This window comes from Cryptomeria japonica, chromosome 11 (assembly GCF_030272615.1).
Source record: "Cryptomeria japonica chromosome 11, Sugi_1.0, whole genome shotgun sequence".
NCBI classification, from domain to species: Eukaryota; Viridiplantae; Streptophyta; class Pinopsida; order Cupressales; family Cupressaceae; genus Cryptomeria; species Cryptomeria japonica.
In genome coordinates, this window is record NC_081415.1 from 133,839,941 (window position 1) to 133,912,029 (window position 72,089).

General features: G+C 37.1%; 1 protein-coding gene across 1 annotated transcript; it reads left to right on the forward strand.

Moving 5' to 3' along the window:
- Positions 1-1,983: 1,983 nt before the first annotated feature.
- Positions 1,984-50,191, forward strand: LOC131032647 (WD-40 repeat-containing protein MSI1). The gene is made up of 6 exons (XM_057963672.2): positions 1,984-2,526; positions 12,346-12,672; positions 13,082-13,234; positions 19,670-19,794; positions 48,842-48,937; positions 49,574-50,191. Exons 1-6 carry the CDS (start codon positions 2,182-2,184, stop codon positions 49,791-49,793), a joined length of 1,266 nt encoding a protein of 421 aa, XP_057819655.1. The 5' UTR covers positions 1,984-2,181; the 3' UTR covers positions 49,794-50,191.
- Positions 50,192-72,089: the final 21,898 nt, after the last annotated feature.

The following is a 72,089-nucleotide window of genomic DNA, read 5'->3' on the forward strand; positions in this document are numbered from 1 at the left end:
ACTAAAAAGAACATTTGGATTCAATAGAACTTCTAAAGCTAAAGTCCAAAGCTACCAACATCAAAATCATTTTACGAAAGGGAATGCAAAGACTCTAACATGCATGAGGAGGCTTGTTAGACTCCAATGAAAGTTTTCAACTAAGGCAAAAACTTGATGCACTCTTAAAAATGCCCAAGTGTCAAAACTTTTGATAGTGAATATGGGATTGTGTACACATTTAAGCATGAATGATCGTACTTGAACCCAAAGACGATGAGTAAGACTAAATTTCGATAGAAGGGAAATTCGAGGCAACAAATTTAAGATATTTTGTGCTTCAAGTTTGAGACATAATGTTTAGTTGGAAGGGGATGACATGGGTCTGAGTTGATTTTGAATTTACAAAAGAAGATAAGGGCTAATTTTGTGCCATAAAGTTGATCTAGGTAGGTGAATAGGTAATAAAAGTTCACAATTAATTATTGGGGATGTGTGAATGTAGAATCAAGTTATGTTTAAGGATTATACCAACTCTTGATGCAAAAACACACCACTTCTATGCAAAAAATTGTATAAAGGATAACCTAATCAAAGTGAGCCTAAAATGAAGGAGAAAAGTGCCAGGTTTGAAAATTTCACCATTATAACAACCAAAATAATTTTCTATTGTGAAATTATCAAATACAAAGATGATAATATTAAATGCCAAACATGTGGGTTTGTCAATTTCATTAGCTCCATGATATTGAAAAACGCAAAAAAAATTCAATCTCTATTTTTATCAACATCACAAATGTGGCAAGACTTATGATAACAATATTTGCATTTTGAATATTTGTATAGTGTTTGTAACAATATAAAATTTAAACTTCATAGTTTTAAGATTTGTAGAGTGTTTGGAACCTTATAGAATATGCTTTAACTATTGATATTGATTGACCTTTCGTGAGTACTTGCAAGTGTTGGTACTTCACTTTTTCAAACACTGTTACACTAATAATCAAATGAGGCTAGGACTATTCTTGTGGGGCTTGAGATAGCTTGCAAGTTGAGTTGGAAGAAGGTTATTTGTAAAATGGATTCTATGATCCTCATTTCTCTTTCGAACAAAAACAAGATACACAAGTTTTCTCCGGGGTTGGCATCTCTTGCTAAGTAGATTCTCTATCTCACCTCAAATTTTGATTATGTTTTCTTTGTTCACGTTCATAGAGAATAGAAAGTTGTTGCAAATTGCGTAGGTAAAGGGTCTCTAATGTTGATCACAACTAGAATGTCACTAGTAAATCCAAACAACTTATCTGGCTTATTCATATTGATTAGGCTTAACTCTCCTTGCTTATAATTCTCGAAGAATGTGAGTTTTGTTTGGATCACCACTTCTTTAAATTCTCGAGGATTATGGTGTAGTGGAAAACTCCCTTGAGTTTATCTTATTTTTATTTTATTGATGATAGTTGGTATTTGGAAATCTCAGTGTTGTAATTTGTTTTAAACACCCTTAGAATATAATTTTTTCTTTAAAAAAAGGTACTCATCAAAATATACTCTTTTTTTTTTTTGTTGTGTTGATCGAAAATTTAAGATCTCAATCAGAAGACTTAATCTCTATCCATCCTAAAATATCAATTTATAAAATCTTATATTAATTGAAATTATAAGACCACACTAGAAAACCTTATTTCCATATTAAAGAAACCTTCATTCCATATCTTAAAAACCAAGACAACTTACCACTACCCAGCACTTACTTACACTCTAAAATACATTTTTTTATGAAAGTCATCCACAAATTCGTTGGTGTCTAATAGAAATATCCATTCTACCAAATTCGTCTCCCCATGATCCCATCCCTCATAGACTCATTAAGAATACCAAAGACCCATTGACCAAATCATATTTTTAAACATCTAATAATGAATAAGGGGTTGGACAATGATCCTTTGTTCCCGCCCTTTTGAGCAAACCCGGTTTCCACATTATTGTTCTTAATATTTTACCCCCAAAAGGCTTTCACACTTGAAATCATTGACGCCAGAATTCACATTCCCAGATGACAAGCACGCACCTTGCGTTAATATTTAAAAAACAAAGCCAAATACAAATACAGCAGTCATAAAATCAAAAACCATAAACCTCCCTCATCTTCATTTGGCGGGTAGAACAAAAACGCTCTGTTTGCTTGCTTTCCTTTCGACAATGGCGAAAGACGAAGATGAATTCCGCGGTGAAATGGAAGAACGCCTGGTGAACGAGGAGTACAAAATATGGAAGAAAAATACGCCATTTTTGTACGATCTAGTGATCACCCACGCCCTGGAATGGCCTTCGCTTACGGTGCAGTGGCTGCCTGAGAGGGACGAGCCGCCCGGAAAAGATTATTCCGTTCAGAAAATGATTTTGGGGACTCACACTTCCGACAACGAGCCCAACTATCTGATGCTGGCGCAGGTGCAGCTTCCGCTCGAGGATGCTGAGAACGATGCCAGGCAGTATGATGAGGAACGCGGCGAGTTTGGAGGATTTGGCAGTGCTAATGGCAAGGTAGGGTTTTCTTTTCCTTCGTTTTTTGTTTTAGTACAGACAGCCTTGGTTTCGGAGGGCTTGATTCTGTTATGGTAGGCAAGGATTTTTTTTTTTTTGCATCGATAAGAAGTTGGGGAGGCCTCAATCCCCCTTCTCATCTCTGCCTCCAAAAGGATTTGAATATATCATCTCAGACGCTAATTTATGACTACACTGCTCTAATGTGGTCTGGGAAGGGTTTATTTTGTGTTTTTGTAGTTTCTCGTTCTTTTTATTTTTCAGGTTTAGTTGTTTCGTTGTTTATTTTGTTTTGGTTCTTTTCTTTGCTTTATTATTCAATTTTAGTTGCTGAAAATTGAAAAATTAATCCTTTCTCCTTTTTTAAGTTAGTTTTCGGGTAGACAACATGTGGTAAGCTTCTCGTTTCTTGGATTTTAATTTTTTAATTTTTTAATTTTTATCTTCTTTTTCAAATGTTTTATATGTCTTGGTAAAAACTCAATCTTCTTGCTGGGATTTTTATTATAAGTTTTGGGGTAACCTTCCGTGTACTTGTCACTATGGAAGGGTTCTCTTTCCTCAATTTCAACCGTTTTGCATTTGGCGTAACCCATGCTTTGGATGCAGCATTTTACCCGATTTTAACATTTTATCATGCCACAGACAGTGTGCTCGATGTAGTATTTTTCTCAATTTTAAAATCTCATTATGGTGCGCCCAGCATGTTGGATGCAGGATTTTACCCCACTTTGATATCTTATCATGCTGCACCTAGCATGTTGGATGCAGTATTTTACCCGATTTTGCATATTATTATTCTGCACCCAGTTTGTTGGATGCAGTAATTCACACATGATTTCAACACTTTATCTTATCTCCTAGGGATTTGAAGTAGGAGCTTTGCTTTTGAATCCTATTTTCTTTTACCACATGGATCATACCATTCCAATTTAACAATATATTTTCATCATGTTTTAGATTATTGAAGTTTTACTTGATTATTTGGGAAGGCTGAACTTATGCCTTAAAAGTAATTTTGTGGCTCTCAGCCCTCCTATTGGTTCAAGCTTGGGTCTGTTGTCTGGCTCCCTTTGAAATATCTGAAGATTAACCGGCTCCAGTGTTATTCTGTGACATGCCCTTCTTACCTCAAGGGAATATTTGTTAGGGAAAATATTGTGACTTGGACTTATATTCAAGTCCAAAAATCAGCAAAACCTGGTAAAATATTTGGAGCTTTCCCAGTTGGATCTAATTTCTATCATTTACCACAGTAATTGATTTTGCCTACCACTTGATCAAGTGTGCTAGACTTAGGATTTTGTCTACTTAAACATGGGAAGCTTGCTCAACAAGTTTTGAACACTAGGTTTATCCTTGTTGCTAATGTGATTGGTTGGTGTTATGAATGCTGATACTTCCTTTGTGGAATGCTTTGGTTTTTTTGATTGGGATTTCCAATTTAATGAATTGGAGCTGAACTAATCAGGTTGTTGCCTTTGGGGGATAGGGTTATAAGTTAGGTCAGTGGAATATGATATTCTTTTATGCAGATTTTGCCTTAAGATAAATTATGAACAAGAGTTTTTTGGTGTAGTTTTACATCTTTTGGGGATACATTTTACACTGCCTTGGTCTGGATTTTGTTTGCAGCAGTTAATGTAATATTTTGGTTTGTGGAATATGGTTTTGTTGTCGAGTGGTTTTGCTGGTAAGAAATGATTATAGCAACATCTATTGGCCATTTTTAAATGTTATGGTCTGGGTCATCATTTGGATCCAAATGATGCAGCCTTTTTTAAATGTGGGATCTGCATGCAGGATTTTAAACTTTTATATAAGTTTATCTAAGATAGTTTTTTGACATGGTTTTCTTTGGGTTCGTTTTGTTTCTTTATTGAGTAAACGTTTGCAACTTTTCTAGGTAGGGATTTTCATTTTTGTTAGTGGCATTGATGAGAACTCATGGTTTTATTGCCTAATATTATGGCTTTTGTTTTCATTGAGATTAAAGTTTTTTGGTAGATTTGATCGGGTTTTACTTGGGGAGGTTAGTTTTTTAAGTTTAATTTAAATCAATTTTGTCTTATTATTTACTGTTCTTTCAACCAAAGAAAGGATTTTGATTGGTCGGGACTTTTTGGGATTGGTTTTGTGTTATCCGTGTTGATGATAGAATAGCTACGGTCAGAATCTATTAGGACCGACAGAGACAATGCAATTGTTTAATTGGCCTATCGGCCTTAGACAATTACGTATACCAGCTATTAATGAAAACCGATATTAAATGCCTAATATATTACAATATTAAAATCGACATTAGTTAATATCTATATATGTAATCAATATGAAAAACATTAGCAAATGATTGCTGTCGATATGTATAATTGACTATCGATATCTATATTACATTATCGATCTTTATTATCACTGTATTGTCTAATTATCGGTGATGTGTGTTATTGCACATAACTGATTATGTTTAGAATTGGTTTAGTTATAAATGTTGAAGATATAGCTGCGATAAAGATCATCAATGCAATCTTCCTTATTTATTTCTTCTGGTATTGGTTCATTAGCTTCCGTTCTTTTCTTGCCTTGTTTGCATTGGTGGCTGTTGGTGACTCTTCATGTTGTTGCGGTTGTCGGTGAAGGTGATGTGGCTGTCAGTTCATGTGGCTGTCGGTGTACATGAGGCTGTCGGTGCAGATGTAACTGTTCGTGCCTTTCCCTATCCCTTCGTGTGCCTCTTCATTGGCAATCCCGATATGTTATATTTATCATTCTTCCTTGTCATGTTCTCTCTTCTTCGGCAGTTTTGATAGATTCATGATCGGCTTCTCTCATTCATCAAAATATTTTGATTGTGTCTATCAAATCAAAGATATTATGTGTTCCTTCTGCATTCAGAGTTTTCAGTCATATGAAGGTTTTTAGATTGTATGTGAGATGTATCATCTGAGTTCATTCTTATGATTGGTTTGTAGAGAATCAAACTCATATTATTGTGATTGATAGTAATCTGAGACTATCATCAGTTGTATTCTTTTATGAGATATAATAAAGTTCATTTTTGAGTGGGCTGGGTTTTTCACCCTCCGGTGGAGGGTTTTCCAAGGATAAGGGCTTGTGTATTTGTGTTTAATTCTTTAATTTATGTTCTCAGTTTTTATATATTCTGGTTCAAATTCTAACATGGTATCAGATCGGGTCCAGAAGATCAATCCAGAACCAAAATTTTTAAGTTATTTATTTCTTTCAGTTGTTTGCCTAAGTCATTCATTAGGGTGAACGAATTGAAAGTAGAAGATAGACTAGATGGTTCGTCAAATTTCTCTTCTTGGAAATTTAGAATTCTGATCACTCTAGAAGAGAATGATCTCCTTGACTATGTCTCAAAAGATGTAGAAGGACTTTTTGCTGATGCAGAGAAAGTTCAATGGAGAAAGAATAAGACCATGGCTAAGAAAATTCTGATTGATTCTGTTAAGGATCATTTGGTGCCTATCATCTCTAAGTTAGATTCAGCTAAGGAAATGTTTCAGACTCAAAAGGATCTTTATGAATTCAACAATACCAGCAAAGCTTTAGACCTGAGGCGTCAACTGCTGCATGTGAAAATGTCTAGAGGAGAATTTGTTACTTCTTATTTCATGAAGATTTCTGAGTTAAAAGATCAGCTCAGTGCAATTGGAGATACTTTTGCTGATAAAGACTTGGTTATGCTAGCTATGAATGGACTTCCCATCTCTTGGGAATCCTTCATTCAAGGCATTAGTGGAAGAGATGATCTTCCTAAATTTGATAGGTTGAGGGCAAATTGTATTCAGGAAGAATGCAGACAAGAAGCAAGAGTTATGGTCGCAAATCTCATCATGAAGATGATCATGTGCTTGCTGCCCATGCATCTAAGGGGAAAGGAAAGAAAGGTAACTTCAAAAGATTTAGAGACAAGAATGTCGAGTCAGCCCTTGATGCCAAGAAAAAGTGGAAGGACCTTTCTAGAATTCAGTGTTTTAGGTGTGACAAATTTGGTCACTATGCCAGAGATTGTGTATCAAAGTTTAAGCCTTAAGCAGCTGCTGCAAATGTTGAGAATCCTTCTCCTCAAAGAGAGTCGAGTGAAAATTCTGAAGGATTCTTATTTATTTATGCACTTTCTAGTAATGTTCCTACTAACAGTGATACATGGTTGATGGAGAGTGGAGCATCTCGTCATATCATTGGTTTTCGTGAGCATCTTTCAAACTTGCAAGAAAAAGACTCTCATCTTTAAGTTATCATTGGTGATGATGCTTGCTATTCTGTGAAGGGTGCTGGTTATACTTCTTTTCAGTTGGACTCTGGTATTCCTTTTCATTTAAGTGATGTCCTATTTGTTCTTGGTATTAAGAGGAATCTGATTTCTATTTCTGCATTAGAAGACAAAGGTTATCATGTTGCTTTTGTTGATGGAAAAAGTACTTGCATGGAAGAAGAACTCTAGTATTCAATCAACTCATGTTATTGGTGTTCGTCATGATAGTCTTTACAAGCTTTCAGCTCATCCTATTCAAGTCTTAGCTCATGATTCTTCAAGTTCAAGTGAGCTGTGGCATAAAAGATTTGGTCATTTAAATTTCAAAATTTTGTCTTCAATGGAGAAGGTTGTCATTGGTCTTCCTAAGCTGAATCAAAACCATGAAGGTGTTTGCAAGGGGTGTGCTCTAGGTAAGAACATTAAGAGCACCTTTCATAGTAGTGAAAGTAGGGCAAAGAATGCAGTAGAATTAATTTATTTTGATTTATGTGGACCTATGTCAATTGCTTCTCTTAGTGGTTTTTTGGTATTATGTCACCTTTATTGATGATTTTTCACGTAAGTGCTGGATTTACTTTCTTAAGTCTAAAGAGTCCGATGAAGTGCTGTCCAGTATTAAAGAATTCAAAGCTCTAGTTGATAATTTATCTAGCAAGAAAATAAAAATTCTTAGATCTGATAATGGAGGAGAATATGCTTTTGGTGTTTTTCATAACTTTTGTGTTGAAGTTGGGATTAAGAGGGAGTTTTGTGTCCCTTATAATCCTCAACAAAATGGTGTGGCTGAAAGAAAGGATAGGACAATTGTTGAAGCAACAAAGGCTATGATTCATGACCAAAGTCTTCAAACATTTCTTTGGGTCGAGGCTTGTAGGATAGCAGTTCACATTTAGAATTGTAGTCCTCCTCATCAGATTCTAAACAACTTGACTCTAGAAGAAGCTTTTTCAGGTGTCAAACCAGATGTAAGTTATTTCAGAATCTTTGGATGCTCTGTTTATATTCATGTTCCTAAAGAGGAAAGATCTAAATTAGAACCTTCAGGCAAGAAAGGCATCTTTGTTGGTTATAGTGAATCTTCAAAAGCATATAGAATCTACATTCCAGGACAAAAACAGATTGAGATCAATAGGGATGTTTCTTTTTATGAAGATGTAGCTTGCATGAAATCCAAAGAATCTAACATAGAATTTGATAAAGAAGTTTTTGAGCATCCTCAAAATATAGATTCGGCTAGTCCGAATCCATCTTTAGACATTCAGAGGGAGTTTATAGATTTAGAAGATCCTGCTGATTCAACTGATCCAATTGATCCAGTTGACTCTATAGTTACATCAGCAGGTCTCAATGTTAGTTCAGCTAATAAGAAAAGACCTTTGTGGGCTAGACACACTATGGAAGACGCTGAAAAATATGCAGCCCCTCGTGGTACTTTCAGAGAAAGTAAAAGACCTCACAAGTTTGCTGGCTATGTATCTTTGATGAGTCATATCTTAGCATCGGAGCCTTCAGGTGTTGAACAGGCTTTAAATCAGCAAGTGTGGAAGGATGCCATGATAGAGGAATATCAATCTATTATGAAAAATGATGTATGGGACATTGTTCCAAGGCCTAAAAACAAATCAGTGGTTTCTTCTAAGTGGCTGTTCAAAATCAAACATGCAGTTGATGGGAGTATAGAAAAGTACAAGGCCAGATTTGTAGCCAGAGGTTTTTCCCAAAAGGAAGGCATAGATTTCGAAGAAACCTTTACACCTGTAGCACGTTACACTTCTATCATGACTATCATAGCTGTTGCAGTTGTTAAGGGTTGGAAACTTCATCAAATGGATGTGAAAACAACCTTCTTGAATGGTAAAATTGAAGAGGAGGTTTACATTGAGCAACCAGAGGGCTATTATTATTCACAATAAAAACTCTCATGTATACAAGCTGAAAAAGGCCTTATATGGTCTTAAACAAGCCCCTCATGCTTGGTATGAAAGGATAGACCACTATCTTTTGAGCTTGGGTTTTCTAAAGAATGACGCTGATCCAAACTTATACTTCAAGGTATGTGATGATAAGGTGCTGATTTTAGTACTATATGTTGGTGATTGATTCCTCACTGGTAATGATGATCTCATTGACAAATGTAAGAAGGATTTAGCTTTAGAATTTGAAATGAAAGATCTTGGTTTGTTACATTATTTCCTTGGACTTGAGGTATGACAAAGACCGAATGAAATCACATTGAGTCAAGGTAAATATGCAGTTGATATTTTTAAAAGATTTGATATGTTAGAGTGTAAGTCTATGGTGACTCCTATAGAAGTAAATCTGAAGAAATTACATGATGATGCAGCTACTTCAGATTTAGTTGAGCCTAATATGTATAGACAATTAATTGGCTCTTTAATGTACTTGGTTAACACAAGGCCTTATATATGCTATGCAATTAATAATTTGAGTCAGTTCATGTGTGAACCAAGGCATATTCACCTTGTGGCAGCCAAACATATATTGAGATATGTACGTGGTACAATTGGACTTGGCTTAAAATTTTCTTTGTGTGTAGAGCTGAACTTGTAGGAGTTTTCTGATTCAGATTGGGCAAGTTGTGTGCCTGACAGAAAAAGCACTTCAGGTTGTTGTTTTAGCCTAGGTTCAACTATGATTTCCTGGTGCAGCAGGAAACAATCTTGTGTTGCACAAAGTACAGCTGAAGCAGAATATGTTGCAGCTTGTTTGGCTACAAGAGAAGCTGTGTGGCTTTGGAAATTACTTGTAGGCTTGTTTGGACAGCCTTTGGAACCTATTGTGATTATGTGTGATAATCAAAGCTGTGGGAAACTTTCAGTTAATCCAATATTTCATGATAGAAGCAAACATGTGGAAATTAAATATCATTACTTGAGAGACATGGTTCAGCGAAAAGCAGTTGAACTTAAGTACATTTCTACAGAGGAGCAGACTGCAGACATTCTCACCAAGTCACTTCCGAGAGTGAGGCTTTGTTACTTTCGAAAAAAGCTTGGTATGATGGAGAATGATGCTCTTGCTGAGAGAGAGTCTCAACTTCAGTGATACATTGCCTGTGTTTACTTAGTTCTTCTTTGCGAGAGAAGTTAGAAGTGAAATCCCTTGTTTAATGAGTTATTTTTTGCGAGTGAAGTTTGAGGTGATATCCCTTGGTTAATGAGTTCTTTTTTGCGAGAGAAGTTTGAGGTGAAATCCCTTGATTAATGAGTTGTTCTTTGCGAGAGAAGTTCGAGGTGAAATCCTTTGATCCACTCTCTGGGAGTAGCTATGGTGGAAGTCATGTGTATGACTTTATGATTTTTATTATTTGGTTTTATTCATCCTCTAGGAGTAGCTATGATGAATATTGTTATACCAAGATAACAACTTTATTGAATAAAATCTGTGATGGTTTTTTTTGTTGACATCTTCTGAGTTGCAGCTATGTGTACTTGTCATATGTTGACATAATGAAGATCTCTCTCTTGCTAAGAGGGAGTGTTGAAGATATAGCTGCGATAGAGATCATCAATGCAATGTTCCTTATTTATTTCTTTTGGTATCGGTTCATTAGCTTCCGTTTTTTTCTTGCCTTGTTTGCATTGGTGGTTGTCGGTGACTCTTCATGTTGCTGCGGTTGTCAGTGAAGGTGATGTGGCTGTCGGTGAAGGTGATGTGGCTGTCAGTTCATGTGGCTGTCGGTGCAGATGTAACTGTCTATGCCTTTCCCTCTCCCTTCGTGTGCCTCTTCACTGGAAATCCCGATATGTTATATTTATCATTCTTCCTTGTCACGTTCTCTCTTCTTTGGCAGTTTTGATAGATTCATGATCGGCTTCTCTCATTCATCAAAATAGTGTGATTGTGTTTGTCAGATCAAAGATATTCTGTGTTCCTTCTAGATTCAAAGTTTTCAGTCATATGAAGATGTATGTGAGATGTATCATCTGAGTTCATTCTTATGATTGATTTGTAGAGAATCAAACTCATATTATTGTGATTGATAGTAATCTGAGACTATCATCAGTTGTATTCTTTTCTGAGATATAATTAAGTTCATTTTTGAGTGAGCTGGGTTTTTCATCCTCAGGTGGAGGGTTTCCCAGGATAAGGACTTGTGTATTTGTGTTTCATTCTTTAATTTATGTTCTCAGTTTTCCTATATTCTTGTTCAAATTTTAACAATAAATACCGATTACATTAATGTATCGGTTTGCCTCCAAAGGTATCATGTCCCTACATGTAGAGTCACGACCTCAAGTATCCTATATCAGACAATGCAATTCCTTCGGGAGGAATACATATAGGATACAATAAGGTGGAGATATAATAAGCAGACAGCGATATATACATGATACGATAAGGCGGAGATATAATCAGCAGCTAGCAATAAATACACTGTTTGTATAGAGAACTATAAGCAATAAAAGGTGGATACGTATACAGCAGTCTTTGACATATACACATTTAGTTTGTGATATTATTTGCAGTGAATTCGATAACATTCTGCAGATTGGATCTCCATTGTATATAGTTTGAATTGACATCAAAGGGAGATTAAAGTTCAAATAAAATTAAAAATTACCTACCTATTATAATCTAATCAAAACTTAACAATCTGGAGTTGAAATTTGCAAAATTTCTTTGTAATAGAACCATCAAGTGTAGAGTTTAGGATTTTAGCTTCTGCATTGATGAATTAAGAACTGTTTTTCTGTTTCTGTTTTGACATTTTGTGTTTATTTGACTTAAAGGTCAAGTGCGTCCTAGGTTTCTGTTGGGATTTTAGTCTAATGTTTCCGTAGTCAGACTGTTGTTTCATTTTTCATTAAGCAGGCCTTACTTCTCCTTTCTTCACAGGAGGCTGATGTTCAAGAAGAGTTTTGAGTCAGAAGTTTGACAGCCTTCTCTTGAGGAGCTTCTTGCATGATAGTTACCTAGAAGTAGCATGTTTTGAAGAGCCTCATCCTGCAATTGAGAGTGAATGAAGTGTTAAAAAGCAGATATCTCTGCATGGGCTGATGCCAGCACAGTTACCATCTCTGCAACAGAGGGTCCTACTATGGTTTTTTCCCTATAGTAAAGCTCTTTTTTTCTGTAAAAGAGGATAGGAATTGAAGGGCTTGATAAGCTCCAAGCATGTTTTGCCTCAACCTGTCTGTGTTTCCATTAGGTATTTCTTTATTAATGTTCACCAGATCATTTTTATTATATTTATGAAAAAAATTAGGTCTTCCAGACTATTTAATGGAAGCCGTATTTATGTAACATATCGTTACAAATTTTGAGGTAGACTTACACTATTAATTTGGTTTGCAGTTGCAATTTATTTCTCGTACTGTTAGTATGTTATCAACTAAGAGTATGAATTTATTTTGATTAGTGTTATCAAATATCTCTATTCTATTTTCGCTTTTTGAGGACAGAAAACAATTTTGCCATTTGGGCTGGTGGTTTAAAAACTGCTTTGGACTACAGTTGATTAGATTAAACAACACTTTTATACTAGTTATTTTTAACAATCCTTTTGTTTGCAGGTCCAAGTTATACAACAGATCAATCATGATGGTGAGGTCAACAGGGCCCGATATATGCCACAAAATCCTTTCATTATTGCTACCAAAACAGTTAGTGCAGAAGTTTATGTGTTTGATTACAGCAAACATCCCTCAAAGCCACCTCAAGATGGTGGTTGTAATCCTGATATTAGATTGAGAGGTCATAATACAGAAGGTTATGGTTTGTCATGGAGCCCTTTTAAGAATGGATATCTATTGAGTGGCTCGGATGATGCACAAATATGCTTGTGGGACATTAATTCACCTGCCAAAAATAAAGTACTTGAGGCTTACCAAATATTTAAGGTGAGCTATTTTAGTTGCTGCCTTTCATGGTAAATTTGGTTTTGATTGCATTGCTATGTGGATGTAAGATTAAGCTTCAGGCCTTTACATTCCCAGAATTTGTTTCCTGTCAATGAAATTTTTTCAGGCCTTTGAGATTTAATTTGTTTTAGAATTGCAACTTTTCTCACTATCAAATAGCGTTGGCTTATTCAAGAATGCTTAGTCGACACCATTTCATGATATAATTCCATTGCAAGTCCATGATGGTGTGGTTGACATTCCCAGAATTTATTTCCTGTCAATTAAAATTTTTAGGCCTTGGAGATTTTAATTTGTTTTAGAATTGCAACTTTTCTCACTGTCAAATTGTGTTGGCTTAGTCAAGAATGCTTAGTTGACACCATTTCATGATATAATTATAACGCAGGTCCATGATGGTGTAGTTGAAGATGTTGCATGGCATTTAAGGCACGAGTATCTATTTGGGTCTGTTGGAGATGATCGCAATTTGCTGATATGGGATTTGCGTACATCTGGTGCTAACAAGCCAGCACAATCAGTAGCGGGTCATCAAAATGAGGTAAGTCATATGTGGAATGAGGGTTTCTGAACAATTAATGTCTCTAATTATCCCCAAAATTTTCTCTCTGTGTATTGTATTGGAGTTTCAACATGTGCTTGCCATTTTTTGTCCCATTGGTATGCTTCCTTGTTTTTTTCAGATGGCTGTGGGTTCTATTGGGGCTCACTTACTTTCAGTAAAAGTGCTATTAAAAGCTGCTTTATTTGTTCCCGCTATACATATATAACAGTATAAGCTATTACATATCATCTCACACAAAAAGATCCAAACTAGATATTGCATCAAAGAAATATAAACAACACAAGACTAGTCTGCGACCGTAACACCAGGTTCAGCAAAATCCTTGCGATCTCCTTGAATTACCCCCTTCTGCAGAAGCGAAAATTCTGAAGGTTTCTAGATTTCTATTTATCATATCTCCTTTAAGTTTTCCACCACTATTGCTATATCACTGCAGAGTGCTTTGACACTGGAAAAATGATGCTCTGTTTCTGCCATTCCCCTTGAAATTCTTCCACCTTTAGCTGCAAGGCTCCCACTTTGTTTTTCAGCTCTGTTTTCTCCTCTGCGTCAAATTATCCTTTAACAGTGCATGCAAAATCCATCCTCTAACTTGCTACAGCTCTCACCCAAGCCTTCAAATTTTCCTCAAACCTGGCTACCATTGTGGCATTTGAGGTTGCATAGCTTATTCTTCCAGGATTTGCTTGATGAAGAACAAATACTGCATCCAAAATGTTGAATAACGTGCCCAAACGAGCATCACTGACTTACGCTGTTCGTGCTACTTTGCCTTTGAATGACCGCCTTGCAATTCAACCTCCTCACAAATTTATCAACATGATGCAATGCCAAATGTTATACCTTCAAACCTATTTAAAAGACAAATGACAAGCTATAAAACCTTATCCTATTGGCATACAATCTCATTTGTGCTGTGTAAAGATCTTCTCATGCTGAATATTTTTGCTATGTTCCCTGAAGTACTCTGTCTTCTCATAACATAACAAGCTTGCCTTTATACCTTGAATTGATATCATAAAGTTGGTTAACAAATTGATTGTTGTGGGGATGGTAAAGGCTGGTTAACATTATGTCTAAGTTACCGGTTCGGGTTCGGATTCGGGTACGGATTTGCGGATTCGGCAAAAAAAAATAAAATCTTGGGTACGGGTTTGTCCGTACACACACACACACACACACACATATATATATATATATATATATATGGTCAATATATACAATCCATACAAAAATAAAAATATACAATGTGACTTTCCATACATAAATGATAAATCATAAATCATAAATCTGTAATTATTAATTGCCAATGCCAATAAATATTCATATATCGCAAATGTAATCAGTAAACTAATAACTAAAGTCTAATATCATATTCATAATTTGCAAAAAAGATAATATTCAAGTTTCAAGTCTTTTTTAAAAAGTCATAAAGGGGCGAATTAGAGTTTTATTATAAAAAAACTATTTGAAAAAGTTTTTTTTAATTGTTTTTTATTGTTTTTTTGACCCGTGGGCCCCGTTTTTGGGAAACCACGGGCCTGGGTTCATGCGGGTCCTCCTGGGTTCGACCTAGGTTCCACCTGGGTCCTTCCCAGGTGGCCGGGTTCCCTGTGGGTCCTGCGACACAGGACCCACAGGGAACCCGGCCACCTGGGAAGGACCCGGGAGGAACCCAAGGAGAACCCGGGGAGAACCAGGACCGGGCAAGAGCCAAAACCGGAACCCAGGCCAAAAGGGGAAGAACCGGTAACTTAGTATTATGTAGAAGCAAATCTTCTATCTACCATTCTGAGAAAAGTATGGCTGTGAAAGAGAGCTGTTCTATCACTTCATTTACTAATCCATCTGCAAGTTTATTGCTTTCCTTAAAGCAAACTGAAACTCAGTCTTTTAACATCTGCATTTCTTCTAGAACGTAATTTAACTTGCAATATAACTTGCCCTTTAATATAACCATATAGAACCACCTGTGAGTTTCTTCTAAGCACTTGCAATCCAACCCTTTGGCCACCTGCATACCTTTGAATAAAGTTAAAGTTTTGCTTCATTTTTTGTCTTGTTTCCTAGGAAGAAGAGACAACCCTTGACATAGCTAGCCCTTTAATACAACCATTTATAACAATCTGTGAGTCACCTTCTACTTCTAAGCACTTACAATCCAGCCCTTTGGCTGTCTGCATATTTTCTAATAAAGCTAAAACGTCCACTTCGTTATTCATCTTGTTTCCTGAGAACAATGAACTGTCCTCAACAAACTTCCCATTCGCATCTCTTGTAACCACTTCTACACCTGCCAACCCTGGATTTCTCTTAGCTGCTCCATCAAAATTTAGTTTCAAGTTGCCCTCCTTACATGGGCTCGATTTGCCCTCTTTCAATCTGTCATTTTATGATACAACGTTGTTTTTTCATGTTATGTGGAATACAAATTATGTTGAGATATTTTTCAGCATATTCTAATTCCATGGCAGGTTCATTTCTTGTACTTCCAATTAGAAGAATCAGTCGTGTTCTCTAGAGCTTTTATTTTAAATTTTATATTGAAAAATTCAGTTTTATGCCCCATGTATTATTGTGTTCCTTATTAAATTACACTTGAAAGCTCTCATTTTCTGTCTTTTTGCAAGCCGCTCTTGATGTGTCTTGCAATTTTTTTGAGTTTTTGGACGTTTAAAGAATTTACATGTGGATTAGCTGACAATAGTTTGGAAATCTGCATCAGTGAATCATATATGCCTTATTCAACCTGCTTCACAGATATTCCTTATATGCACAGGGAAATGCTTCATGTTGTCTAATGCAATGTCACTGGTGAATTTGTATTTATTTTGAGATTAGGAGCATCACACTGGCTTTCATTGGTCCAAGAGATTCAAATTTGGTACTGAATGCACCATAATCTGAGGTCTCAAGTCTATTAGGTACATTTTTTAGGTTTTCAGTTTTAAGCAGACTGCAATATATTGCGATGGGCTTTTCATGTCTTTGTTTGGATATAAAAGTATTCTGTCTCACTTGGAGGCAGACTTATTCTATCGGATATCAGTCTGTTTTTTATTACAGTTTGCAAACAATTGTTTTGTTTCTTATTTATGTGGCTTCTCTTTAGACAGTGCTTTCTTCGCTTCTAAAATTCTTGAGACTAATTTCTCAGTAGAACTAGAAGGTACATTCTTGGTACTTAATGTACCATAATCTGAGGTGTCAAGTTTATTCAATATATTTTTTAGGTTTCCATTTTTTAAGCAGACTGTAATAAATTGCAACTGGCTTTTCATGTCTTTGTTTGGATATAAAAGTATTTTGTCTCACTTGGGGGCAGATTTATTCTATCAGATGTCAGAGTCTGTTTTTGATTACATTTTGCAAACGATCATTTTGTTTCTTATTTGATATGGCGCCTCTTTAGACAGAGCTTGCTTCACTTCTAAAATTCCCGAGATTACTTTCTCAGTAGAACTAGAAGATACTTTTTTTTAACCGAGTGAAATATTGTCTCCCATCTAATTTCTGCTAGTAAGAAACTCTTTTTAGAGGATGACATTTATAGTTTGATTGTTGTTTTCTTGTTCACTTATTTGAGAATAGTTTCAAACATTTTAGTTGTTGCAATATGTTCATCTTTGGGTGTCTGAAATAAATCTTCATATAGATTTTCTACCAACTTTGGTCTCTTATCATTCATAACAGATTGCATATTTTGTGCATCAAAATGTGAGAGTTAACCAATAACATGTTCATTGTTATTATTTTATTTTGTCCCAGCTCATCAGGTTGGGTCGATCATTTACTTGCTCTAGCCTCTTTAATAACAAATCTATATTTCCATATGGCTTTTGGGTTTCACTGTTTCTGCAGCCAGGTTCTGGTTGCATAGATTCTTTTTAGATAATTTAAAAAGGGTTCGATTGGCCTCCTGCCCTTGAAATACCTATTATATATACCTAGATATAAGCATCACCTTACAACAAAAACAATGGATGATAAAACCTTCAAAACAACTACTTCAGTATGCTGCATGCTACTGGTCAAGGCACCTATGGCTCAAAAAAAATGTTGGTATATGTCATTGACAAGCAACTGCAAGAACAAAACAATATGCATCAATTTATGTAAACATAGCAGACAATTTCATAGACCACTACCAGCTGCTACCTTCCTCAAACTATTCACCGGCACTCTTTTCTTGTATTGTCATTGTCCACCACCTCCACCACTTTTTCGACCTAACCAGCCACTCATGCAGTTGCACCTAAGACTTGCCACCCTTATTATGCTGATTTGTTCCTGCCAGGTAGGGGAATTGCTTTCCTCTATTTAACTCTTTGTGAAGACAAGCCTGATGTACAGAACTACCATTGAAAACAGGAATAGTGAAGTTACTTTCCACTTTTACCCTACAATTGTTGTGTGAAACATGCAGGCCAACGAGCACCTTTCTTACATTGCTGCAATATGCATGCAACACCTTGAGCTCCTGTTGCATTTCCTCTAGTTTTGACTGCTTACCATCCCTAGGAGCTGGCAAGTTAATTGATTCAGCACCTTCCAAGCACTTTGCATTCGTTTTCTTTACCAACATTTCCCTTGTTTCATTGTGAACCAATTCCATCTTCCTAAATTTGCTCTGGTAAAAAAAAAGCCATCACAGCCAAAAACTTAAATCAACATCAGAAATAACCAAAGCTAGGTTAGAGACCAAGTCATGTCAAATGGCAGCCTTCAGCCTATTTCCTGTTTCCATTCACGTCTCATCAAGCACACCTTTGCCAAACCCTTGTGCAAAATTCAATTTACAAGAAAAAAACTTGTTTGCGCTATCTATTTGAAACATTACCTCTATGCTTCGGTTCCTTGACTTTACCTGAGCTCTGTTTGCTAGCTATCTGACCTACTGCAAACATAAAATAACACTCTTCAACTAGAAAAGCCAAGCACCACTATTTCCCCAGTATGATCTCCATAAAGTACCTCACTACATGAAATAGAAATAGAGTCCTCAGCACTTGTGGACAATTAGCTCATTTATTTTCCACAAGCAACCATGATACCACTTAATCATTGGGAAAGCCACCCATGCTTACAATCCTCTACTCCCATGGTCCAACCTACAATGCAATTATTAAGAATCATGCTCTGACTTAGGGAATATAAAATCATAAACCAAACCTTGAGCATTCTTAATAATTTTCTCTGCCAATTTGAAGGCTAAATCTTAGCTTCCCAGCATGAATACAAGGCATTTGTAAAATTTAAAGAAGCTAGGCCATCTCCTATAATCAGACTAAACCCAGACCTCTTAAAACATTGGTACTCCGCAGAAATCAAGAAGCTTGATAACAAAAATGGCACTATAAATCTGTTCAGAATCTAGATGTATAACTACAAATAGAGGCAATTGGCTCTTGATTTTGCATTAGCCTAATTATGTGTCGCTGTATTTGAATTTCTCCTGCAATGCTGAAAGCTAAGTCAAAATTTTCCTTTATGCTAGACACCTCATGAACATAATGATAGTTTTCAATTTGGACCATTCCATTTTAAAGGGTACTTATGAGTTATGACTATCATAGGATATCCTACAAAAGAATTATTAAATTCTGAGAAGCCGCAGATCCCAAACTAGCTAATAATGCTTTCCATTCAGCTTCATTATTACTCCTAATACCAAAGAAGAAAGATCTACCATATACCATGCTACCTTTAGAAGTCCTTGAAACAAAACCAACTCTGGCAAATTTGGATTGCCTCTAGAGGCCCCATCAAATTCAATAAGTACTTCCAGATTTGTTAGCTATTAGCTCTTGAACGGGGTTTAAGTTGCCATAGAATTATATTGCAATTTTTTTTTATAATGTTTTAACCTGCCTTACCTTGGTGTTACTCATAGCCAAGTTTGTTACTCATAGCTATTTGTATCATTAACAAAATTTGATACTTAGTTTTCCATTTCTCTTTATGCTTAACTTGAGTGGATGTGATGATACTTGAATGCTTTATCGACATCAAATTGCTCATAAGCTTGGGCCTGTTAACTGCTAGCACTTAACTAATTACATTGACAATTAAAATTTTCTCCAAATATCAAGCCTGCATGTAAATGATTAGTATCAATATTTGAGGAAGCATAGACCATGCGTGGAAGTTTGGAACTATAGTATGAATATTTTGGATAGTGTTTTTTTTTGTTCTTTCCTTTTTACCTTTCTCGTTATTGGTGAATTTTAAAGGCATTCTATGGAAGTTTGGAACTATAGTATGAATAATTTGGATAGTGTTTTTTTTTGTTCTTTCCTTTTCACCTTTCTCGTTATTGGTGAATTTTAAAGGCACCCTATTGACTAATTTTTTAAAACTTGGTGGTGTTTGCTTGACTCATTCTAATATATATTGTTTTTATTTGTTCAGGTTAACTGTCTTGCTTTCAATCCCTTCAATGAATGGGTATTGGCTACAGGATCTGCAGACAAAACTGTGAAACTTTTCGATTTGAGAAAGATCTCTAATGCTTTACACACATTTTCGTGTCACAAGTATGCACTTTACATGAAATTTGTTTTATTTCTTTGCTTGTTTGTATAATGTAATTAAACAGAAACATCTAATTAGCTTATGAAAGTCGAAACACTGCCTTGTTGCATTTTGTTAATAGAATGTAAATGGACTTAGAAGGGATAATAGATAGGAAAAATCAATTTGAGGAATATTCACAGTTGTTTTGTATGGGAAAATGTATTGAATAATATCTGCATCCTCTGCTTTTTTGTTGCCTTTATTTCATACTATATTACTAGCAAAAATGGTTGTGTTGAGAATTTGGTTTTTATGCTTTGAACTGGACCGCTTATTTAATTTTTGCATCAGTTTTCAACAGATTCCTTAGGCCTACATGTTGTACATTTTTTATTATTATGATTCTGCACATATTTTGTTACATGCTCAAGCAAGGTAATGTTCTGAATCAACAAAATTACATAAACTTAGAGCAATGTTGAGAGTGGGTCCTTGCCACTGTTCACCCATGACAATTTTCATTCCCTTTGTTCATCAAAGACAATCCAATCTGAATATGCTTCTCCATCTAAAAAACTGCATGTTGGAGTCATGCTTGTGAGTTGGAAATTATGACTGCAATATCATCTATCTTTATTTAGGATTATACTAACTTCTTGTCTACTTTATGTTGAAGGTATGACATTGGGTTTTTTTTGGCATCCATTGTGTCCATCCATAGGCATGTAGCTCAGTTCAGGAAAGCTTGGCAAGTTAAATAAAAACGGCAATTGATTTGGCACTCGACATATAATTATTAATTATACAAATAAGAAATTTATAATTTTCCAATTTTTTTGGTAGATTTTTGTTTCATCGATAGAATAACTTATGTAGATATTGCAATGTAAAATTTTTAGTCATGTCCATATTTCTGAGTTGTTGTTAGATCTTTTTCCTGCCAGAAGCAGTTATGAGGGCATTGGACCTCACATATTTTATGTCATTGCTCCAAAGCACTGTACCATAAGGATGTGTACCCCCAAAAAACCCCATGTCCTTGGTACGGGATCTTTCCGAGTCATGGTGACTTGGGGAGAACATCCCCCCCACAGCTACCTCTACCACATCTGTCGGGGATACCTCCAGGTCGCTTGTTACATGGCAGATGCCATTACACACCGATTGCTACCTTTAACTTCGTGAGAACTAGTTTGCCTTGCATGGGGCACTCACAGAGATGTTACATTACAGATTTTTCCTTGAAGATTTCAATTTACCTCAATTTGTATATCAGCATCGCCCCCCCCACTGCCGCTCTGCCACCATCCCCAAATTTAGGCCCCTGGCCCCCCTGTCCCTTAAACCCGTCCGTGTATCCCCACATCCCCTTGTCAGGCAACTATGCTCCAAAGTGAACTTGCAGCAGAGTCAAGTCATGATGTCCTATGCTTCTCATGGTGATTTGTGGTTTTCTTAGTAAATTAACTATTTGTAAATTCAATGCAGATAACTACTTGAATTTTATTTGTACTTCAAATCACAGTGACCTAGAATGTATATTAGTGTAGCAGAATTTGCATTCGTTGTTTGCTTTTGAAACATTACAAGGATAGTTGAGAGTAAAACAACAATATGGTTCAAAACATGAGGATTTTAGCTTGAAAATGCCTCCTGTGGCGAAAACTAGCTTGGCAGCGTCAACTGATCACCACATCCTGTTCTTGAATGACTGGCAAATAAAAAACAATTCTTCGGATTGAGTATAAAACAACACAAGACTGCTAATTACTTATCCAAACTCTTAGCTTCCTGTTACACTTTCTTTTCTAAAAAACAATTGATTTCATCTCACTCACTCCTACACATTTCTTACCATGCTTCCTATCACTCTTATTTATGCTAGTACCCAACATACCCCTAGTTAGCTAGAAACAGTTTGAGACATCCAACTGTTGTAGTTATGTTTGTGTGATGGTATGCAGTGGAGGACTGATGGTGTAAATTGTGTGATTAGCATGGTGCAAATGCAACCACTACTGCAAGATGCACAACTTTCAATTTGCAGGGTAGGACCTCTAGGGCGGTCTTGTCACTGTTCTGACAATTCCTCCTTTTAAGTTCAGATATTGTTGCCTTGCTGGTCATTTCAGTTTGATTTTTTTCTAATTCGCTTCTTTTGTAGAGGTTATTTGTCCTTGTAAGAACCTCCATTAATTTCAAATATTAAATTACTTAATTACACTTAATCTCAGACAATTAAGAACACATTAACACAACTTGCTCAAATACATATTAAAATAGAGACATAAAATTACATTTTGACATATTGTCAAAGTAAATGAGCCAAGAGATAGGCAAATATAAGGAAATTATATTATTTTTAAGGTTGATTGCAATAATACATAATGTTTTTAGCTGATGATATTCCTAATAGGAGATTTCGACATCTATCTCCCACGAGCACACCATGGCTGAGAACATTGCTAGAGTGATTTTCCGCCCAACTGTGAAGCAATTATGCTTCCTCGGAGTTCTTCATAACACGAAGAATCGTCGATTCTGCACGAGGTCGTCTAGCAACTCGAAACTGGCAAGGTGATGGAATCTAGTGCGACAATGTATCTACATTCTAAGATACCAATTTACCAAAACTATGATATGAAAGAGGGTGTAAAACATGGTGATTCAATTAGTAAGCATATGCTAAGAGATCAATCACATTTGATTTCCATTACTCACATTTTTCGACAAGATGGCAAAGGAACTACTAGATGACTACCATTTCATTAAATTATACATATGAACATATAAACACCCACGTTTAAATTTATATTCACCTTCTATGATTTTCTAAAAAACCATAGACTTGTAATGATTAATCCTTTAACCAGCACATGTATTAATTCAATTGAGAAGTTTTTCTTCATACATGATGTTTAATAGTGAAACTATGCCCATTAATTAGTAATAAAAAACTCTCCAATTATGCATCTTTGACAAGATCCTTGCAATTCAATGGAAGTATTAATGGATCAAAAGCTTCAACAAAATTTTAATCGTAGTGCTTATATACATTTAATAGAGCCAATGTCATCCCTCTCTATTTGCCATTAGTTTTTTGATCTTCCCAGAAGGTGAATCAACTAAATGTGGCCTAAAGTGGGTTTTAAAGAAAAAATATTAGATATGGCCATATGTATCATATTAGGTTCAATTGGTTCAACCTACAGGTTAACTTATTGTTTTATGATGGAATTTTTTTAATAAAATAAGGTCCTAGCTCATTGTATCTTCTAGTTCACTTCTATTGATGTGTCTAAAGTCGCGTATTGCTACAACTCTATCCGGCCAACACATAATAGAATTTACTAGCTGAGTATCCTATCCTCTCTTGAAATAAGGAGATCCCTAATGTTGTTTGGATTGATCATTTGGGCGTGACCTCAGTGTTTTGGTTGTTAGATCATGACTGCAGGATAACTCAACGGTATGATGTGCTTTGTTCGATACACAAAGGGGACTTACGGTTAGGCAAAATCGGTTCTGTTCGTACGGGTTCCCTAGGACTCTACGGTTTTGATTTCATTAGATTTTTTTACCTTAACATGATGCTACTTAAACTCCAATTTGATAAAAAAAAGGAAAAAAGGAAAGAGAAAGAGAGAGAAAATCTAATTAATCTACCTAAGATAGCATGTTCAGAAAAATAGACAGAAACCTTGAAAAAACAAGATTAAACATTATCAGCTAATTAAAGCACAATTTTGTATAATCTAGTGCAATCTTTGAAGGGAGTTGGATTTTCATGTTATTAAACATAAGTGCAGAATCAAACATCCATTCATTTAATGTTTAACAACCGAATAAGAGCATAAAATTTGGTTCAGACTAACCATGCAAGAGGAAATGACAATCAGTCAATCCTTAATGGTATGAACAATAAGGTTTCTATCGAATATGATCCTAAAAATACCATCTGAAATCAAAATACATAACAGGAAAAGTAAAAGATGAAGAAGGAGACCATGCACTCACAAGGAAATAAGACACTTTAATATCCATTAATTCTGCATAAATTTCGCCAGAATTTCAGCAACAATCTTAAACTTCTTACAAAATGAGGGAGAAACCATCCTTTATATAGATTTTCAAAAATGGATGAATGACCAAGATCTATTCTTACAAGTGGCCCAGATTCATCCTACAAAAATTGGCTGCCCATACCTATTAATGAGGAACAAAATATCCCCCACCAACTATAAACTAACTAATAACTACCAACTACCCAACATAAAGCTGCTCCCCAAAAAGTGCACATGCACGGAGCTCGAAATCTGCAATGACTTTGGATAGTTGGAAAGAAACTTTATCCTGAAAAAACACATTTAAAATTTAAAAGAAACAAATACATTTTAAGAAAGCACTTTTTCTTTCCCAGAGGCAGACTCTTTCTCCAAAAATTCATCTTCCCCTTGCAAGTAGTCCTTCCAGATGTCTCGACCTACTGCACATTCTACTCGAACATAATCCTGGAATCTAATGCACAATTGGAACAATTCCTTGCTGGGAGGCATAGGAGGATTATGTATTTTGTACTGCATACCCTCTCGGTGGCGATCCACATTCTTCAGCTCTTCGCTCTAGACTGACCGACGAGCCTCAAAACCCTGTATGCATGCAACTCACTGGCAAATTCCAGATCCTCTATGGAGTATGCGGTTTTATTAATTCTCAGTTTTTTCTCCCATTGTGATCTGACATCGTTATCTTTCATGCCACTATTCCAACCAGGAACCAATGCGCTGAGGATCTTTTCGCCAATACTCTCAATGTCAGTCAAAGCATCCTCGCATTCCTCTTGCACTTTGCTTATGGTGTCCATCATATCATTTTTCATGCTGGCAATCCAGAACCGCTCCTTGAAAGTGTTGATGTCGTGGGGATCCAGGATAGTATGCAGTGTGGGAATTTGAGTGTGGGTCCAAAATAGGGCCCTCATGATGGGCAAAACTATGCCAACCATCTCCTGGACATTGAAATATTCTTTCTTTACCTCAACCACTTTGACGCGAATGGACTCTCGGTTGCCAGCCATTTCACGCACATCCATAATGATTTTCTCTCCTTTTCTTTTAATGTCTTGGATCCACTTTTTGACGGCCTTGGTGGTGTCATGCATGCCTTCGAATTCAACAGTAGTCTTTTGTGCCAATGCCAATGGTGGAATGTGGGACTAAACATTATGTTGCAACGGTCTTAACAGGTGATCTATGTATCCCTCGGCTTGCACAACACGAGCTCGGTACATATCCCTTTCAACAAGTATTTCATCAATTTGTTTGAGCACATTTTGCACAGAATCCTTGAATTCTTCCCTCTCTTGCTCTTTGGTCCATTGCCCTATTGGGATGGACGTGACACTATAGTCAGCCAATGCAACCTGATCTGCCGGTTTGTTTGCAGGTGGGGCAGCAATATGAATTGTCCGATTCCTTTGCTCATCCTTGCTAATCTTGGAGTAAGTCTATGGCTTTTTCTTTCCTTTAGCTTTTATTTCTCCTATCCAAGAGAAGATATCCTCTAGGTTAATCAATGGCTTGACAGTCGCTTTCCTCTGTGCCCGAGCTATCAACCAGTCATGAGGGATGGTTTGTCCAAACGTGACTACCAAATCCCCACTTTGTTCTTTGGATGCCCCAGCCGAGTCACTGCCTGTTTGCAACTGATTGGACATAGAAGGAGGAATTGGTGAAGTATCCAATCCTTTACTCACAGTTGAGTTCTCTCCCACCTCACTGAGCAACTGTCGGGTAGCTTCTAGTAGTGGCTGCTCCTCAGTTCTACTGGCTTCTTGGGTTCTATCTTCTTCTTTTTCTCCCTCAACTGTGGTATCATCTTTGTTGCCACCTTCCTCTTGCCACAACTCATGTCTGCTCCCTTGCGTGGACTCTTGTTTGTCAACCCCTTGATTTGGTGCAATCTCTCCTTCCTCGACTTGATTTTCAGGTCCATCCAAACCAATGATCCTTGCATCTATTTCTTGCTCACTTTGTATTTGCGGATCATTTGCTTTTGATGCAATCGGATCTTTTTGTGATGGTGGAGTTGGTAGGTGATCAAGCTCGATCACATCGTCGTCCGAACTGGGGGTCCTTGGATGAGATAGTAACTTCCGACTTCCTGATTGGTATCTTTTCTCTTCTTGTACTTTTTGACGTCCGGGTTCCCCTATTGGCCCTTGCCTTATTTCTCTTTTTTTTCAGGTATCTCAACCTCCTCTTTTGGTGCACTTGATATCCCTTCGTCTTCTGAAGACTTGGAATCCAAACCATAGATGGCACTCTTGCAGTGTACTCGACGAGTTTAAAAAATTTGCCGAGTTTTTGAGCTCTGCGAGTTTTTCTGACTTTAACTCGCAGCAAAAACTTGCCAAGTTTTTGCAAAAAACTCGGCGAGTTTCTTTAAAAAACTTGGCTAGACTAAAAAAAGAGGCCCAAACATGTCAAAAATTTATCATTTTTTGTTTTTTCAGGTCAGTTTTATTCTCTTCATCAGAATATACACATGAAATATAACATTTAAGTATAAGCGGCATTTCAATATGTCTTTTTCCTTTCTTATACTTTATAACATCTGATGCCTTTATAAAATTATAAAAGTATTTTTTGGCGATGCCCCTTGACCCCAACTTGGGGGTGTTGCCCCCAAACCCCCGTCGAAAAATATAGGGGGAAACTACGTTGATGAAGTAGGGAAAATTTAACCTCTGAGTTTGATTAAGCTCCATATAACAACATAATTAGCATTGAAGAAATCTTGGTATTATACATTTTAGAGTTGAAAGTTTGAAACTATCAGTATGAATGCTGAAATTTCAAATATTGCACGTTTGTAGATCTCCACCAAGATCTAGACCTATCTCTCTACCCCTCTTTTTCTCACCCTCAAAACTGGGAAGATCTCCACTGGGAAGAGGAAGAGGAATAGTAAATAGTTTTAGGCTTTTAGCTAGAGCTAGGAAGAGGAAGTTGTAATTGTAATTTGTAATGATGTATTTACTTTTGGTTTTACAAAAACTATTTACTATTTTGCTTCCAGCCATCAGCATTCCTCATGAGGATGCGATTTTGTACACTTTGCATTTAAACATATCTAGAATCAGCTTGTTTCTTTTGTGTTATCATTTATTGACTCATTGGATGCATCTTTTTATTAAATTTTGCAAAAAAAAAGCATTTTTTACTAAGTTTAAGCGTGTTTTTAAGTTGCCGAGTTTTTCGTCGAGTTTTCCTCGAGTTTTTTTCCCATGAGCTTGGCGAGTCGAGCTGAGTCGCGAGTAGTTCAACTATGATCCAAACTACCCATCATATTATATGTAAATTGGGTTCCCTCATGGGTTAGCCTCTCTGTTTGTTGGGATAGCCAGTTATCCGTATATCTTCTTGGGCTGTCGTGATTGGGTCTTGAGCCCAATCGGTGGTTTGGCGGGAGGTTTTTGACTACCCCAAACTCCTGGGCTTGCAAGCAATTCCCATAGTCTGTCACCTGATCTGGGACCTAGCAGTAGTCATGAAGTCGCATTTGTTGATCACTCAACCTCGAATATTCCCGCTGGCGGACTTCAAAGTCATTTGAATAATTGCTCCAGTATTCCTCTATGGACGCCTTAGCCTTGTAATGCTTGCCGTAGGCCTTCTTTCCCAATCCAGCAGGATCAAAGTACTTCTTGAGGAAGTGCTCTTGTAAGCAATATGATGCTAGTTCGTCAAATGATTCCTCAGCTTGCACCGAATTTTTGAAGTGTACATCAAGGTTGCCCATAATCATTGGGAATGTGAATCCCGACTGTTTCCTATCCTTGAGTATGCTGCCTGCTGGGTGCGCCTGTCTTGCAACCTCCATGAGGACCAACTTGTCTGATGGGTAACGGGGAAGCCAATACGGTTTTCCCTCAAAATTTGATATTCTAATGTAGGAGAATCTAGGAAACTGAATGAACCATGCACCGTACTTCCGAATCAAGGTGGTAGCCTGCTCTAATAATCTTATATGTAACCCTTATTGCATTAACCTAACCATGCGCATTGTAAAAGCGTCATTTACATGCTCATACTGACCAATCGCATATGCAATGTTGTTCTTCTCTCTTTGAGTTATGTCATAGTAATGCAGCTGGGGGTAGCAGTCATATACTTTCACCTGATTTGGCCCGTTCCCAATCTCACCCTTTTTAATCAATCATGGTAGCGGCTGGTGCTGAGCAAACATATATACTAAGTAGGAGGTCATGGTGAAGGACTTTTTCTCTTCGAGCTCAACTAGTTGTGTATGAATGTTATCGCTGATGATTTGAGCCCAGTCAAACTTAGCTTTCCCACCGAAGACTTGCTCGGTAAAGTAAAACATCCATTCCTCAAATAGGTTGGAATGCGCAAGTCCCATGACTCGACTAAGCAAGGTAACCATGTCCCCATATTTGTCGTTAAACTCGCTTCTGCGGGTTGTTTTGCCAATCCTAATGCTCAGGGCTTTTCTTTCTTTAAATCACTCTTCATTTATCAATGTTTTGCACTGACTAGGATTCATGCAAGCAATTTGGGCTTCATCAATGGTTACTGCAGAGGTGCACTCAGGAAGTGGGATATTGAAGGTTTCCCCAATAGCCTCAGGTGTGAAGTCAGCCATCACCATTCCTTTTACCACCACTAATCTGGTTTTCGGCTGATAATGCTTAGTGGCTTCAACCACTAGGTCATAATTCTGCATGGTCGGAGGGAAACCAACAACCTGAGCAATACCACTCTCCAACATCCGTTTGGGCTTGCCATAGGCGTTAGGAGAGTACACCCTGTTCCTGAAATCTTGAATGTCTATGTGTTCAAGGTTTGTATCTTCTATATTGTCCCACACACTTTGGACCTTTGACTCTTTGATTACTCCTCCTTGGTATTGATATTTCATTTTCTCAAGCTTGCAGGGGATGTCGACTCTGGAGGTTTGCGATGCTCCTAGCATGTTGGGTGCCTTTGAAGACTCTATCGCCGATTTAGCATTTATCTTGCACACTTGGACATGGATTACAAGGCAAGCCTTAATGCGAAAATATGGGTTAGCAGTGCCAGAAGACGACATTAGTACAAAAATCGTTAAACAGCTAGATAATTTTGAAATTTGAAAGCATTTTAAACGGGCTTCTTAAACAATTTAAATTTTGCGTTGGGAATAAATGTAATCTGGATACTAAAGATTAATCGGCTCTTTGGTTAGTTAGTTTGAGCAAATTTCAAAATGCGGCCTCCGATGCTACTAACAATTGAAAGTTGCCAATACAATTGGCTTGTGAATAAGCATTTAAATTTTCAATGATTGTGCTGATTGTGTTGAGTGTGCGCCTTGAAAAGATGATTCTGTGTTTGCAGTTTTTCGGACCAGAATTGCTAAATTTGCCCAAGTCTGAATTTTTGGCTAGAGGGTCGATTTCAACAGTTTACGTTAGCTGAATGTTGTTGCTTGGGTATTTGGTTTCGAAAAAATCAATTCGAAATTTAATCTTGCAGACTTAAACCCTAGATTAACAACATGATAATTTACACAAACTTAAGCCACTTGGAGGGGAAAATCGAACTTACGTGGTGATTTTGGTTTCAAACAACTTTGCCCAATAGACTCCTCCTGCGCGATTTTGGTATTCTGGCCACCAGAGTAAGCAACTTTGGGTCTCTTTTCCTTTTCATCCAAACACCCCTACATAAATTCGGGTTACAAAGCTGTTGTGCACAATTTGGATGAACGCCGCGCGACTGTGCAATCTGCTATCCATCTATCTCCAAACTTCGGGCTGCGAGTTTCAAACATATTACTTCATTTTTGGCTAAATGAAATTGATTGTGCAAATTTGTATCTCAAACGATATAGCCCTGGATGTGAATGTGTGTAGAAGTGATATCGCCTTTCATTTGGAACTCGGGCAAATCAAGGATTTTATGCAACTTTAAACCCTAAAGATTTTCACCTTTACCTTTTTGGCTCATAAAGAAAACCCTACTGCGCGATTTTGACTTCTCCTTGTTTCGATTTCGGCTAAGATGCCGATCTTGAGAATTGCAAAGTGTTTATCCTTCGGTCTTTAACTTATTTGCCATTATATCGGCTAAATGACTCGATGTGAAAGTTTAATCTCCCCTTTTGTACGATTTTCGGCCTAAAAGACCAAAATGCTCGATTTTCCTTCTAATTTCAGTTTCGGTTAAGAAGATACTTTTGCGAGTTTCGGCCCACTAAGGGAAAATGCGCGATTTTAACATGTCATTATTTTCGGCGAATTGAGGCGACTTGTGAACTTTTTGAGTCGTTACTTTTCAGCTTGACAAGCTTTGCAATTTTCTTTTAATACCATTTCTGCCTTGGAAGCCGATTTTTTGAACTTCGGCTTCTTATTTTGACCTGTTGGGCCGATTTTAGAGACCTCTTGCACTTCGGGTCTAAAGGCCGCTTTGCCAATCTTTGTTTCAAATTTCGGCCCAAGAGGCCGATTTTATAGAGTTTTTGACTTTGCACTTTGGCCTTAGAAGCCGATTTTGAGAATGGAGCTCTCATTTTTGGTTTAGAAGCCGATTTTGGGAATGGAGCTCTCATTTTGGGTTAAGAAGCCGATTTTGGCGAACTTTCTATCATTTCAACCTTTAACCTTGTACTTTGGGCCTAAAGGGCCGATTTGAGAGTTTTTCTTGCACTTTGGCCTTTTAGGCCGATTTTAGCCTCCAAATGGCATTTTGGCTTGGATTTCGGCCTAGGAAAAACGTCCTCACATCTCGCAATTTGGCCTTAGAAACTGATTTTGAGAATGGAGCTCTCATTTTGGCCTTTGAGGCCAAATTTATCTTTAGAGGCCGAATTTTGAGACTTAATTTTAAATAATTCACTCACAAGTCCTGTCACTCTGCCAATATTCACGATTTTACCTTAAGGCTCCTTATTCATCTTCCCTTTGCGAACAGAATCGCGATCGACTCTCAGGTTATGGAATCTCCAGGACTTAGGACTCAGACCTGGCCCAATCGCAGGTAGGATCATCTCCCTAACACTCCAACCTCTTCAATGTTGCATCTTGTCTTTGCGAATCCACCAAAATTTTCCCACTAGGGACCTCAGCGAGGACATGACCGATTAATTAAAAAAGGGGGGCCCCTGTCGGCGACAGGGAGTGTGTGCAAGGCACAACAACTTCCAAACTAACTCTAGCCACGCTCACTATTATTTTTTCAGCCAATAATGTACTAATTATTCTCAACTCCTCATGGTCAGTAATAGAAACCTACTTGATAAGATAAAAATATCCAAATATATATGATAATGACCAAGATCATGAATCATGGCATTATAGTTTTCCCTTGAAATGATACATTAATCTATGTCCCTTTACCTTAAAGTCTAAATGAGTTGTTCATCATTAACTATCATGAGGTACTTTTGAATCACACACTAGAAGAACAACCTTGACATAAGTACTCCTATATTTATCTATCCTTGTTCTTAATATCCACACTTCAAGTAGGGTGTCAAATGAAGATATTGTAGAGTTGCCTATATCATATATTTTATGACAATAATTGTGTAGATGACGTTGAAGCTAATTTCTTAGATTGATGTTAATCCTTTTCCCATAAATTTTTAGATAGAATAAAGCATCTATAATGATGTATTGAATTGCATTCAAATTGAAACTATATACTTAAGGTATATGAATTATACATCATTTTACCAACCTTAATTAACCCTTTTCCCTTGATTTTAAGTTTATCCTATCATGGCCATGACCAATTGAAGACAAACTCAAATCGAGCCAAATAAAAAAATAATTTTAAATATAAATATAAGATTCCACATTAAACTATGTCATTAAAACACTCAAATTCCGGTTTTTGAATAAAATTCACTTTTTGAATAAAAACCAAATCAAGAGGCCATACTCCATTGGTCTCCATGCACCCAACAACACAAAAATGCGTTCAAAATTCCCTTTCCATAATCCAATGAAAGTTTAGCAACAGATCCCCATATAAACCCATGCGTTCAAAATATTTAAAGAGGGAGAATGCTTAAAACCACTCTGCAATCAATTTGCAACATATTTTAATTCAAAAGATGAAGAAATGAAGAATATATGAGAAGCCCTACCTCATTTTTCTCCAAAATGAAAATGCAAAGAACTCTCAGCATACCAAACACATTTGTACAATTCTTGGACAGCATTGAAGGCCTCCCAATTGCTATTCCAATCCAATAAACCCCATTCAAATCCATCCACAAATCGATTCATTCTTCAAAATACAAAAATCAAGCAAGAAGAGGGCTTTTCTCTCCAAAATTTGGCTAAGTTCATTTTGTTTGTAAAAAAAAAAATGGTGCAAAAATAATGAAATGTTCTCCCCCCATGATTTGGAAAACTCCCCATTTTTAATTAGAAAGCCTACCTTCATGCATTTCATGATTATTCCCTTGAGGCATTTTATGCATGATTATACCCTTTATGCATTTTATGATTATTCCGTTAATGCATTTTATGCGTGATTATTCCATTCATGCATTTCATACACGATTATTCTTTTTATTATCACTTTATAATAAAATACAAAGGTTCACATCTCATTTCCTTGAAGTTGTCTACAATAACAAATTTACTTTGATCAAACGAATTTGAGAAAGACATGTTTCCCAGATTCAAACATTTTATTTAGCTTAAAATCCATATTTTAGAAAAGGATCCAGCTTCTGGTACTAGACATTGTCTGTTGAACATAAATTCATGCTTTACCTTTGGTGAACTAATCTCATCAGAAGAAATGAATAAGGTAGTTATATCTGACATTACTTTTAAGAATGAAAAATATACGAGAAAATGGAGCTGAACAATATTCCTGCATTAGGAGTGTTAGAAGATACTGCTGTTGAACAAGAGGCCTTTCTACTAACATCTCTCATGTACTCTCAGGGGCTTATAATGTGTTATCTGAAAAGATAATGGGGATAACCTGTTGGAGTTGATAGCTAACCCCACAGCTCTCAGAAATCACTTGCAACCAAAACGACTATCACATATGAAGAGAAGAAGCTATGATTAATGCAATGCAACCTTGAGAGAGATTGATCCAAAGAGGAATTTGATACCAAGATTTTTTATAAAAAACTTGGAGTGATTACAATGAATGCTTATAAAAGAATAAAGATAAAACTCTAGATGAAAATCCTAGGTGAGGATTAAATTAGAGCATGGTAGGTGTCTTAATTATATGACCTGAAACAACATGATCTATAATTAGCTCAATCTAATTATGAAAAAGCACTCCGAAGTTTAGCTTAAGTCTAATAAATTAATAACGGACCTAAGTATTAATGAATGATTAATTAATTACTAAGTTTATATCCTAATTATTCCAAAACCCCCCCTTAAGATCAACTTAGGGAGAAGCTCAAAATCTAATGATAAAATGCTAGGTTACCGGGTTCGCCTCTGGGCCCCCCTGGTACGGGTCCGGTTCGACCTAGGTTCGACCAGGGTTCGAAAAACCCAGAGTGGGTTCGACCTTGGTCGAACCCAGTCGAACCCGGGCGGACCCAGTTGAACCTGGGCGGTTGGGCGGCCCGTAAAGTCAAAAAACAATGCAAATTTAATTTTTTTTTCAATTCTGCCTTGTAAAAAGTGAAAGTTATAACCTTAAAAAGCAGAAAATTAGACGTCTTAAAAAAACAGAAAACTGATGCATGCCATGGAGTTCCGTGTGGGTTTGAAGGTTGTGATTTGGTGTTGGCGGTGGGGGCGCTGCCCCTCGACCCCGCCCTGTACCGCGACAGGGAGCGCTGCCCCGGGACCCTGCGAGGGGCGCTGCCCCTCGACCCCGCAAGGGGCTCTGCCCCTTGACCCCGCTGGGGGCACTGCCCCCAGACCCCCGCAAGGGGCGCTGCCCCTTGACCCCGTTGGGGGTGCTACCCCCAAACCCCCGCAAGGGGCGCTGCCCCTTGACCCCGTTGGGGGCATTGCCGGCAAAATCCAGGTCCTCAGTTTGAAAAATTAAACTTGGATGTTCTTAGTTTGAATCCATTTAATGATCAAACTTTAAATTGTTCAAAGTTGAAACAATGATACTTGAATATTTTATCATTTTGATATTAGACTTGATGTATATGATGCTGTTATGGTATGATCATGATGCTACGATTACGAGTTTATGTTGGTTTTGTTGTTTATATGATGCTATGTGACATGCTAATCTTAATTCATGCTTATAGGTTGCATATATATATAATTTACATGTTTTTGTACTAACCAACCCAAACAAACCAAAACCCCTTTTCAAAATTTTGCCGTACCGGCGAACCGGGTTCCTCGAACCCGAACCGGTAACTTAGATAAAATGCCAAAATGCATGCATGGATGGGTCTTGGCTACAAGGATGATGAGGTACCCATATACAAACAAATCGGAAAAGAGTAGAAAACCACATGGGAAAAAACTCCTTTGCAAAAGAGAAAAATTGAAATAACTGCACTAGTGAAAGAAGGATAGGAGGAGGGTTTGATGTGACCCCCAAGGATTGCTTCTTTCACACAAGTGCAATAGGATAGGAATCCCCCATAGGAGAGAGAAAATAAGGATAGGAATCCCCCATAAAGAAATTGCTCCCGTGCCAATCATGAACACTTGAAGATAAATCGAGATCCAACATGTCTCCCCTTAGGAAGAAGCAAATCCATTGGTGATTGGAAAAGCCATTCCCATAAATTGGAAGACTTAGGAATCCATATCCAAATGATGCATGCCTCTGAAAATTGCTCAAATGTCCTCATGTTGGAATGAGATGATTTCAATCCTGAAATTCGCGAAGATTGATGTAGAACAAGATCCATGGGAGATGAAGATGGGTTGACAACAGTAATGTGGTTTTTATGAAAGAGGAGATGAATTTCATGGTAGCTATGTTTGGAAGCGATGAAGAGATGAATGTACTCAAGATAATCCTCCAAATCTGCAATCTGAGATTTCCACAAACAAGGATTATATGTATGTACTGAATAAATGGGGGCTATACATGTGGCAAATACCAAATTGATCAGGAACGATAAAAGCTGAAGATAGGGTCTTGATTTGAGTAGTGGGAACTAGGAGACAAGCCTTTGATCAATTGGAATATGCAAGACCTGTGATATACTCAAGCACCTTTAAATTATCATCATCAAAGGGTATACGATCTGCATGTGCAGGGGGAATAAGACAATCTGTTACAAGATATTCTAGGAATGAAGAAATATGAGGGTCTTTGTGTATCTTCGAAAGTTGAGTCCATGGTGTGTTGGGACAATTAATTCCTGATATAGCACACAGTGTCAGGATCCACATTAGAACAAATCAATTCTATGATATGGTCTATGATAATACCCCAAGTTGATTTACACCCTAATATGGTTGGTTCAGGTATGAGTTAATACAAATAAGGCAAAATGTCTAGGCATTTGAGATGTGTCAAGATGCCATTTCGTCAAGACTCATAATTACCTTTCGCTAGAATGACAACAATAGGATGAACAAAAAAACCATGATAACTCCTCAAACTGAAATAATTAGATCAAATTAATCCTAGAAGCAGATCTAATGATGACATGTCATGCAAACAGATCCTTTCTAAGTGCCAAAACCTCCAAGTAATTGACCAATATGTTAAAACACAAAAAAATGAATAAAATATACTTGGAGCAGATTTTGGAAATAGTGCATGAATGAATTTGAAGAGTTCTGAATCATCGTTCCAATCTTCAGAACTATCCATGCGAGAAACTAATGCCTTCTAATCAAATGTCTCCTCTTTAATGGCAACAAAGACAATCCAACATTGCAAGAATTGTGAAAATCAGAGATATCGGTGAAAAGATATGAGCTCAAAAGTAGAAAATGAAGTTTTGACTTTGACTGAAAATAAAAGCAACGAGGAGCAAAATCTGAAGATGAAACCTGCACCGTTGGATTGTGCTTGGAACCAGCTTTTTAACAATATCCTGTTTGCTTGATTTTGACATCATATGCTCAAGTTATGAATTTTTGAAAAAAAAAGGGTAAATTTAATTAGCTGATAGCAAATAGACACGACCCTTTTGATTTGATTTCTCCAAAATTTATTCATTGCGTACCCACAAATTTTTTTTGATGCTGCCAACAAAACCCAAAAATCATTTTTCAATCGAGAAAGTAGATCATGCGATTTGATAAAAAAGACTTTAACTTGCAGGAAAAATTATAGTTAAAAAAACTTTGATTTTGCTGTTTTGACAACATTTTTTGTAACATCCATTCACTATTTGCAAAATCTAACGGACACCCAAATTGTTTTTTGTGTTTGTGAACAAAACTTAGAATTTTTTTTCCTCCAAAATACACTGCACAAAAGTTATGGTCTAATTTTATCTTTTTAAATTTTTTTTTTTTTTTTTGTATTTTGGCAAAATTTGGCAAATTGCCAAGCAAACTTTATGTTTTTGGCTGTTCTGAATCCAATGGTGACGTTTGTTTTTCTCTAGGATGAGCTGATTTTTCTTCTTAGGGCTGGATCTCTCATAAAACCATTAGGAAGTCACAAATTTGGTGCTTTGATACCATGTTAGAGCAGATATTGAGCTCTGATACCATGTTGGAGTTGATAGCTAGCACCACAGCTCCCAACAACCAAAATGTCTGTTACACCTTGTTGACGTGTATTTTGTACACAATCATACACAGAATAAAATACCGACAGGCATCTTATCCTCTCTTGAGAAAATAGTCTCTAACTGCTGAAGATCTGCAAAAAGGATCAGTTAGATGGACTCCAAGGTTCTTTTAGTGGGGTCTCCACGTGTGGACAAGCTTTTTAGTGGTATGATGTGATTTGCTGTTTCCTCCAAGGCGTCTTACGTATTCAAAAGCGCGAAGATTTTACTAGACTAAAAGGAATTTTCAAAAAATGGAAAAAGGACAGGGTTTAAGAAAGTCTAATCTAGCCTAACCCTATGAATGACTTAGCATGAATGAGATTTGGCAAGACTCAACCAACTTCAATTTTGCCATAAGATAACAACTCAATTGAAATTAGTGCGATCTTCTAGGGTAATAATGGTATTCAATGCATCAAAGACCAAGGACACTACTACGAAGGTACATATCCTAGATGCGAAAATGCTTGAAGATTAAGGACTCAAAATGTTTTCCAGTCGACCACGCAAGGCGTTCCTACAATCAGCAGGAAGCTAGTGGTTTGGATTGCGAATCCTACCAAATATCAAATCTCACACTTAGTCTTTCAAATTAACAAACTACTTTGATTGAGCGTGATTCAAGTACATCCAACAACCATGAAGATAACTTATGAAATTTGCAACAAAACACCATAACTTCAATATTTTATTGATTTCCAAGTCATCATATACAACAATTGCTTGAATTTCTCTCTTCAAGACTCAATCTTGCTACAAAATAAAAATTGCTTACAACTCTAATCTCTCTATTTCACTCTTAACTCTATTCGACTATTAACTCCTTCCAAATGAAATGAAAAATGGGGGTATAAATAGCATCCCCAGTTACAATGAAAGGTCCAGATTGAAAGTAAATCAATGGACAAGATCATGACACCTAAACCCTAATTAGGGTTTGTTACAAATGACCTCCTTTTTACTGAACAATATTAAATACATAGCCAAATATTAAATTTGGCACAAAAATCTAGGAGGTATCAACCAATGAGAAATAAGATGTCATGTCATCTGTAACAACCTTTCATCTAGAATCTTATTCCCTTTCCAATTCTCTTTCTTAGCATATGCAATGAATTTTGTCACGATTTCTTCGATTTCTGCGCTTGGAATCTCGGGAAGATTCTTGATACTCTCTTCTAAGTGGATAACCTGATCAAATGCATCTAGAAGAGCTGTGTCCCAAGTAGGTTCAAGTTCCTTCGTTCTATCAATCAGGAGCATGGTGGCATACATCTGATCATACTGCTCATCTGTAACATCTGCATCCTTGCGAAAGATGATCTTGATTCTATCCTCAAATTCTTGGATATCCACATCTGTCTCGACCTCGATCCTTCTGCCAAGAATGGTACGAAGTACCTCAAATACTCTGTCCTGGATCGGATTGATCACCTCCTCAACTTGACCACATCTAACACTGATGTCCTCAAAGAGAACACTCTTTATATGGAGTAAGGTTGACCACTGAAACAAACTGTGAGAATCACCTTCTAAGATCCTCTCTTGTGCTAAAATTCTTCTGGATGTGTGTCTTATAACTTTCAAGACAGGGATGACAACGTCCTTGGTATGGGCAAATGCAGCTACTGTTGCCATCAATCTGTGAATAATCTCAAGAACTTGGATAGCCTGATGGGTGATCTTCGACATCCTTGTAACAAACTCTATGGCCACCGTATGAGATCTATCCATCCAACTACATGTACGCTGGACCATATTCCTGAATCTTTCTGCTTCATTGATTGATTGAAGGGGCAATGCCTGCAATGGTGATCTAACTGGATCCTGACGTCCCAAAGGTTCATTGATGTGACTGAAATAAGTCCTCCATGCACCTCTCTCTCTCTCAAGCTTTCTATTCTTTTCTACTTCTTCTCTAAACTTGTCCTTCAATGCCTCAAATGTGTCGGTGGCATCATCTAAAGTCTGCTCTGCTGTGGATGGTCCTAACTCAATAGTCTGTATATGATAGTCCTCTGCTAGGATCTCACCCTCATATTTGTCTGCTGCCGGTGTAGCTATCTGCAGTTTTCTAGATCCAGTCTCATCTCGAATCATCTTGGACATCTTTGTAGCCTTCTTCTTCTCTGTTGTCATATGTGAACGTCCAACAAGGCTCTCTAAATCAATTGCACTGTCCTCGTCCTCAATTACGATCACCTTAGTCAACCTTTCCTTCAACCAATCTGGGATATTTGATCTTGTCTCTTGAACTTGAATTTCTTTATGTACCATTTCTTCTTGTCTGGGAGGAGATGTTACTTCATTATCATTATCTAAATCATAGTCTTGGAGAGATCCATCGGATGAAACATGCTGTGCCTGTTCTTCTTCCTGTCTGTCATTCTGTACCATTGATTCCATGGATTCTTCCACTCGAACTGTTCTATCCTCTGGCCTGGAAGAAGTACCTGGTGTTTGATTTTTGTTAGCACCTTGCTTTTTCTTGGAAGGCTCTTTCTTCTCTGATCTTTCCTTTCTCTTCGAACCTCTCGAATGGAGATTGCCCTCACTGGCACATCGAAGGTTACCTTCACCTGAATTCCTAGGATTAGGATTGCCTTCACTAACACTGGCTCCACCTTCGGCTGGCTTTTCTTCCAAAGTAAAAGACATGGCTATGCCTTGTTCTCTCAACTTCTGATGCTGAACGTCTACCCATCTGCGAGTACAAGACAAGACTGGTGCCATCAATTCATCTAAATCCACGGCCTTGGGCTCATTCCAATTCAAACTTATTGTTTTGCTTTCTCTATCATATGAAGATTGGATGTGCCTGCCGTTGTCCTGAGCTTGGTCGGCTACTCTGTAAATCTTACATTTCCTGATGAAATCCAGAGGCAATCTAGAATGTATCTTTCGTTTTACTTCGAGATCATCTAGGAGATTCATCATAAAATCTTCAATCTGGTACTCATGTCTAAATCTTCTACCGACCGTCTCCTCTAAATGTCCATGTGGATCAAAACTATTCCTCCAAGCAAAAGATGAAAAAGGATACAAGGCTAACTCTTTCTCTGCGTCATCCATGGCTAAGACATTAGGACATACCTCAACTGAATTACCCAAAATAATAGGTACCTGAACTCCATTCTGATGTCTGTGTCTGAATGCCTTCACATATGCTGCCAACTGCCTTGTTACTTCAAGTAACACAATTCTGTCTGTCGGGTACCTCGGCAACATGTATGGAGGTAAAGGACATCCATACACTCTAATGTAAGTGAATTTGGGAAACTGAATGAACCAAGCACCGTACCTCTTGATGAATTCCTGGGCATCCTGAGATAATCTGTTGTGAATCCCTCCTTGCAGCGTCCTTGTGATGTTCATTGTGAAAGTATCATTGATTAACTTGTAGTTCTTCCCTGGTGGATGATGCAAGTAGGTATAGGATTCACAAACTCTGACCTCACCGGGTCCTCTTCCAATCATTCCTCTGTGAGGTAGTCCTGCGTACTCAACGCTCCTGATTAAGGCATAGATGACGTATGAACTCATGTGGAAGGACTTAGTAGCCCTGAGTCTTCTCAACTGTACGTCTAAGCAATGGCTAATCATCCTAGCCCAATGTATTGTACCCTTTCCTTGAACAATCACCTGGATGAAGTAAAACATCCATTTCTCAAAATAGAAGGCATGAGGTGCTCCTGTAACTCTGTTGAGCATGGTGATCAAATCTCTGTACTCCTCTTGGAAATCAATCCTGTGTGGTGTGTTCGGTACTTTGCTCAGACGGGGACGACTCTTAAGTAGCCAGTTCTTGTTGATTAGGCTCAGGCAAGCATCTGGATCATCATCGTACACTGATCTGGCTCCTTCAATGCTCTTGTATATCATGTCCCTGTGCTCTGGGAGATGGAAGGCTTCACTTATGGCTTCCTCTGAAAGGTACGCCAAAGTGTTTCCTTCGTTGGACACAATTGTCCTGGACTGTGGATTGTAATGACGGGCACACTCGATCATCAACTCGTGGCACTGAATGGCTGGAGGAAAACCGGCCGCCTTAATGATGCCACTCTCTATTATTCTCCGGGCGACAGGTGATGGCTTGCCGATGTAAGGAACCTCTCGGAACTTCTTTGTGCTAAAGTTCCCCAAGTTGGTATCTCCAATGTTGCTCCACTTGGACACGATCTTGGTCTCCACTTCTTCGGTCTTCTGATCTTCTTTCATGAGAGCCGAGCGACTGGTGGATGCTCCCGCCTTTGGAGTCGCCATACCTACACAACATTTCATTATAAGAAATAGATTTTGCAATAAATAACGTAAATAAGAGAGATAAATTTTAGGAAATCTTATGATAAGTCTCTAGAGTTATCATTTCCTAAAATACAACGATTGAGCTAAGAGATACTCAAGGATCAAAATTTCAAAACTTGAAATATGACGATGAATGAATAAAACAATAACAATAAAATCGCCATACCTCGATAGAGAGCTAACTCTAGAATGCAAAAACAAAATTTGCCTAGGCAAAATTGAGGTATAAAAGTAATCTTCAATATGATCTCCTCAAAATTGACTTCGCCACCTCTGGATAGAATGTGATCTTCACTTATCGCCTTGGACGTGGTCTCAAATGGATCTTCAAATTCGCACTAACAAATCTCCAAGTCCTTAGCAAATTCCCCTTTGGCGTGGTCTTAGATGGATCTTCAAATTCGCATCACCTTTTGATTGCTTACGCCACCTTGGATGGAATTCGCACCTCTCCAAACACACTTCGCACTCCACGCAAGATGATACTAGCACCACCTTTGGTTTGAAATCGCACCACCTTTGAATGAATGAAACTCGCACTACATTCGCCTCTTCTCAATTCGCATGAAGGAAGGTAAAATAATGATGTAGAAAATGATAATTCTACCCCCCTTATATAGCGCGTTCATCCTTCACCCCTTAGGCCGACTTAACAAAAATAAAACCATTTTAAAGGATTTGTAATAACATGACAAGGCCGACCTCCATATATGAGCGCTCCAATTGATTTTTTATTAATTAAATAATTAACTATTAATGCCTTGCGTTTTTTAATTGAGAATTTCGATTTTAAATAAAGGCAAAATAATTAATAAATGTCTAACGCCATATTAAATGCCAATTTAAATAGGATTTTCAATTTTTAAATCGATTTAGCATTTAAGGAAATTTGAATTGTTTAATTTGGCGCCAAAAATATGAAAATAAAGGGACGTACCTCATCGCTCTGGTCCCTTGGAGAGGGACAGGAGCGATCCATGATTTTGGTCTAGATTCTTGCGTTTTCAACGTTTAACTCCTTTACTTCCACGTCCCAAATTGATCATCTGGTGGTCCTTTCGAATTTGAATGCCTTTCTTGTGCGAGCAAATGCATCTCATGATCATTATCGCCCTGGTCCCTTGGAGAGGGACAGGAGCGATCTCCATGTCTTCATGTTCATCTTGTATCTTTGACCTTCGAAATATCAATGTTTGTGTTCTTTTGCGTTTATTCCCATTTGCTTTTATTATGTGTTTGGATGCATTAAAGGGACCATCGCCCTTGTCCCTTGGAGAGGGACAGGAGCGATCCATTATTTCTCCTTGATCTTGGCGATTTTTAAACTTCGATCTCCTTTGCAATGTCCTTCAAACGTCGTCCTTCGCACTTCCTAACCTCGCTTCGCCTTGATCTTTGAAGGAACGTGAGTGTTTTGATAGTATCGCCTTGGTCCTTGTCCAAAGGACAGGAGCGATGTGGGGCCTTTACACGATTTGGCGATGTTTGGACGTTCAAAACTCTTGTTTATCACCTTGTTGTCATACCATGGACCCTCCAGAACATTGCAATATATTGTCCTTTTGTATGAAATGATCAATACATCTAATATCGCTCTGGTCCCTTCTTGAGGGACAGGAGCGAAGTTCATCATTATGTGCTTGTTCTTGTTTGTACCAACTTGCAATCAACTTCATTGCGTGGAATGACGTCCTTTCGACCTTCTTGGTTGCTCGAAACTTGTTTGCCTTTTGAAATCTACGCCATTATGTAAATATCGCTCTGGTCCCTTCTTGAGGGACAGGAGCGAAGTGGGTCTTTAGAGCGCAAATCCTTCCATGTGATGACCTTTACAACCTTGCGCTTGATGGAAATGCCTTGAAATGTCTTCGCCGCCCTTCGTCTTGACTTGGAGCGGTCTTGAACTTTGGAGGAACGACCTTGAACTTGCGTAGAGAGTATTATCATCATCATCGCCCTGGTCCCTTGGAGAGGGACAGGAGCGATCCTTCCCTTGTGGCCACTATCTCACTTTGCCTGGTTCCAAGTTTATATTCAACGGACTCGTCCTTCTTCCCTCTATTCGTTCATGCCTTGACATCATTTGTAACTTTGCAAGAAAAGCAATTATATTAAAAATCGCTCTGGTCCCTTCCTGAGGGACAGGAGCGAACTAGGCATTTAGCACTGGTATGGACGTCCAAAAAATCTTCAAATTATATTCAATGCGTTCATCTCATGTTTTCCCTTGTTTTTGAACGTAAACTTGCCTTGACCCTTGTCTGGATTTTGCAAAATGGAGGAAATCGCTCTGGTCCCTGGGAGAGGGACAGAGCTACAAGGTACCTCGCCCTGGTCCCTTGGAGAGGGACAGGAGCGATTTGGTCAATATAGGTCATTCTCCTTCGTTTTTGCATCTCAAATTATATTCATTTGGCAAAGCATCTTCTCTTGGACGTCCTCACATCATTAAGTTGTCGAAATCTTGCAAGGACGAGGCGAAATTTAATTCGTAGCTCCGGTCCTTCACTGAGGGACAGGAGCGATTTTGCTCCTACAGGCCAAAATAACAAGATTTTTCACATTTTAACACTTCACGAGGCGAAAACAAATCAATTCCAATGCCTAGGATCAAAATTCAAAAAAGTCAAAATTTGGTCAAAATATTCAATCAGACAAAATTCATATTGACGGTCAACACTTAGACAAATTTAAGCTCTGCATGAACATTCCAATTGAAAATTAGACCATTTTGGCGAAATCATTGCATTCAAAATTTGCATTCTAGAAAAGAAGCTCAGAAGCTCTCAAAAATGACTGGATTTTGGCTTGAAAAGGCAAAATTTAAAACCCTAAGGCTTGGCCCTAAATCCAGACGACTAACCGACTAACAAAACCCTAAAAACGAAAGCGAAAACGAGCGAAAAACAAGCAAAAAGAGGGGGTCCCCATTTGGTATGGGGCGATGTGTGAAATGGTCACAACACACCTAAAGAGAAAAAGCCCTGATTAATGCTATGCATGCAACCTTGAGAGAGATTAACATGAATAACCCAAATTGATTACAATGAATTCAATGAATGATTATAAAAGTATAAAGATAAATCTTCAGATGAAAACCCCTAGAGAGGATTAAATTAGAGCATGACAATTACAAATGTCTTAATTATATGACTTGAGACAGCTTGTCCTATAATTATCTCAATTCAATAATAGAAAAGCACTCCTAAGTTTAGCTTAAATGTAATAAAGTAATTAGGGACCTGAGTAATTAATGAATGATTGATTAATTACTAAGGTTATATCTTAATTACCCCAACACAGCTCCCACAAACAATTTTTGGTAGTTGAATAGTGTCTCTTTTGGCTATCTAGAACATTGGATGCATATTACTAAATCACAAGATTATTCAGTTATATTTTATGAGATTTCCGGTAATGTCCTCCACTTAGAATTTTTTGAAATATCTGATTTTTTGATACTTTTTTCTACGTTACCTGGGGGCATGTCCTTGGGCTAAAATCCCCCGTCCCCATACCGGGAACATTTCGGGGACTTGGGGATGGCCAGGGGACATCCCCCCGCTGTCCCCAAAATTGCAAAATCTGTGGGAGATGTCCCGGAAACTTGGGGACGGCAGTGATTCTTAAAGGGGATGTCCTCCTGTCCCCAATATGGTTGGGGATGTCTGGGACGTCCCCTAACCATCCCCCTTTTCCCAGCACATTTAAAAAAATAAAAAAGATTCAAATGCTCATAAATTTATTTTATTTTATCTTATTACAGCTCTATAAAACTGAATTTTCACTCATGACGGGTTAACATGTCTGAATCACTTCCACAAGCACTTAAATTAATGAACAACAGCCGGTAATAAATTTCATAAACACTTAGAACTCGATAGTGTGTAAAAACATGGTTGCAGGTCTGCAATATTGGACTTTTCACTGATATGAAAGGTAAACAGGTCTGAATCATAGCCAGAAGCACTCAGAAATATGAATAACAGCTTGGTAATGAATTTCACAAACACCCAAAACTTTGTAGTGCATAAAGAAGCGGTTGTAGCTCATAATAGTAATGGAAGACTATCAAAATATCCTTCTACCAGAAAGAAACAACGAACTACATGCAAACAAGTGCTGGCATATTGACAATGAATTTTCAATTATAAATGCATATTGAGTATTGACAGTGAATTCTGAATTAGGAATGCATATCGTGTATTGACAATGAATTCTGAACACAAACGTGGTATGTTAAGGTTCTATAATGTACATATACATGCTTTATCCATGTTTTCATATGAATATAATGTATATATACATGCTTTATCTATTTTTCATATGATCATTTAAATTTTTCCCTATATTTAAAATAGCGCCCTTTGCTGTTCCCCCGCCGTCCCCAAAATTTTACAAAAAAATTTGCCGTCCTGGAAACTCGTCCTGCCGTCCCCCGCCGTCCCTGTTCCGGAAACTCGGAGTAACATAGCTTTTTTTATTTTGAAATAAATTAAAACTGTAGCAACAAACTGAACTTGAAAATAAATGATGATCAAAATAACAAATGGCTGGAAATTGCACCACAAATCCTCAAAATGTTGGCACTTATTATCGTTTTATAGATAGCTGAATTATAGGTCAATACATCAAGTATACCAAAAGATATTCAGATCTGAATCAAACAGCAATAGGGGAGCCTCTGAATTTATTTTATTCTATTTTAACTGTAACTTCTGGAATCAATTACAAGCTGATATGCAAACTGGAATGTAATAACCACCCCTAAATTTTTTTTGCCAATGAAAAGCCAATAACGTAACTTGCAAAATAGAGGTTCTTGCTGCTATAAAGATCTGATATATAATTTCTTTGCTCGTATAACTTGAAAATATATTTGGAATAGAGTGCTACAGGTCTGAAACTGTACAAGGGAGTGATTGCAGGTCTTGGCTGCTTCAAAATAATTTCCAAATGCCCTGCCCAGCTATCTAGAAGCAACCACCAATGATAGCCAACAGCAACTATCTTACCCAGCACTACTAACCAGCACAGAAAGGGACCTAACAGCATCCAATCACTAGGAAAGAGCAGAAGGGGATCTGTAATGGATTTTCAGCCACAGCTGAAACTGGACGACACTTTTTTGACTTCAAAACCTTCCCAAACAACCTTAAAATTGCTAACAATGATCACCAAGGGTCAAAATTGCACAATAACAGCAGATAGACTCTCCCCAAAAGGCAGCGAAAGGCTTGTTGAAGGCTCATGCCCAGTATCCAGGCGCACAGGTACCTGCTACGGCCCACATAGATTTTCAAGCCAGCAGTTATGTCCCCCAAACTCTTAGCAATGGTGTTGCCTGGCAAGTAGGAACCTTGAGCACAGTTTTCAATGATATTCTAACCTAACTCAGACCTGTCCAAATGCAAAATGATAGTTTGGCCTGCTCGAGGGTTATGGTACAGCCCAACTGAACTTTCAGGGAAAAGCTATTAATAATCATTGAATTTTTTAGAAAGCTTAGCTAATAACATTTCCAAAATCTGCACATCAAAACACCATGAAAATCTTCATTTTTGAAACCTTAAACCTGCAAAACATTGTGAACACTGAAAAAAATGGTGACTCTTGTGTAGAATCACACCAACCAGCTAGGGACCATCTCCTAGATCTGAAACCAGTAAATCAATGAGGGTTTTCATCCTCAATTGATCTTGAAGAATTCACAGGTTCAATTAGGCAACATTTCGTTTCGTTTACACTTCAACATATGCAAAGTAAGAACCCAAACCTCTTTTTATAGCTTTGGAGGGAAAATAAGCTAATTTAAAAATATAAATAAATCATTTCCCACTAAAAGCTCATTTCAAATTATTAAAATAACATTATGTGCAAGTTCTTTTTTCCTAAGTGTGTACACGAGGGGGACATTAACTGATTTTATAAAAAATGCAACACTTAAGTGAAATGATATAACATTAAACATTATAACTTAATTGTATATTTAATAATTTAAATACTCTTGTCCGAGCTGTGGAAAGTACTGCCTGAGTATGCCAAAATGTTATTGAGGAAGTCAGATGAAGACTGGTGCCAACTCAGAGACTTTATAAAAACAAACGTGCTCTTCACTGAGTTTGGAGAACACCGGAAAGTCCGTAAATGTTTTCGAGAGTGTCATTACAAACCAAAATGCCAATTGAGCTTAATTCCATAAGTTGATGCCAATGAAAATTGAACCTAGATTCTCCAAGAAGCTTGGATTTCTCCCCAACACACCTAGGAGATTTCGGTGAAACTTGGAAACTGGCCAAAAGCTCGTGAAAGTTGAAACACAAATTTCCGAGTTACAATGGTAAATGTCCCTCTCTCAAAATTGAAAATAACAAACAACAAATATGAAATAATGGTTGAGTGCTGGGCTGTAAGTGATCATAATTGCTGATGGTATAGCTGGATCAGGCCTTGGAATGTCACTGTGCATTGCTAAAAGGCTGGTGATCTGATCTGGAATTTGTAGCAAATGACTACAATGCGTATAGTGGTGGGTGAAAAGTATGCTGGTATGTGGTGACTGGTGTAACAGTAAAAATGGCAGTTGGAAACAGGCCTGGAAAGCCACTAAAAATATTTTAAACCCTCATTAATGCTGTTGCCCAAAGCCAAGGATCAAAAAATTCTGATTGCTCCATCAAATATGCATATAAAGTTGTGCTGCCCCTCCAAAAATGCCCCCAAATGGTAGAGAATTCTTCAAATAATGTAAATAATGAACCACTCTCAAGTATGGAATAAATCAGCAACAAAAATGTGGATAAGTATTGAAAATGCAGTGATTAGATTCTTTTGATGATATCAAAATAAATGCGTGCAAACTCAATCACCAAAATTCTGAAAACTTGCATGAAGTCACCAAATTCGGCTCATATGTTATCCTTGGATGGAATTCCTAATGTTGGAGATGAGGGTTTTTGTCCTCAAAGCTGGTAGTAGAAATCCAAGAGGGGTTTTGTCCTCCAAGATCTCCAATCAGCCAAGGGTTTTTATTTTCAGTTGCAAAAATTGAACACAATGCTCAAATTCTAGAAAAGTTGAATTGCAAAGCGCCGTACTTAAGTAGTTTTCCAAATCGGGTCCATGATTAAAACTTTAGTATTTAAAAATATGTTTTTAATATTAGTGTTTTAAAACACGTTTTAGTATGGTTATAATGATATTATTAAGCTCTCTTAACTTAGAAATTATTGTGCCTAATATAAAATAATATTAGCTTTAGATGAATTTATACCATATAGGACAAAGTAGTAAAGCTGATAATCTTTCAGAGAGTTGATGGTTCTTTTATCCCTTTGTACGAGGATGGCTCAATTAATCTCTTCGATTCTTGTGCTCATCCTTGGGCATAAAATTTAAATACACTCATTGGGGTATGAGATTGGAGATGCTTGAAGTAGACGCTTTGGTGATAGGAGAAATGGGGTTTCATATGACATTTGCATTCCAATCTTATTAGTGTTAGGGGCTTGTGGCCATGTTTCTTGAGATTGTATGTAGCCATTGGAGTTTCACTAAACTAGGTGCAAGTCAGAGGATGCTATATTGGTCCTTGTCAAGAGGGCAAGCTTGTAAAAGTGATTGATGGTGAATCCTTGCTGAAATTTTCTCTTATTTGGTTTCTCCAGGGTAAATCTTTTTCTATCTTCTCCATTTGATGTTTTCATTTGCTTCCTTGTGCTTATTTCTTGCAAGTTGTTAATGACTAGAGCATGGGTATGGATAATATTAGCATGTTTTATCTTCTCTAATGAATGTAAGATCAGACAGTCTTAGAGCTTGGGAGCATTATAATTTGCTGGCTTTAATGTAAATCAATTATAGATAGAACTTGTGAGCAACAAGGTTTTGAATATGAGATTCATGTTGATGAGTTGTGCAATGTAATATCCATGCCGATGACAGATCACCTGCTGTTTGCATTCTATTCATTTTGTTATCTGTGTTTGTTCATCAACTTTGGTTATTGGTTATTTTTAACCATTTTTTGTTAATAATTTTCAGGGAAGAGGTTTTCCAAATAGGCTGGAGCCCTCAAAATGAAACAATATTGGCTTCCTGTAGTGCAGACAGGAGACTCATGGTGTGGGATCTTAGCAGGTATGCTTTGTAACAATATTTAAGTTCTGCTATGTTGTGCTTCAACTTGGCTTGATTTTGAGCATTATGTTGGAGAATTAACATAATTAACGATGTCTTTGTTTTTTGTTGTGTATTTTCCCGTTAATTGTTTTGAGAATTCAACATTTTCTCTGTCAAATGCCGCAAATAATGGCTTAGCCAAAAAAGTTAATCTGGGAGTATTACAGTACGAAGATTTAATTTCCCGTGCTCTTTTATGATAATCAGTAGTAGTAGTTTGATGTTAAACAATTGGTACATCAGTATCCAATTGCTATTCATTTATATATTCCATAAATCCAGTTGACTTGTCTTTCCTGGTCAGTGTTTCCTGTCCTGCTTTTAGTCCTTGGGTATTTGAATTGTCCTGGATAAAACTTTCTATTTTGTTACGACAGCAAGAATTATCTTTGCAAGTGTAATGGGCACACACTATATACATTTCTGGTTCATGATCTCTGATAGTCGAGCTGATGATAAAAAAAATAAGCAGATGTATTGAGTTATATTCCATTTTCAGCATTTGTTGATATTAATATGTCCTTGCATTCTAATATGACGTTTTGCAATTTTCAGTTACAATTCGATACTTACAAATTGCCTGTGATTTTACAGGATTGATGATGCGCAAACACCAGAGGATGCAGAAGATGGACCACCTGAATTGTTGTTCATTCATGGTGGTCATACAAGCAAGATATCAGATTTCTCATGGAACCCATCTGAGGATTGGGTTATAGCCAGTGTGGCAGAGGATAATATTCTTCAAATCTGGCAGATGGCAGAAAATATCTACCACGATGATGAAGACATGCCTTCTGAAGAAACATTATAATATATATGGTTTGTTTACAAGTTATTCGGGAATGACAGTCAGCTGATCTACCATATTTCGCTGTCCATTGCTTTCATGTAACCAGAACCAAGACTTAGTCATCTTGGTGTAGGGGAACTGGAGGTATGGAGAAGCTCAAGCGTTGGAAGGTTCAACTTCAATCTTTGCTTGCAATTTGTTATCACTGTTTTCCCTACACTTCAGTTTGGAATTGGTAAAGTTTGTGCCAGTTCTGCCGAGGTATATAGTTGTACCGATCAAATTTGTAGGAAATAAATTATATTTATTACATGACATCATGGAAACTTCAAGAGCTTAAGGTCTTAAATACTGGTTATTGTTATGATTGGTCTCTCTGATCCACCTATTTCTACGTATTGAGTTTCCTTTTCTATTCATTTCATGAAAAATCTGTAATTGAAATTGTCTTTTTAATTTTGTTATTTCTATTATCCAACATTTTTTTTGAATGGAATAAGATACTAAACATTTTACTCATTTTAATAAGGTAGTAATTAATTAATTTAGCTTGAGTCCTAGGTCTTGGCACTGTATCTCCGGAATATAGTTCTGCATATTCGTACTATATTTTTATTTTTGTTATTATTAATTTTCTTTTGCTTATTAAAAAGACATTATTGTGCATGGATGACAATATCTGTATCAGAGATCAGGCCTTTTAATATTGAGTAATTTTATTATTTCTGTTACCTCATACACTCTTTTTGAATGGCATATTCATTGACGATTCAATATCAAAAGAAAATCTTGGATAAGTGAAACTACTCTTTTGTGGGAAGCAGTCCTTCAATAGTCTTGATAAATTGAATCTGGATTTTCAGAATGGAGTCGTATATCTGTCTTTCAACTGATGCAAGGGCAGAGGATCACCATACCAAAAATCTCAAACAATCCTCAACTGTTTGTGGTTAATGAGATATCATAATCATTTACCTTCTACGTGAATGGAGTTAGGACCCAATTTGCTACGATTGAGTGCAGTATGTTGACTTGTTTTAGAAGATGGTTATAAAAAATGCTCTTGTTGAAGAAGGTTATAAAAAGGTGTCTTAAGCTTGTGAATGATATGAGATTTTATTCACTATGAGTGAAGCTTTCACGAATTGTATTTTGTAGAAGAGGTGGATGAAACACTGTGTAAATATTATAAGATGAAATAAGAGGCAACAATTTCAATAAATAGTGTGTTGGAGTCGGCACTAGTTTTTTTTTTAATAGGTGGAACACGACTCACTTGTAAATAATTGGCGTAATGACCTCAATGATATAACATTTAATGGGAGGCAAAATAAGAGATAAAAGGTTGGTTAGGGAATAATAAGAGTTGCATTTGAAAGGTTGGAAAACATAAATTTTATTGTAATGAAAGGAGGATATAGTGGTAAAGGTTATAGTTGTTCAACATTTGTTTTAAATATTGTGAATCATCTAACATTTAAATGTATAGAGTTGAAAAAGAAGACAAAATGATCCAAAATCTCATGCAATTGGTACAATAAACATTAGAAGAATAAGTGCTCCTAATTGAACATGTAGAGGAGTTGTTTTTTATAGGTAAATTAGTTTTGAGGAGTTCAGAAATCTTGTACAAAGATAGAACAACTCAAAGAATATACAACATTCCCAAAAGCGATGACAACATGGCTTTAACTAAGCTTCCAAACAAGAAACATTACAATTGCTGCCTACTTGCAAGGCACCAAAGAGAACCTAGGGATCTAGCCTATATGATGCTAGATCTTACTCTATTCAATCTCATACCCTTGAATTTGGTGTGTGATCGAGAGATTGATTTAGGAAGACCTTTCTTTTGTCTTTGTATAGTTGTCCAAGAATGTCATCGACCAAATCCTCACACCTAGGAGAATGGAGAGGATTCCCCCTTAAATATGCCATCCATGGGCACAATAGAAACAGATTGAATGATAAGTCAAAGTTGTCAAATGTTGATGATGACCTTAGGAGTAGGCAAATGTTGCATCTTAGTTGACATCAAATATGGAATAGAGGAAGCAAGACATTGAGCAATCGAATTAGATGGTTGATAGGACACACCAATAGGAGTTGAGGGACCCAAAGGAGAGGAACTTTCCAAAGTCATGTCAACCTCATGAAAACACCCTTAGTAATAAGGGGATTGAGGAGAGAGGATCCAACATTTTGAGGAAACTTGTCATCTTGAGAGGAGCCAACAATACGGGAGTTCGAAGCATTAATAGTCAATAGATCTTCACAAGTATTTCTCTAGCATGTAGCAACCCCCTTAGCTTGAGAGAGCACAATTTTAAGCCAAGTGATTGGTGGCAACACATTGTCTATACCTAAAGGGGAGACCTTCATAGTCAAGTGTTGAGTCCATGACCTATTTCCCACCATTAGAACAATATCCATACGAATATTCATATCTATGTCTAGCAAAATGCAAGCAATTGTTGAGTGACCCATGAAGGAAGTAGCAAAGGCAACCTTTAATAAATGCCCAATATCATTGCCAATGGCCCCATAGTAAAAATCTTCCCAAAATTGAAGGGTAGGAAAGGAAAGGAAAGGGTATTTTATAGTCCATGATACCAACCATCTATGTATGGGTTTATAGATGGGTTAGAGCCCTATGGGACTACCTTGTACTCCTTGCAGGAGTTACCTAATTGCACTACAAACGAGGCGTACATACCTTACCTCCTTGTGGGATTTGAACTTGTGACCTCTCTTTCAAGAGCACAAGTTCTCCACCACTAGGCCAACTAAGGTAAGATTTAGAAGTTCAGCCAAATTGGTTGAACATTGAGAGGTTCAAATAGGGGGTAGGAGATAGACCAATACTTGACCAAGAGAGAGTGCTCAACACACATCTACAACCTAATGTCAAGCAACAAATCTTATAGAGGCAAAAATTGCTATGAAGAATCACTTGGCACATGGTAATAAATTGATCATACCATTGATGATAGCGTTCCATTTTTCCAAAACCCACATCTACAACCTAATGTCAAGCACCGAATCTTATAGAGGCAAAAATTGTTATGAAGAACCACTTAGCACATGGTAATAAATTGATTCTTGAATAAGCACCAAACTTATTTTATTTAATGATATTTATAACTAATTATAAATAAGATGGAGTTATTCTAATTCTCTAAAATATGTTATTTGTTCCATTGAAACCTTATTCACATTGTTGAATACTAACTAATATATTAACAATATTGATCTTAATATTCTTAGTATTAAGCTATTTGATGATAATAAATAAGAATTTTGGTGTATTTATATTTGAATTATATACATAATTAATAATATAACCTTAAATAGTAACATTATGTTATCCTCAATTTTGGCTTGCTCAAATTGTGGGATAACCCCTACAAATTTTGTCCAATTCGTAGTCCATGTGTTATAAGCACATTGATCGAGGTAAAATTCCGTTCGTGACTTGGCCCTCAAGAAATCATCTCGATTTGAAGTCTCAAGTTATCAATTTGAAAGATTGAACAAAATGCCTTTTAGGAGTTAGTTTTATTTTTGTTGTTTTGGTGTATTGTCGTGTTAAAAACCCGACTATACACCTAGAGATCGAGTTCGGGTGTATTTTGGGTCCACAAACCCGAAACATACATTAAGCGTACATGACTTGGTGTAGTTCGGGTCCACAGGACCGACATACACCAAACCCTCCCTACACCATTTTTATTGCACACAAATTTTGTGGTGTAAGTCAGGTCTGCTAACCCAAACTACACCAAAGTCATAGCAAAATGGCATGGTTCGATTTTGCAGACCCGACCTACACCTTTACACATCCTTGCATTCAATCTAAAACAGTGGAGTTCAGGTTTATCAACTCGAACTACACCTAAGAGTTATCCAAATTGGTAAAGCCAAACTCCACCTAGGGCATCCTTCAAATTGGTGTGATTCGGGTCCATAGACCCAAACTACACCTCAACATATATTTTCCCATGCAGTTCGGGTTTGTGGATCCAAATCACACATTGAGTCTTACCACTTTGTTCCCAAAGTGTGAATCGCGTTAAGAAACCCAGTTCTTATAGATGTTTTCACCCACCCACTTTGAGTGTAAATCTGGTTTATAGGCTCGATTTGCATTTAACTCCATGTTTTGCCCTTAGGTGCAAATCGGGTGTATAGACCCGATTTACACCTAATACTTGGAATTTTTTCCGAGTATAGAAATGTACCAATGTTGGAAGTATTCAAGATGTTTTTCTATGATGATGATTTCATCTAATTCTGGAGGACCTTTTTGAACTTTGATGCAGTTCAAGCTATTTTCAAATGTCAAAACCATCTCCAGGTAAAAAGATAATGAAGTTCAAGAAGCAAGACTCCTATCCGGTCTTCACACCATCCTTAGTGGTGTCAAACATTGCAAACACCAAATGATTATGAAACAAAGGCAACAATATGAAGATTTTCTGAAGAAGGATGATCATGATAAAGATGTGTCTTTGAACACTTAGTCATTTTTATGCATCTCTAGTGTAGTGGCATTTTGTAATTTCAATTGACACTTGAGTTGTCATTTTCTATATACAATTTTGCATGTAGGGTTGCACAAGTCTTAAGTCAAATCGAACTGTACTTTTGACTTGGTCACAATTAGTTGTGTTTTTCCTAATTTTGCTCAAATTTCCCCTCTCCTATATATATATATATGATGACGCGCTTTGTAATTAGTATCTTTTATTTTATGCAACAAAACTCTGCCAAAGTGAAAAGCAAAGTGAGACTTTGTGTTCAAATTGTGATTTTGCAAGTTTCATAAAAAATGAAGGCAATTTTGGTTCTCAAACTTTGAGTTGAGATCATCTTTGTTCACGATATAGATATTCTGATGTCATTTGTATTATATTCTTGAAAAGATTAAGTTGAGTAGCATGACTTGTGATATATCAAAGAATAGTTTGAATTCGCTAAGTAGACTTTGTTTTACTTTGTGAATTTGAAAGTAGGAATTGTGTGTGGATAATCATTCAAAGACTTTGTGCTTTGTTTTGTTATTCTTGTGAAAAGCTATAAATTGTATGCAAGTAGCAAATTTAAGACTTTGCGCTTCATTTGTTACTTGGAAATTATTAATTAAAAAGAATCATTTGTAAAGGTTGATAGGACTATGATAAAAAGAAGACTTTTAGCTTCATTATTACTTTCTCGTCCCATAAGTTATTTTCAGAAAAAAGGAAGCAACAAGAGGTTTTGTACTCTTATGGAAACTTTGCTTCTAAATTATTATAGATTCTTCATATATAAATTAAATATAAATTATTTTTAAAAAGTTATTTAATAATTTCATACATTTAAATTGTGTCTCTAGGCCATGGTTGGGGGTACGTTGGTCACTTCATTTGTTGATAAATTTAGTATATTGTTGGCACCTATGGATCTCGACACACTTTTTGGGGTATATTTAATTCGATTGATTTTTTATTTAAAATAATTATATATAATTTATTTTAAGTTGTAACTTTTGTTGTTCATCACACTTGATAAATTTTTAAATATATTAATGTTGGTACATGTTTAGGGAGTGACACCGAATTCCACGTCAAATCTGTTGACAACAATAATGAGAGAAAACTGAGAGGGGGTGAATCAGTTTTCTATCGGATCTTATAAATCAATCACAAGTACAAATCTGATAAATTGTAGCAACAATAGAGATAAGCAAATTGATAGCACAACACACAACACCAAAATTTTGACGTGGAAAACCTGGTTAAGGGAAAAACCACGATGGGAACCTACCCACAATAAGATGATACTCTGCAGTAGCATGGGAAATAGTTACAATGGGGAATGCACTAGGATTCAAGCACACTACTTAGAGCTTACAACTCAACATATAGTAATCCAAAAGGATACAACCCTTAAGGAAGTCTCAGTGACTTACAACAAGATTCAGACTACAATCTGGAAGGAATGAACTACAATAATAACATCTACAAATGCATGATGACAGTTTCAGTTTATCACAATTGTCTGCTCTGCAACACTCAATCTCTACTTAATCACAACATCAAAGGATGAATCCCTTGTTCACACAAACACAACTCTCTGATAATGCAGACACAACCTCGATACATAAGTTACATGACTATATCACCTATTTATACAATTCATCAACCTTGGCAACAAGGTTGGCTAAACCCTCAACTCATAATTACAAAAATACATCACACGATACAAAGATCAACCGTCGGACCAATATAGTGATATACATGACATAACATTGACCTAAATCAAATCTCGAAATATGCAACACCACCATAAATTGTTGGCTTGATGATGATTGCAATATATTCATCACTTATTATCAATGATGAAACACTCTCTCACACATATATGATTACATTGACTACCGGTGTAACTTCAATTGGTTTACACTGTCAATCGGTATGTTTAAGGTTTATCTCTAATCGGTACTTTGTGTCAACCGGTATGTGCTTAAGAGACAACCTGTGGCTACACTAAGTTGGCATCAAAATGAAGATGAAGATGAAGATGGAGATCAAGCGGAAGATTCCAGGACAACGGTTCACATGTTTTGTTCCAACCAGTATTGACTGTTCTAATTGGTATCTGATTTTGTGATGAGTTACCAACACCGATTTCTTGGCGGTCACTTTTATGATGAGTTTTGATCACTTGTCTAGATACACTGCACCTAGGAAATTGTGTTTTGATTTCCTTAGGCCGACATAAGATTTGAATGTCTATTTTAAGACATCTTAGTGAATCATTTGAAAGATATAGAGAATGAGTATGATTATGATGTTATGCAAATACTGATATGCATCAAGAGTGAAAGCTTTTGTTGAAGGGCGATAAGTGTTAAGATGAAGAACAATGTTGAATGTAATTAGAAGGATCTGATCAAGCAAGTATTATGCTACTAAGAACAAATCAAACCATTCTTGTTGTTTTCTAATAATTACAACATAATCAAATCCCCTAACCGGGTAAGCTCTAACAAGTTTCATTGTACAAATCCTCTAACGAGATGATCCATTAGTTTGGACTCTCAAATCCTCCAACGAGGTTACTCCTAATAGGGTAGTACTCTTAACAGGGTATAAGCTTCTAATCAAGCTTTGAGATCTCTAACAAGATTTGCTCCTAGTAGAGCACTTTGTAGACCTTAATTGGTCAGTTATCTACTACTGTAGATAGTTAACTTGTGAGTTCCATCTCACCGTGGTTTTTACCTATTTGGGTTTTCCACGTATATGTGTGTGTGTGTGTGTGTGTGTGTGTGTGTGTGTGTGTGTGTGTGTGTTGTGTGTGTGTGTGTGTGTGTGTTGATATTCAATCCAATAAATGTGTATTGTGTTCATTATTGTGCATTTCATTGATATTGATAGGCATATTCGATACATACATAATTTTTTCATTGTGTTGATTATTGTGCATTTTGATATATATAAATGATTATTTATAAAGAATTTATTCGGTGTATTTGGTGGCCACCCTTTTATAAAGTTAAATGAATATTTGCCTATGCAATCAACAATATGAATATAAACAACAAAAAACTATGATATAAAACATTGCAGTCGTGGAATATGATTTGATAAAATTTCTAAAATGTTGAATTAACCCTACACAACTCTTTGTTTCAATGAAAATGAAATTCAATGGTAATGGTTATATTTGATCCATGGTAATAATTAGTGGATGTTTTCGATTGCTTTCATTTATATTTGTCAATGTGTGTGGTGCGAGAGCACCCTCATTCTCACAATGGTCAAATTTTGGTTCTCATCTTGTTTTACCATTGTTTTATCTAAATAAGGTAATTTGGGACCATTAATGATCATTTGAAGCCATTTGTGAAAGTTTGGGGTCATTTGGATAAAAGATGTAAAAGTTGCTCAATTATTATCAAAGTTGCTTAGTTGTTGTCAAAGTTGTCAAAGTTTGGGCACATTTAGATAAAAGATGTAAAAGTTGTTCAGTTGTTGTCAAAGTTTTTCACTTGTTGTCAAAGTTGCTCAGTTGTTGTCAAAGTTGTCAAAGTTATCAAAGTTGTCAAAGTTGCATGACAGGCTATAATTTATTCTATTTATCATGTGCACAAACCAACATCACGAGCGCATTCAGGTGGGTAGGTTTATGCTAGGCATGCTCTTGTCGTGCCTCCCAAAGCGTTGGAACGTTGAGAGCCATACCCTACCGGCGCGATCTCTCAAGTGCCCTGATTTCAAAAAATTGTTAAACTTTTACATACTATTTCTCCCAATCCAGGATGCATGTTCAATTCGTTTGAACCTATAGGGTCATGTGAGACTTGTCTACAATGGCCTATCATGGTTTTTGACGACTCAGAGCGATTTTAAATTAGTAACATTTTTTCCCCTATTGCAAAAATCGTCAGCTGCATGCAACATAAAATTGCAAGATAGGCTAGAATTGATTTTGTTCATCGTGTGCACAAACCAAAATCACGAGCACATCTGGGTGGGCATATTTATGCTAGTCATGCTCCTTTCATGCCTCCTAAAGCATCGTAACGTCGAGAGTCATACCCTACCGACGCGATCTCTCAAATGCCCTAAGTCCAAAAAAATATCAAACTTTGACAGACTATTTCTCCCAATTTAGGATACATGATCGATTTGTTTGAACCTGTAGTGTCAATTGAGGAACGTCTAAAATGGCCTATCTCAGTTTCTAATGACTCGGATCCATTTTCAATTGGTAGCATTTTTCGCCTGCTGCAAAAACCGTCAGTTGTAGGCAACACAGTTGCAAGGTAGGCTAGAATTGATTTCGTTCGTCGTGTGCACAAACTAACATCACGAGCGTATCTGGGTGGGTAGTTTTATGCTAGGCCTGCTCCTGTCGTTCCTCCCAAAGCATCGGAACATCGAGAGCCATACCTTACCGGTGTGATCTCTCAAGTGCCCCGAGTCCAAAAAATTGTCAAAATTTGATGGACTATTTCTCCCAATCCAGGATACATATGATCAATATATTTGAACATGTATTGTCATGTGAGGCTCGTCTACAATGGCCTATCTCAGTTTCTAACGACTTGAAGCCATTTTCAATTGGTAGCATTTTTTTGCCTGTTGCAAAAATCATCAGTTGCAAGATAGGCTAGATTTGATTCCGTTCATCATGTGCACAAACCAACATCACGAGTATGTTCAGGTGGGCAGTTTTATGCTAGGCATGCTCCTGTTGTGCCTCCAAAAGCACCGAAATGTCGAGATCCATACCCTACCGACGCGATGTAGAAGTTGCTTGACAACTTTTTTGACAATAATGACTATTTTTGCTTTTTATCTAGACTCAATCTATGACTCCCATGACCCAATAATGACTCAAATAATTCTCCATGATTATACAAGAATCAAGAATGCTCATGATTGACCTTATCAAGAATGGTCATGATTGACCTTATCACATCACATAAACTCAAAACATAGTCACAAAAGATAGTCACAAAACATTGTCACATATTATTCAAATAGTTGCCTTTAAATATGGACAAATTAGCTCTTGGCTATTTAAATATACCAAAAGATGTGTTACAAATCATCTCATGGGGTTTTATACAAAATATGGCATTTAAATATGTGTGACAGCTCATCGCCATTTTAATATATAGAATTTGGCTTCTAAATATGTACGAATCAACTCATGGCCATTTAAATATACAAAATTATGCCCCTAAACATGCACAAATTAGCTCATAGGCATTTATATATACAAAAAATGAATATAAAACAATTTGCTGATGATATATACAAAATTCTCAAAATAATTCTACTCTGAACTGTAGAATCAATCAAGTGAGCCTTCAGAATCGTCTCTAACCCGTAATGTGTCAATTATTGCCTCGTGGTCAGATTCACGAACTTTCCATAAAATCTTGCTATGAGGTCTACCGCGATACTTCATCAAATGAATATTTGTTGCAACAACAAGGTTAGAGAAATGAAGAATATGTCTGTGTGTTTAAAATTCCTCGAACAACAAAAACATCATAATTCTTGATAGGGTATCTCCTAAGCCATGTTCCTGTAATGACAACAGACCCTATTGGGTACTTAATACCCTCTCTGTCAATGATTGTGGTTGTCAATTTTCTTTTAGGCTCAACACAACGACACACAAAGTAATATGTTCCTTCTTCATTGTTCTCTTCTGCAACAACTGCATACACATGACCTGCATTTTATAAAGTGTGATGTACAACAAAATGAACCAAAAAGAATACTTGCAAAAAAATTAACTCAAAAAATCACTTGAATCCACTAGGTCAGATACATGGTCAATATCCACTGATGTCTCCATCTAGCTCAATTGTAATGCTTTGGGAATTTGATATGTATCAATGGGAACCAACGATCTACAAGACCATTTGTCAACCCACTCTTGTGATTCACATTCTTCCCATAAAAAATACATGCATGAAGAGCAAAACCATACCATCTATCTCGTATAAATTACTAGCGAACTTGCATTTGAACTCATAAATGAGTGCATGTCATTCGATCCTGCAACTGTACAACAATCTAGATAGTTTTCAATGTTAGATTCAGTGATCAACCAAAAATATCTACGAACCATTGATATACCTGGATTACCTGGACCCATCATAGAGTTACACCATCGCACAATTGTTTCTGCATCTATCAGCTCAACACCACCTGCGTACTTCAATTCTTCTCTAGCTAGGGTTCTTTTTATACATTCTCCTACACCATCGTGCTCTCCCTTGCCATGTCCAGCCTCAGTGAAATTCCAAAAATGTTGTACACCGCTTTTCATATGCATCCTTGTCAACCAATAAAACATCCTTGCATTCTTGAATTGTGTGGTGCAATTATCTGACCATATTAAGTGTCGGTAGTATTGTATGTTTCTTTCCTTTAAATTATCATAGAAAACATTAAAGCATCACTGTACAAACTCCAATGAATGATTACGATCATCACTTATGTATAAGTGATACTCTCTTACAACCTTTCTATCCTCCTCTGTGTTATCATTTGCATGCATGAATATTATGTGTACAAAAATAGAAACTTGTGTAGAATGATAATACATAGATTGCACTTCATTTTGAGGTTGTAGTGTATAATTTTCAGCAAAATAAATGATAGAGACAATGGTGCCAAGATGAAATGTGTCCTTACACAACTTGAATTGCTCATCTAACCATCAAGCTATATGTGTATGCATTATGTACTCATAAACTAGTTTCTCTTGAAATATTTTCATAAATTCAGCTACACATATATCATTTTTCACTAACTGACATCTCTTCAAATATTTTCCATCTTTAACTCCATATGTATCTGTCTTGTATTTTCCAAAAGAAAATAGTTTCGTATCAATTTTATGTGTGCTCTCCAAATGTACACATCTTGGTAAGCATTGCGAACCACCACATATAGCACAAGAACCTTACAAACAAGACATTTTATAATAAATACAACCATCATGTCTATTACATAGCACACTTGAAATAAATTCTCTTGCCAACTTTGGAGGTGCTTGTATATTGCATTCCTGCAAAATATCGTTAGTGTGCAAAGTAGAACAAATATGATGAAAAATATCATAGTGCATGGAAAATTCAATATGCATCCTACATCAACACGTGGTGAGTACATGATAAATCTTAACATAAAAAGGTTTTGCCATTTCAAAAAATCTTTGACAAATTCTTATTTGAGAAAAATTTTCAAGGAATTTTTCATAAATTTTTTGTTTGAGTCGTATCCAAATAGTGTTTGGCATGTGGCTCACGATTTCTAGACCCGATTCACCCTCTAAAAACATCTCTTTGGCTAGGCGAAACTCTTGTGTTATCACAGAAGCACAGACACCGTTGCAGTGGGGCCTTCAATGACCTCAAAAATTTCTTTTGAAGCTATTGAAGCGATTGGGCAACTAAAAGTATATGTCCCAGTACTGTGTACACGGTATTTTTAGTAACCTTGTACGCGCTGTTAGGCCCTAAAAATGTTTGCAGACCAACGTTAATATTCCCAATACCCCGTATGCACTTTTAACATATAAAGACCCCACATGTGTTGTTAAGCCTTAAAAATGTTTATCAGACCAACGAACTAATAGTCCCTTTACCCCGTATGCGCTTTTTGTAGTAAACAAAATATGAAGGAAAAGGGAGGGAGGGAGAGGGAGAGGGGTAGGGAGAGGGGAGATAGTGGGAGGGATAGGGGGAGAGGGAGAGAGAGAGAGATGGAGGGTGAGGGTGAGGGGGATAGAGGGAATGGAAAAGAGAGAGAGAGAGAGAGAGAGAGAGAGAGAGAGAGAGAGAGAGAGAGAGAGAGAGAGAGAGAGATGATGGAAAAGGGAGAGAGGGAGAGGGAGAGAGGGGATGAAAAAGGGAGAGAGGGAGAGTGAGAGAGAGGATGGAAAGGGAGAGAGAGAGGATGAAAAGGGGAGAGAGAGATATTAAAGTTTAATTATTATTAATAAAATATCTATGCACACATCTTTTAAAGAACTCTTATTTATTTGACATGATTGCAAAATGAGAATATTTATTTGACGTGATTGAAAAATGTGAGAATATTTATTTGAGACCGTTAGCTAGACCATGAACTTGGAAACAACTCCATCGTGTGGCTCTTAGTATTCTGAGAATTGCAGGGGATGGCCTTTTTTGCTCAAATTGTGGACCTTGGGATTATTGGGTCTATTGTTCATCCAAATCGTGACCACTACATGGTAGACCTAATGACAATACAACAATATAAAGTAAGGGAGATAAAATGAGAGAGAGAGAGAGAGAGAGAGAGAGAGAGAGAGAGAGAGAGAGAGAGAGAGAGAGAGAGAGAGAGAGAGAGAGAGAGGATGTAAAAAATGTGCATTACCAAAGATTGCCCAAATATTAACAACAGGAGGAGTGTGGTTGAGGGATGATGCACAATGGGTTTTGTACACTGATTCAAATGCTAAGAATATCAAGGAAAGCATAGCCTCTACTGCTCAAACTATGGACCTTGGGATTATTAGGTCTACTGTTCATCCAAATGGTGACCACTACATGGTAGACCTAATTGCAATACAACAATATAAATTAATGGAGATAAAGGGGGTAGGGAGAGAGAAAGAGTGGGGAGGGAGAGAAGAAGAGAGAGGGATAGGGTATGGAGGAAGGGAGAGAGCGAGAGTATGCTGGTTTGTTACTCTTTTAAGTAGAATTGGTACTGGTTTTCATATTGTAATAATGGTTCATCTTGCCACTTTAGGATACCGTATGACCCCTTAGGATGTCATATGCTCCTCAAGGGTCATGCGGTGTTATGTGGGGTCATACAGTGTCCTATGACACCTTAGGACACCATATGACCCCTTAGATGTCATTATGGGTCATGTAATGTGTCTTTGGGGGTCATATTGTGTCCTACCACCCTGTAAGACACCATATGACCCCTTAAGACACCATATGGTGTCGTTATGGTTTGTATGGTGTTCTAAGGGGTCATATGGTGTCCTATGACCCCTTAGGACACCGTATGACCCCTTAGGTGTCAAAAAATTGTAAGCCGTATTGGCAATGCTTTTTATATTGTAATAATGGTTCATCTTGCCACCTCAGGACATCGTATGACCCCTTAGGATATCATATGCTCCTAAAGGGTCATGTTGTGTTATGTGGGGTCTAGAGAGAGAGAGAGAGAGAGAGAGAGAGAGAGAGATTGGGGGAGAGGAAGACATGTCACATGATGTCATTAGGGGTCACATGGGGTCCTAATTGAGCCACACATGTGTTACAACACCATATGACCCCTTAAGACACCATTTGACCCCTTGAGATATCATTGTTGGTTGGTTCATCGAGCACATCCCCTTCTAAAGTTGATAACTGATATGCTCCTGATCCATAGGTTGATATGATGATAAATGGCCCTAACTAGTTAGGTTCAAACTTCCCCTTCTCTTCTCGATCTTGCTGATTTCTGGGATTTTCCTTTAGGACAAGATCATCAACTTTGAAAGCCCTTGGGATGACTTTGTGATTATAGCTTCTGCACATTCGTTGTTGATATGCCTTGAAATGGTCATAGGCATGCTGTCATTTTTCATCAAGAAGCTCTAGTTCCTGCAACCCGTTTACTCGATATTCCTCATCTGGTATGAGTCCCTTCAAAGATACTCGGAGAGATGGGATTTCTATCTCAATAGTGTTACCTCGTCATTCATCCTTCATAGCAGGAGTAAGTCACCCTACAAAATTTTATTTGGAAGTCCTTATCTTTCTAGAAATTCCTCGGTTCAATCCTTAATCCGTTTGTAAAATTATATTTTAATCTGAAACGCCAAGTTTTAATGGTTGGTTTGAACCCCGTGAACTCATTGAACCTTTTTGAACCAAGTTCATAACGTTCATTTAGGTTCAGCAAGTTCTTAGGTGTCTAGGAGGTTTTCATACTAACATTCACTCAAAGTGTTTTGCAGCGGTTCTTTTAATGGTCGTGTTTGGTGATGTGTTATATCATCTCTCTCCAGGCTGTGAACTCTTTGAACCTAGTTCAAATGGTTCGGGGGTGTTCAACATGTTCAACACAGTTCAAAAGGTTAACAACACTTAACAGAGTTAATCTTTTCAGAAGAGAATTTTCTTGGTGCGGTGTACGCCTTGAACTACTTGAACTCTCGTGAAGTCAGTTCAGATTGTTCACGCGTGTTCAAATCAGGTGGGTCCCATGAGCTAAAAGATATGATGGTGCACTTATTTCCAAGTATGATGAAGATTGAACCATATCTTTGGTGACGTCATCTGTTTGAGTTTTTGAGGCAAGTAATCATTTTGGGAATTGGCGGTTACTCCAAAAACGTCGCCATGCATTCAATGCGTGTGTGAGATGTCCAATCCAAACGCTTAGCACATTTGAACTGACGATTGGAATTAATGCACTTAATAAGTTCGTATCACTGCTTTTGCTATAAGGTATGAAGTGATTAGTTCTCTGAAAAATTATTCCTCATTGCTGCGGAGTTACTTTTCTTGGATAGAAGGTTTGTTTGCTTGTAGTCGTCCAATTGCTCTCAACTATGAAGGTGAGTTTGTTTCCTGTCCTCTCCAGTGATTTTTACTTTCTCTTCCTCTCTTGTAATAAGATTTGCTGAGAAAATAAGGCTTGTTATTTATGAATTATGAAGTCCACATTACACCTTTTCGGGAACATTTTGTCTTGCATGTATAGAGCCCATAGTTAGTGATACAAACTAAAAGGGGAAAATATGAAAGTTTTAAAGGAAAGGGTGTTCAAGGGAATTGATGGTTCCTTTGGTGTAGAAATTATGAGTAGTGGTCTCATAGAAGTGGCAGCCTTCCCCCCAGCTATCCCTTGCCCATAACTAGTTAGAGAGTGTATTGCTAGGTATGATCCAATTTCCGAGACCATCAAAAGAGATAATGGTGAAACCCTCCTTGCCATTAACTGCAAATTTATTTCCTCCGTTTTCAAACTACTTGATTATCAGTTCTCAAACTTTTCTCTCGCCCAATCAATTACTGAGTTCAACGCAGATAGAACCGGGCACCGAAATAATGTAGCGAAATATTGGTTGAAGGTTCCCCACAGGGGTGGCTCCAGGTTGCCCAAGAATCCCAACAAGAACCATATGCCTCCCCACATTCATGATGTCATGTTACTGTTGCACCAAATCAGAGGCTTGGCAGAGGCCTATAGTTTCGACGACTGGATTTATTGCTATGTACAACTGGTACTGGAAGGAAAGCAATATCTCGATTGGGCAAAGCTGATTGCCAATTCCCTGAGGGAGCAACCGAGTATGGCCAAACAGTTCAAGTAGAATTTCTTCATGTCCTCATATATGATATATTGCTTGACGTGTGTTAAGGAGATAGTGGGAATACCTAGGCAACTCATTGAGGGAGAGGTCTCTGTGTATGATTTTTACCCTATGTTACAAAAGGATAATGCTTTGCAAGACTTTAGGAGGGTACATAATGCCTTCATGGGAGATTTGTGTTACGAATTAAAGAACATGAAAACCAAGAGGATGTCTGAGGATGCATAGGCCTTAGTGAAGAGATTTGGTAGTTTCTTTATTCAGTTCCCTCACTTTTGCTACATAAGAGTAGGCGGTTTTGAGGAAGAGCCCTTCAAGCTTCCTCGTGTTTGTTCAGATTGTTTTGTTTTGGCAGATATTTGTAGGCAGTTGGCTACCGTGATTAAGAAGGCTCAACCTAGGGATAAATGGGAGGATCATTTTCCTATTCAGTTGGGTATTTTATCCCACAGTTCAATGTTAGATGCTTTGAGCATTGTAGCGACTTGAAAAACTTCAATTTTCCATTGTATCACGAAAGAAAAGGCTTTGACAATAAAGGTTTCTCATGAAGTCTTGCTCTGATGCCGTACCTCCCAATTCCACACCCAGAGGACTTTTGGGAAGATTGCAGTGATGAGCTTGAGGTGTTCAAGAGAGCAAACATGAGAATGGTGTTGGAGCAAGTAATTTCACTGCAGGTGAAGCTCGACATAAGTGGGCTTGAAGAAGATTATTTGGAGCTTTTTGAACCCAGATACTTAGACCAAGCTGAAACCGAAGTGTCTTGCATCAACTGGGATGTGGAAGAAGAGGACGATATACAACTAAAAAGAAAAAGGGTTTTGGAGAGAGCCGCAAAATGGGTTGGCAAGAAGAGAGCAGTGAGATTAGGCGCCAAGTCTAACTCCGTGAGAAATAGTGAGGTTACTCTGCATTCACCAAAGCATTTTTCTAATCTTACTTCTATGCCTGTTCATGCAGGTAAGGATAAAAAACCATCTCACATTAAGCACAAGCCCAATCCGGTTCTGGATTTCTCTTCTCCTCGACATACCAGGTCACGAAGTGCTGCGCAGAAAAGAATGGACCAAACCAAAGATACAGAGGCAAAGGATAAAATTCTTGATGCTCAGATATTTGAAGTTGAAGATCTTGACAGTGACATTGTCAACACAATGGATTCCCATATGGTTACCATAGCCATGATGCCACCCCCTAAAGTGATCAGAGGAACAAACTGTTCGAGTGCAACTCTTAAGTGGATAACCACTTCAGTAAGCAAAAAATGGAGTTTCATTCCTGTGACCATCCCAATTCAGGACATGATAGTTAAGTACACAGAGAAGGGCCCCAAGCAAAAGAAGTTCAAAACAACCGCCAGACTGGATAATGATGAAGGAACTGGAAAGTGGGTTGCCGAGATTGCTTCTTACAAGCCCAAAGACGAAGATAAGGAGGTCAATGCAGAGGATTTTGAGATCACCAAGGTGGAGCTCGAAAACATGAGTAGGGATTTAGATAATCACTTCTTCCAGGTATCGCCTAAGAAAATCCTCACCAGGTCGAAAAAAGATGGGCAGGAGAAGAGAGAGCTAAAGCGGCATATAAAAATTCTTGCTTAATTCATTGATAGCATCGGCTGCTTCGGAGCACTTCCCATATCCCATGCTACAGAGAGCTTTGACCCTACCTCACTAGAAAATAAAAAGCTAATGAGTCAGGTTCAATGAGCTAAAAGCATTGCGGGGGCTGTGGAGAAATTGTTGGCAACATAGCTTTATAACAGACAATGAAAGATTGTTGGCATTTCAATAAGGATATTGAGAAGGTTGTTGATGAGCATGGATATAACTGATTAAAGATGTTTATTGTCTTGATATTATTATTTTGTCATTGATGTCAAGAAATTAATTTTCTAATTCAGTATGATGTTGCCATATCTTGAGAAGTATGATATGAAGATTATAAAGATGTCGGTAAAAGAGACATGAAAGAATATGATGAATAAGGGGAAGAATAAGGTATTCAATGGGCAACTAGTACCGAGTCAGACAATGATGAGATCATGATGTTTTAGATTGTTTTAACATCATACATATGTTGTAAAATGTAAAGGTTAATACTATACTATGTGTCCACAGACGTCGCTGTCTGAGACCTACAAAATAAAACTTGTCAAAAACACAGACGTGACTCCAGTATCCACAGACGCTCCTGAAAACCAGAGACGCGATCCGAAAGTTCGCAGACGCGAAAAAAACAAACCTAAAATGTCGTAAAAAATGTCCGATTTGCAACTTCAAAAATGCACAATCTGCAACAAAAAGGTTAAATGCAAAGGGATAAGAGTCCCACCGGGCATGCCAAAATGTTTATGGTGAAAATGGATAACAATAATAACAATATTGAAAGGCTAAATGAATTCAACCACAAAACCCTTGCCTAACAATCAACAAAGATCCACCATAACATATGAAGATTACCTAAGACAATGCAAATCACATGAAATCACAAAGATTATACCATCACATGTCCAATAGGGTTTGGATCTCCATTCTTCCTATCTCCATTGAGCTTGCTTGATATATTTGCTCTCAGATTTTTATATGCACAAGAGCTCAACAAAGAACGAAATGTGGTTGCAAGTAGGATCGTAATGTAGTCAAGTCCTCCAAATTGTCGATTAGGGTATTCGGATGCATTAGGGTTTGATAATGAAGGAGGCATCTTCTTAAATAGAAGACACAATATGACATGGAGGGATAAGATTGAGAGGTGTAAAAGGAGGTCGGCTAGGATTAGAGGGTAGGTAAAAGAAATACCAAAATAATGAAAGGGGTAGGTAGTGTATGAATTAAGAGATGAATGACATGTGTCATGTGTAGAAAAAGCTAATGAATTAATTAAATAAATAAAGATTTATTTAATTAATAGAAGAAGTAGGATAATTAAATAAATAAAATATTTATTTAATTTAGGAAAGGGATAATTTAAATAAATAAATGTATTTATTTAAATGAGAAATAAGGCTAGAAGAGGATAAATGAATTAATTAAATAAATAAAGATTTATTTAATTAATAGAAGAATTAGGCTTAGATAATTAAATAAATAAAATATTTATTTAATTAGACTATACAATTTTGGGTGTCTACACTATGTTATCAAGCAAAGAACCTAGTCGGTAAACCCTAAGGTTATCGCTATCGGTTAATGAAGACGGAATGTCTACTGAGTGAAGCTTAGTATTCATTGAGTTGTTACTGAGTTGTAACCGAGCTATAACAGAATGCATTAAATGTTTACATGTGGTATTTAATGAAGGAAGCTGATGAGTTGGAATTGATCAATGATTGGTGAGCCGTGAATGAAGTTTGTTAACGAATCTAAGGCAATGAAAAGTCAGCATGAAGATCTACAACTCAGATTGAACCGCAATACCCTGGCACAAGTTCCAAGACTAATATGCAAGTTCCAAGGCAGGGTAAAACATTTTCAAATTGGAAGATGCATTGAACCTGGACAAGATTGAAGATCTGATGGCTATGATTGATCATGGGAAATGTGATCAAGGAGATTAAGCGGTTACCTAATTGTTTATAAATAGGAAACTGTTGATAAACAATGTATGCGGGCAAGTGTATGCATAGGGATGCTATATAGTGATTACCGAGCACAAAAGCTTGAAGAACTGTTAGAATAAAAGAGTAGAGAAGCCCAACAGATAGACATGGTTAGTTCTATGTCTAGATTGTATTGAACAAATAGGAATCTGCTTTAGCATTTTAGATGTGAAGTTGCAGATAGATTTTATTACTGTTATTTTGTGAAAGTGACAGAAAATCTCTTAATCGAGTGGACTTAACAGTCTTATTTGTAAAACCCTCTAGCAAGGTGACATTCTGATTGAATGTTTGAAATCCTTTAACAAGGTCACTTCTAACAAAGTGAAGATCCTAACAGATCTGAGGGAAATCCCTTAACCGGGTCACTTCTAGCAATGTGTTTGTAATCTTTAACAAGATTTGCTTTTAACCGAGCATACTCTAAAAGAGCATATTTCTTAGTGGGTCCGAAATCCCACAGTGGTTTTTCCCTATTTGGGTTTCCACGTTAAATTTGGTGTTATGAGGTTTATGATGTTCATATGCTTTTGAGTTTGCATGTTTGACAGTTTTGGTTATATTACTGATATACATGTTACCGAGGTTGAATCTGATGTTTTTAGGGATGAATAAGTTTGTATGATTCACCCCCCCTCCCTCTTATCTTGTTGGCTATTGGATCTGTACTTATATTAAGTATCAGAACTATCAATTAGTATCAGAGAATTGGACTCCAGAAGGAAAGTTTAAAGGCACTTGAGTTAAAGATCCAAAGATGTATAAGAGGGATGCACCGAAGCTGAACAAGTCAAGTTTCTCTACATGGCAGAAAAGGATGAAGCTACATCTATCAGGAGTTGGAGAATATGCTGTATAATATCTGGAGAATGATTTTGTCACACCGATCACCTATCCATTGACTATGGAAGAGATAAAGGCGAAGCAAGAACATATTCAAGCAATGATTGAAATAACATTTGCATTGACCGATTCAGAGTTTAATGATCTAGAAGGCTATAATGATGCAAAGGCAATGTGGGATAAGCTCATATCAGTGTTCAAAGAGAAAAAGTAGATAGTCTAAGAGGACAACTTGAATCTATCAGGATGAATGAAGGTGAGAACATAACTCAGTACAGTACAAGACTAAAGGAGATTGTCAATCAAATCAAAGGAGCAGGTGGAACTATTGAAGAAAAGGATATAACAAGTAAGTTGTTAAGAACCCTTCTACCAGCTTATGCAATCCGAGTCTCTGCAATCAATGAATTGAGGTTTGTACTTAATATGCCAGTTTCTTTAGATGCTACTATTGGTAAGCTACATGCATTTGAGTTAAGTAATTTTGATAACAGTGGATCTTCGGTAAATAAAGTTGAATCTGCATTTAGTTCTTTTCATCTTGATGAATCTAATGATTTCAATGAAAGAAAGTATAAGTACTCTAAAGGAGATCACAATGGAGCAAGTGAAAGATTTTGTAAGAACATGGAGGCAGTACACAAACTGTATGAGGAAATCAGGAAGCAAGAAGAGTTTGAAGCACTATTAGCCAAAAGGTTACCGAGAGGCAAAGGTAAGTATAAAGGAAAACTACCTTTGAAATGTTTCAATTGTGATAAGATAGGACATATGGCTTCTAATTGTCCTGACAAAGATTCTACTGAAAAGAGAGATTACCCAGATGACAGACACAAAGATAACTATCACAGAGGACACCAAGACTTCAGAAGAAGAGATAGAAAGACATGCCTAATAGCTAATGAGGAATCCAACAATGATAAATCAGATGATACTGATACAGAGGAAGTAGTTTATGTGGCTATCAAGGATGGATCAGATGAAGAAAGGTATGAAGAAAAAGCCCTAATATCTCACATAAACACTAATGATTCTTGGATTATAGATAGTGGATGCTGACATCATATGATAGGAGATAAACACAAGTTTGTTATGTTAGAAGATTATGATGGAGGCTATGTTAGATTTGGTAATGATGCATGATGTCCAGTGAGAGGTAAATGATCTATAACACTTCTTGATAATGCAAGATGCAATGATGTTTATTGGGTTGAAGGTTTGAAATACAATTTGTTGAGTGTAGCACAACTAAACAACACAAGTTACCGAATAGAATTTCAGAAGGGAATTGTCAAAGTTCATGACAAGAATGGAAAGTTAGCTACTATCGGGACACAAAAAAAAGGTAACACATTTCACCTTGACTCAACTCGGAATAAGTGTTTGCATGCAAAGCTAGATGATACTTGGTTATGGCATAAAAGGTTTTGTCATGTCAATTTTGATAATCTGATCAAAATAAGTAAGAAGCATAGAGTAAGAGGTCTACCGATTTTTCAAAAACTTGAGAATGCTATGTGTCGAGGATGCCAGATGGGTAAGATGACAAGATCAAGCTTTACAAGCAAGTCTTACACTTCTAAGGGAATTTTAGATCTAGTGCACACTGATCTTTGTGGTCCTATGAAAGTTTAAAGTTATTATTGTGATAAATATTTCATATTATTTGTGGATGACTATTCAAAGATGATGTCAGTAATGTTTTTAAAAGAAAAATCAGAAGCTTTTCAAATGTTTAAATGGTACAAGGCAAGAGTTGAAAATGAAACAGGAAGACAACTGAAATGTCTTAGATCAGATAGAGGAGGAGAGTTCACATCTGATGAGTTCAACTTATTTTGCAATGATCATGGTATTAAAAGACAAGTCTCTGCACCAAGAACTCCAGAGTAGAATGGAATAGCTAAGAGAAGAAACAGATCTATTGTGGATTCTTCTAGAACATTGATGATTGAAAAGAAGGTGCCACAAACATTTTGGAGAGAAGCAATAAGCACAAC

What these genes read in the sequence shown, in the direction of transcription:
- LOC131032647 (XM_057963672.2), top strand. Translation starts at nt 2,182, where the DNA reads ATGGCGAAAGACGAAGATGAATTCCGCGGTGAAATGGAAGAACGCCTG. An exon ending in TAGCGGGTCATCAAAATGAG is followed by an intron (nt 13,235 to 19,669) that starts GTAAGTCATATG and finishes TTATTTGTTCAG; the next exon opens with GTTAACTGTCTTGCTTTCAA. An exon ending in CACACATTTTCGTGTCACAA is followed by an intron (nt 19,795 to 48,841) that starts GTATGCACTTTA and finishes AATAATTTTCAG; the next exon opens with GGAAGAGGTTTTCCAAATAG.